General features: G+C 44.0%; 8 protein-coding genes and 3 pseudogenes across 10 annotated transcripts; 3 read left to right on the top strand and 8 right to left on the bottom strand.

The window, feature by feature from the left end:
- Nucleotides 1-6,941: 6,941 nt before the first annotated feature.
- On the bottom strand, nucleotides 6,942-7,874 carry LOC120675574 (probable glutathione S-transferase). The gene is made up of 2 exons (XM_039956771.1): nucleotides 7,506-7,874; nucleotides 6,942-7,412 (listed from the first exon to the last, which is right to left on the bottom strand). Exons 1-2 carry the CDS (start codon nucleotides 7,848-7,850, stop codon nucleotides 7,062-7,064), a joined length of 696 nt encoding a protein of 231 aa, XP_039812705.1. The 5' UTR covers nucleotides 7,851-7,874; the 3' UTR covers nucleotides 6,942-7,061.
- Nucleotides 7,875-9,342: 1,468 nt separating this feature from the next.
- LOC120675967 lies at nucleotides 9,343-15,405 on the bottom strand. 2 transcript variants are annotated; one of them, XR_005675552.1, is made up of 14 exons: nucleotides 15,222-15,402; nucleotides 14,720-14,811; nucleotides 14,551-14,595; nucleotides 13,815-14,429; nucleotides 13,539-13,685; nucleotides 13,288-13,410; nucleotides 11,773-13,176; nucleotides 11,494-11,695; nucleotides 11,276-11,368; nucleotides 10,783-11,015; nucleotides 10,533-10,605; nucleotides 10,316-10,417; nucleotides 10,175-10,203; nucleotides 9,343-9,586 (listed from the first exon to the last, which is right to left on the bottom strand). XR_005675552.1 is itself a non-coding variant. In XM_039957168.1 (8 exons), exons 1-8 carry the CDS (start codon nucleotides 15,280-15,282, stop codon nucleotides 12,512-12,514), a joined length of 1,674 nt encoding a protein of 557 aa, XP_039813102.1. In that variant the 5' UTR covers nucleotides 15,283-15,405; the 3' UTR covers nucleotides 12,418-12,511. The 2 variants fall into 2 exon arrangements, 1 of the variants encoding a protein (XP_039813102.1); XM_039957168.1 differs by lacking the exons at nucleotides 9,343-9,586; nucleotides 10,175-10,203; nucleotides 10,316-10,417; ... (2 more) ...; nucleotides 11,276-11,368; nucleotides 11,494-11,695 and having other exon boundaries at nucleotides 12,418-12,552; nucleotides 12,627-13,176; nucleotides 15,222-15,405.
- An 886-nt stretch (nucleotides 15,406-16,291) lies between these two features.
- LOC120675966 (protein FAR1-RELATED SEQUENCE 5-like) lies at nucleotides 16,292-20,313 on the top strand. Its single transcript, XM_039957167.1, has 5 exons — nucleotides 16,292-16,997; nucleotides 17,098-17,256; nucleotides 17,363-17,467; nucleotides 17,583-19,925; nucleotides 20,049-20,313. Exons 1-5 carry the CDS (start codon nucleotides 16,878-16,880, stop codon nucleotides 20,139-20,141), a joined length of 2,820 nt encoding a protein of 939 aa, XP_039813101.1. The 5' UTR covers nucleotides 16,292-16,877; the 3' UTR covers nucleotides 20,142-20,313.
- Nucleotides 16,517-30,358, bottom strand: LOC120675965. Of its 2 annotated transcripts, XM_039957165.1 has the most exons (16): nucleotides 30,195-30,358; nucleotides 29,241-29,321; nucleotides 27,513-27,593; nucleotides 26,316-26,390; nucleotides 25,503-26,126; nucleotides 24,658-24,786; nucleotides 24,377-24,520; nucleotides 24,071-24,277; nucleotides 22,467-23,944; nucleotides 22,179-22,359; nucleotides 21,972-22,064; nucleotides 21,710-21,835; nucleotides 21,464-21,570; nucleotides 20,398-20,470; nucleotides 20,215-20,320; nucleotides 16,517-16,771 (listed from the first exon to the last, which is right to left on the bottom strand). In XM_039957165.1, the coding sequence occupies exons 2-16, from the start codon at nucleotides 29,313-29,315 to the stop codon at nucleotides 16,725-16,727; spliced, it is 3,546 nt and encodes a 1,181-aa protein (XP_039813099.1). In that variant the 5' UTR covers nucleotides 29,316-29,321; nucleotides 30,195-30,358; the 3' UTR covers nucleotides 16,517-16,724. The 2 variants fall into 2 exon arrangements, with proteins under 2 accessions (XP_039813099.1, XP_039813100.1); XM_039957166.1 differs by lacking the exon at nucleotides 27,513-27,593.
- A 1,800-nt stretch (nucleotides 30,359-32,158) lies between these two features.
- Nucleotides 32,159-33,477, bottom strand: LOC120676725 (probable glutathione S-transferase). The gene is made up of 2 exons (XM_039958051.1): nucleotides 32,959-33,477; nucleotides 32,159-32,853 (listed from the first exon to the last, which is right to left on the bottom strand). The coding sequence occupies exons 1-2, from the start codon at nucleotides 33,322-33,324 to the stop codon at nucleotides 32,482-32,484; spliced, it is 738 nt and encodes a 245-aa protein (XP_039813985.1). The 5' UTR covers nucleotides 33,325-33,477; the 3' UTR covers nucleotides 32,159-32,481.
- A 4,163-nt stretch (nucleotides 33,478-37,640) lies between these two features.
- Nucleotides 37,641-38,890, top strand: LOC120671884 (glutathione transferase GST 23-like). Its single transcript, XM_039952145.1, has 2 exons — nucleotides 37,641-38,199; nucleotides 38,263-38,890. The coding sequence occupies exons 1-2, from the start codon at nucleotides 37,885-37,887 to the stop codon at nucleotides 38,719-38,721; spliced, it is 774 nt and encodes a 257-aa protein (XP_039808079.1). The 5' UTR covers nucleotides 37,641-37,884; the 3' UTR covers nucleotides 38,722-38,890.
- A 6,444-nt stretch (nucleotides 38,891-45,334) lies between these two features.
- LOC120675831 lies at nucleotides 45,335-47,614 on the bottom strand (annotated as a pseudogene).
- A 328-nt stretch (nucleotides 47,615-47,942) lies between these two features.
- Nucleotides 47,943-51,566, bottom strand: LOC120675133 (annotated as a pseudogene).
- A 286-nt stretch (nucleotides 51,567-51,852) lies between these two features.
- On the top strand, nucleotides 51,853-52,869 carry LOC120671967 (probable glutathione S-transferase). The gene is made up of 2 exons (XM_039952246.1): nucleotides 51,853-52,298; nucleotides 52,380-52,869. The coding sequence occupies exons 1-2, from the start codon at nucleotides 51,987-51,989 to the stop codon at nucleotides 52,746-52,748; spliced, it is 681 nt and encodes a 226-aa protein (XP_039808180.1). The 5' UTR covers nucleotides 51,853-51,986; the 3' UTR covers nucleotides 52,749-52,869.
- On the bottom strand, nucleotides 52,793-55,499 carry LOC120671966 (annotated as a pseudogene).
- A 1,194-nt stretch (nucleotides 55,500-56,693) lies between these two features.
- Nucleotides 56,694-57,725, bottom strand: LOC120672660 (glutathione transferase GST 23-like). Its single transcript, XM_039953185.1, has 2 exons — nucleotides 57,370-57,725; nucleotides 56,694-57,287 (listed from the first exon to the last, which is right to left on the bottom strand). Exons 1-2 carry the CDS (start codon nucleotides 57,559-57,561, stop codon nucleotides 56,910-56,912), a joined length of 570 nt encoding a protein of 189 aa, XP_039809119.1. The 5' UTR covers nucleotides 57,562-57,725; the 3' UTR covers nucleotides 56,694-56,909.
- Nucleotides 57,726-60,948: the final 3,223 nt, after the last annotated feature.

Here is a 60,948-nt window from a genome sequence, read left to right as displayed (position 1 = left end):
CACTGCTCGTCAACAGGTTCTCCTTCGTTCACTCCGTGGCCTACAGCGCACCCAAACAGGCACACAATCAAAAGGGGAAGGGCGACGTGGGAGGTCGATCCCCTCTCTTGATTTGAGGAATGGTGGCCTGCAGGGGCGGTTCTACGGCGGCGGGCGGCATTAGGCGGTGGCGAGCGTGGGGGCGGCGCCACGGAGCTCGTCGGCGGACCGACCCTGGGGGAAAAGGAGGAGGGGATCTCGAGGATCCCAGAGCCTACCTTGGCTCAGCCGAGGTGCTGCGGAGAGGGGTATCCCGCGGTGGCCAGCGTTCGGGAGTGGCGGCTATGGCGAATGGCGGCGCTAGGAGGTCGGGGAAGCGGCTGCGGAGCTCGGGCTGGGGATGTGGTGCGGAGGAGCGGCGCCGGGGCCTTTATAGGCGCGAGAGGCGGTGGAGGTTTGGCGGGATGCGGCGGAGGCCGGCGACCGAGTTAATGGCGGTGGGGCTGGCTTGGTTCTGTGCGGGCGTCAACGGCGGGCGCGAGCGTACGGCGATGGGACACGACGCCTCGACCAGGCGGCGACCGCCGCAGGCAGCGCTGTGCGGTGTCAACGGCGGCCGGCCAGCGTCTCGACGTCATGTCGCGGCGTGCCGTGCGCGCGCATGCGGGAACAAGGGGGCAGCGGGCGGCCGGCTGGGCGCGTTCGCGTGGCCAGGTGTAACGGCGGCCGAGCGGAGCGAGCGCGCGCGCGGGAGGCAAGCAAGCGTGCGGAGCAGAGCGGGCCGTGCGCGGCGGGGTACGGGCGCAGGGCGAGTGGGGCGGACGGCGCGGTGCGGCCGGCACGGGCGTGCGCGAGCGCGGCCGGGCGGCCGTGGTGGGCGCGCGCACAGCTCCGGTCGCCGCAGCGTGGTGTGCGGCTCGGCGCGCAAGAGAGTGAGGTCGGGGGGGCCGGGCCTGGTGTGCGTGCGGCGAGCGGCGCTCGAGGCGTGCTCAGGAGCGAGGCAGAGTAGAAGGGGGGAGGCCGAGCGCGCGAGGTAGGAGGGAAGAAAAAGAAAAAGAAGAAAAGAGAAAAAGAAAAGAGGGGAGAGAGAAGGGAAAAAGGAGAGAGGGAGAGATTCGCGGTGATTTCGCCGCTGGTGACAGCAACGCTGGTCGGGCACGCGCGGCTGTCGCGGCCGCGTGCCGCTGTCAGGCGTGATGCTCGGGTCAGGGCGAACAGGGTGTTGTGTTCGGGTGTCGGGTCTTTGGGGAATCGGAAGATCGGGCGGAATAGGGAAGTTCCCGAAAAAGTTAGGGTTAAGGTTTTTGGGCTCAACGACAGAGACTCGATTTAGCGAACAATTTATCTTAGCGGATTTTTGAGATGTTACACATAAGGTCATGAAATAGAACACAACCCCGTCTGCCGTCCTTATATTGATAACAGAAAGGTAAACAAGCAGTTCCTATAAAGCTCGCGAGTGACAGGCAATCACTCGACTTTTACCGGTCCTACAAGCTTAGCAAGTAGTCGAACTCAAGTCTAGTGTTCAGTACATAGGTTCCTAGGATCATGCATCTAGGGTTTCAATTCAAATCCTATGAACTGTAAATGCACAAGTAAGTAATACAGTAAATGATATTGATTTGAAGTATAGGTTATGTCCGGGGCTTGCCTTCTCGGTAGTCGCTAACTATTTCAGCTCTAGGCTCTTCCGAATTTTGGTTCGGGGCTTCAGTTAGTTCAGCGGCGTTCACCTGGACTTCTGGATCACCTCCTTCGGAATCCGGAATCAGCTCGTACGTCCCGTCCGATAAGGCAGTCGTGTCTATATGTAATGCAAGAACAACATTATAAACACACATGGGCAATCGCTTATAGAGTAGTTAAATAAAAAAGCTAACTACACAAGGCATCATGATTAACAGCACAAATGAAGTTTACTAACTTCATAAACAAATGGGGGTGATTTTCTATAACAAGCAAGTCATGGTTTTCTAATAAGTAAACAACTCAAATCACAAACAGTAATAAATTTAGCAAAAATTAACTTAAACAGAACATGAACAGATTAATCTACCCTGTAAAAATCATGCCAAGACATGCAGCCATTTAATCACAACAATTCTTTCATTCAGACTACACCTAGAGAAATCTTGAATTATACAGGTCAAACTATAGCAAAGCAGAAGCTCAAAATTTAAATGGCGATCTACACAGAAATGAACTAGCTACTGTGAATTTTTCATGATTTTATCTAGACATAATTAATTCTGAGAAAATAAACAAAACAGACATCAGATTAGCAATATTCATTTTTAGCTCTTGTTCTAGTCATTAACTGAGGCTCAAACTTCCTTTACAAGCTAAGCTACTCAAGTAGAACATGAAGAAATATTTTCATGATTTATAATGAACATAAACTATTTATTATAATTAAAGTCTACTAAACAAGGATTAACTCAAATAAATAGTTACACATGAGAACTGATCATGAAATTTTTATAGCAACACTAGTGTTACAAGAACAAACTACCATAAAACTTTGACTACAGTACAAGGCTTATATCATCAGATAAGAAAAAGATAAAACATCTAGTCTAGTAACACAAATTAACTTGTATAGCAAAAACTTGCAACTAAAGCCTAACATATTATGATTCTACTGCATAGATCTCTTCAAGAGGATTCCAAAACATCTAGATTTGCTATTTTACGAATTTTCTACGAATTAATATTGAATTTCAAATTTCACAGCAAAACATAACAAACAAGTCCCTAAAGGCACTATTCATATGTGTCTTGAGCTATTCAAATAACCCCCAGGCAATTCTTGAATTCTAGCAGGGAGGTCCTTGCCGAGGTCGGAGAGGGGCGCGGGGTTTGACCGGCCTTTACCGGCGAAGGGAGGCGCGGCGGCGAGAAGGGAGAGGTCAGGGAGCTAGAGGGGACCACGGCGCACCTGTAGATGCCCGAAATTGAGGTCGGGGTGGCATGTGGTGGCGGCGCGACGCGAGCAGGTGGTCGGTGGCGGAGGGAACTCGTCGGCGGGGGTGCTCCGATGAGGATTGGGTGAGGAGAAGGGGTCTACTAGTTGCGCGAGGGCGAGACGGATCTAGTGGAGGGGTTGGATTGAGCGGAGGAGGTCCGGAGCTAGGAGCTCCACGGTGAGCAGGCGGCGGAGGAGCTCTGCGCGGCGGCGGAGCTCGACGGCTAGGGGTTCTGGTGGAGGATAGGCGACGAGAAGTAGCCCGTGAGCTGCGCGAGAGGGAGGCAAAGCTATTTGCGTGGTCGGTTTGGGCGTAGCAGCTCTGGAATGGCGGGGCGACGGCGGGTTTGAGCTCGCCGGTGTGCAAGTGGAGCGACGGCAACGTTCTGTGAACTTGGGGCAGAGAGCGAGCGAGAAAAGGAGGGGAAAAATGATGCGGGACTTCTCCCGGTGTTGGGGCGCACGCGAGTTGGGGAACCGGAGTGCTGCGCTGCACGGGCCACGGCGGCGTCGCGGTGGCGGCCGCCTGGGCTCGTCGGGGTGGCGTGGCGAGGGGTGGAGGCTCCAGCGCGAGGGGGCAGTGGGTCCAGAAGCTTGTGGGGGCGCCACGTGAAGCGGAGACGAAGTTGGATTTGGCTGGGGGCGTCCCAGCGCGGCAGGCGGGCGGCGCACGGCACCGGCGGTGAGAGAGCAGAGAGGCAGACAGGGGAAGGAGAAAAGGGATCTATTTGCAATTTCCAAAATTTTCAGGGACCTAAATGTAAAATAAGGATAACTTTTAATATAAAGCTCAAATAGAAAAGTGCCCAACATGAAAGTTGTTCAATTTTTCAAGATCTACAACTTTGATGTTGTGCAAAAATTTATTTGATCAAAGATTCAAGAGCTAAATTTGAAAACATGGAAAGGATTTTGAATTCTAGGAATTTTATCAAATTCAAGGTAATTTCACTTTAAATTTAGACTTAAAAGCAAAATTTGCTGCCATGTAATAAATGCACTAAAATTTTGCAAAAACACCCTCCACAAAAGCAATAATTGCACACTCTATTCTATAAAACTGCAGAAAGGACCTTGCATAAAAATCATAATTACACAAGGGCCCTTATAAATTTAAATTAAGCCCTTGCTCAAACAATTCACACATGAAGCATAACAAACAAAAGCAGTTTTTATTGTGCAGACACCTAGGGTGTCACAATAATGGATCTCTAGGTCATAATCCTTAATTAACTCTAACCACCGTCTCTGTCACAAATTCAGCTCGCTCTGGGTGAAAATATATTTGAGATTCTTGTGGTCCGAATATATATGAATCGGATGACCCAGTAGATAATGTCGCCAGATTTTCAGTGCAAGGACCACAGCTGCTAGCTCCAAGTCATGAGTAGCATAATTCTTCTCATGCCGCCTGAGAGCTCTGGAAGCATAAGCAAGCACCCGCTGATCTTGCATATCGACGCAGCCGAGGCCCGTACCTATTGTATTACACAAAAATTTCAAGGCCAGAGCAATATCTGGCAAAGCCAAAGGCAGGAATGAGAACACGGCCAAGACTCGTACCTGATGCATCACAATAAATATCAAAATGCCAAGTAATGTCCGGCTGAGCCAAGACAGGGGCCAACGTCAATAACCTTCTCAAAGTCTGGAAAGCCTGTTCACATTTGTCGTCCCAAACAAACTTTACCCCTTTCTTAAGCAATTCCGTCATGGGCCTAGCAATTTTGGAGAAGCCCGGTACAAACCGGCGATAATAACCTGCTAGCCCAAAAAAACTCCGGATCTCTGAAACGGAGGTATGAGCCTTCCAATTTAGAACATCATGAATCATGCTAGGATCAACAGAGATTCCATCTTTTGAAATGATATGGCCCAAGAATTGGACCTCCGTGAGCCAGAAATCACATTTACTGAATTTTGCATACAACTTGTGCTCCCGCAGGCACTGAAGCACAATACGAAGATGCTCTGCATGCTCCTCTTCATTCTTGGAATATATAAGAATGTTGTCAATGAAAACCACGACAAACTTATCCTGCTCGGGCATGAATACTGAGTTCATGAGATACATAAAATGAGCAGGGGCATTTGTTAGCCCAACGGACATGACCAGATATTCATAAAGCCCATATCTGGTGGAGAAGGCCATCTTGGAAATATCCTCAGCTCTAATCTTTATCTGATGATAACCAGAGCGGAGATCGATTTTTGAAAATATCTTGGCCCCGAATAGATGATCAAACAGAATATCAATTCTGGGAAGGGGATATTCGTTCTTGATTGTGACGGCATTCAAAAGTCTATAGTCCACACACAACTTGAGGCTTTGATCTTTCTTCTTAACAAAGAGCGCCGGACAGCCCCAAGGCGAAGTGCTAGGACGAATATATCCCTTATCAAGCAATTCCTGCAATTGCTTCATTAACTCAGCTAGTTCCCGGTTGCAATTCCTGCAAATGACCTCGTCGAGAACGTGCGTGCAATGTGAATGAGGAGGAACGAGGGGAGCACAAGCATTAGCGGCTTACTTACCGTCGAGTCAAGCTCTTGGACGAAAGAAATGGTGACCAGGCGATGGAGTTCCACGGTGAGGTCAAATTTGGGCAAAACCCCAACCGGCGGCCGGGAAATTCAGGATTCCCGGTGAGGTGGGGGTTGTGGCTATGGTTTGAGAGGTTGAGGAGGAAGCTAGGGAGGTGGTTAAGCTTTGGGTGCAGTGGATTTGAAATCCATGGAGGGGAACTCGCGGATTCGGCTGGTGAACGAGAGGAGCTCACGCTCCGCTCATGGCGTCGGGAGGGAGAGGGAGAGTGAACCGAGAGAGAGAGAAAGAGTGGGCGCAGGTGGGTGGAGGGAAGTTGCACGCCTTCAATGCGGCATACGGGGATGGCCAGAGGAGAGCTCGAGGGTCGGCACGTGGTGGCGACCGACGAACCTCGGTCATGGAGTAGTTGAAACAGAGTCGTTGCGGACCGTCCGCCGCCCCAAACGGACTGTCCGTGAGGCAGGGTGTTACAGTCTTGCTCTTCGGGTGGCCACTATTCGGGCGTCTTGTTTGGAGGTTCCTCCCCTTTCGTGCTTCTTCTGTTGTCCATGGCTGCGGCCGTTTGTGAGTTTATTTGTGCTTTTTCTTTAGTGTTTCTTTTTGTTTAGTCCTTTGTGTTCTTGTGTTGGCCAATTTTTGTTTGGCCGCAACAAGATTATGTCTGTAATTGCTTTCTTCTTAATGAAAAACGTGCTCATGCATGGTCGCAAAAAAAGAACAAACCAATTCACAACACCCAGATCATCATGCATGTATGCAAACATCAGTAACAGACGCCGCTATTGAAAGCTGAGGACAAGCAGACAGCTTTGACCGTATGATTAGACGCCTCTGGCCGTGTTTGGTTAGGCTTGAAAAAAATTTCATGAAAACTTTTTGTCTCTTTGACTACTAATTGGATGTATTAAATAAAGTCTAATTACAAAACCATCTACACAACTATGGTACTGTAGTAGTACTGTACCTAATGAGGCCTTTGACCGTACGTTAGAGGATGATTAGATGTGGTTACTGTAGCACCACTGTAGCTAATCATGATGGAACTTGGCTTATTAGATTTGTCTCGAAAATTTACACTCATCTGTGAAAATGTTTCGCAAATAAACTTTGTTTAATACTCCATGCATATATTCGTCTTTTTGTGAAAAAAAATTCACCCACTCATCCAAACATGGCCAGAGGGTGGAACTGATACGTCTCTGCAAGCAGCGGCAGAGCGGCTCTGCCATCTACAAGAAGACCAGGCACCACGGCTTTGTTTAGATCCGCAAAAAAGTGGTAAAAAAGGTCACATCGGATACTGTAGCATATTGTAGTATTTTTTATTTGTTTGTGGTAAAATATTGTCCTACTATAGGCTAACTAGGCTCAAAAGATGCGTCTCGCAACGTATATCAAAACTATGCAATTAGTTTTTTTATTTACCTACATTTAGTACTCCATGTATAAGGCAAAAGATTTGATGTGATAGGTGAATAGTGAAATTTTAAGAGAAAGATTTTGCAACTAAACACAGCCCACTTTATTTGTTGGCAAACCAACAGCCAAAACACGACACCGGCCGGATTACTGCTGCAGCATTGCCATGGCCGCCATTTTCATCTTGTCTCTGAGACGCTCTCTGTTCGGCAAGCACTGCTTCACAGCTTCGTCGGAAGTGTACTCCTTCGCCCACCGGTGCAGACCAGGGTACTCATCCTCCCCCACCAAGCTCACGCCGGCCACCTCCTCAAGCACACCCATCCAATGGGACAATCCACTGAGGGCTATGTCCAGGTAGCCGACCGAGTCGCCTCCGAAGAACCGCTTGCCATCAAGTTGCGCCTCCAGGAGCGCCAGGTTCTCCTTCATCTCCTTGATGTACCCCTTCTTCACCTCACCCTCCGTCCAGAACGACAGCCACAACGGCCCCCGGAACTGCTCGAGAAGGCAAGTTCAGTAAGAAGTTTCAGTGTTGGGATAAGAATTCAGAAAGTGCACCCATGGACAGTACATGCAGCGATGAAGTACCTTCTGCTCCATGAAATCAGCCCAGAAACGAGCGGCGGCACGGTCGAAGGGGTCGCTAGGGAGGAGGGGCGGCCCGTCGAAGGCCTCGTCGACGTACTCGAGGATGAGGAGGGACTCGCAGACGGCGCGATCGCCGTGCAGGAGCACGGGCACCTTCTTGTGGATGGGGTTGTGATGCAGCAGCAACTCGCTCTTGTTTTCCATGTCCTCTTGGATGAGCTCGTAAGGGACGCCCTTGAGCCGCAGGGCCGCCTCGGCGCGGTGCACGAATGGGCTGCCGAACGCGCCGATGAGCTTAACCGGTGGAGACATCTTTGGTTCTTCCTTGGCTACTATCTCGGCCATAAATTGTCTCTATATAAGGATAGCCAAGAGTTGTCAGCACATATTTTTTAATGTTTTGCTGCTGCTTGTTCTCCAAGAAGGATCGAACTCTATTGTCTCATTCAGCCAGTCGTCTTACCCGCCTGAGATCAGCAGCTAGACAGGTTGCTTCAGGCCAAAGATCAGATTTTTTTTAAAAAACAAAGAGAGATTGTGTCGCAAGCCTGATAAAGTAGTAGAGGTTTAGAGATGTTGTAGGTTGATTCAGTCAAACATAGATACAGATTATGTCGAACTAACCTATCAACCCGTGCTCCCGCACGGACTAATAAGACTTGATACAAAAATAAAGCTTATAGCTAATAATTATAATTATTTATCTCATGTCATCTTTCATCTATTAATATTCTAACGCCTACTTTAAAATATATATTTATTATTATTTAGTTGCAATATATTTTATTTTTTCATCACATCTCCATATGTGTTTGATATATATTTAAGTGAATCATTTGTTTGTGAATTGGTATTCTGCATCATACATGAACACATGGTAACACATATCGCGGGTAGTATCTTTATATAAACAACAATATAAATAATAATAGAAAATAGTAATTTAAATTTTTATATTATTGCAATTTAATATATTTTTATAATTATACAATTTAGACTTATATATAGAGGTTACTTTAACTTTTAATTTGTATGAAAATTTAGGGGATTATTTGTATTATTTTTATAATGGCATATGTGAGTAATTTACACAAAGATTAGGGGGTTACATTAGATTTTTTATAATGGCAGAGGTAGGTAATTTAGATAGATGTGGGGTTACTTTAGACTATTTTAATAATGACAGAGATGGGTAATTTATTAGAAAAGATAACAGATTCAATGGATATTATGATTAGAGTAGTTCAATTGATGGCCGGATATTTCTAATTTTTGTGAGAATTTCTAGAATTTCTCTATGTTTTCAGAGTGTCCACATAGAATCCTAGTCAGACCCGATCCTGAGGGCCCGATGTGGTTTTGCAGGTGACCGCGTGCACCGCTTCTAGCGGTCAACGTGCGGTTAGGCGCATGTGGGTGGACAGCGGGGCTTGCTAGTTCGCGCGCGCGCCCCAGGACGCGATGTAGCAAACGATTTCCGACAACCTAGACATATACCATTTCCGGCTTCGGGACCATTCTCTTTCCTTTTTGGGCCGGCCCGCACTAAATGACAGCCCACGAGCTTCGGGAGTCCTTCCCTTTCTTTTTTGGGCCGCCCGCAATATATGCCGATCTGGCCCGACAAAAAATCATGTCACATGGGCTTTGTTTGAAAAATTCCCGAAGTGATTCTCTTCTCAGGACCCATATTTTTTTTTCGGGACCGTTGGGATGTAGGGAGTATATCGGGTGGGGGAAGTCAAATAAAAGTTACATTCAAACAAAAAAATATTAAAAAATTAAAAATTAAATTATTTAGTTGGAAAATTATTAAAAATATGTTAGGAAAAGAGTATAAAAATCTGTTAACAAAAAATTTATTAACGAGAATAAAAAAGGTTGTGATGCCTTGCAATATCATGTGTAGGGTGCATGCAAAAAACCCAAGCGGGGAAAATGTAAAATTTTCTAAAAAAAATAGAAGAGAATATTGACACCAAGTATAATTGTATCTTTTTCGTTAATTTGTAGATCTTTTTTGCTTTTCAAACGTCAGGCAGTGCATCATTTCTTCGCGAGTGCATCATTTCTTCGCGCATCTGAAAAAAAAAACGGGCGAAATGCAAAAAAAATGTTATTAAATGTTAAAAAAGATATGTGAAAAAGTTAATGAATGACAAAATGTATATGAAACTTGCATGCCATATAATTTATGCATAACTTATTACGTTTATGTTGTGCTGCATAACTTATTGAGCTTATGATGTCCAAGTTGTATGACATATATATTATGCATAACTTATGATGTCATGCATCATAAGTTATGCACAACATATGTCTACAAAAACTTATGTTGAGGTGCATGACTTACTGAACTTAGATGTGATGAAAAACATGATATTGTATACATAATGTATTGGAAAAACTAATATGACATGTAACTTATGCATAACTGCGTGTACATTAAAAAAACCAGACTTACTGCCTTATATGCATAACTTATGTAGGGCTAAGTTATACTTGCATAACTTAATATGTACGAGTTCTTGGCATCTTAAAACGAAAAAGTTTTGTTTGGAAACTTGTATACATAATTTACTGTTATGTGCTGGTATGTTGACAATAAAAAAAAATTGAATACATAAGTTCGTTGCTGTAAAAATGGAAGTTACGGTTGTTAGTATTACCTTGTGACATAACTAATAGGTTCAACACCCTGAGAAAAAAATAGGCAAAACACATAATAAATAAAAAAACTGTGAAAAAAAGATGTATCTAACACATTTGAAAAACTAAATATGAAAAAAAAGATGTATGTAAATACTTACATGTCTTGAAGTAATCAACTTTATTTCAGGAATTACAATCTGATTCTCAGCATGCATGCACAGATAGTATGTTACCATTTCACGAATTGGTTTTGCATGATCCTGATTTGGAAAAAAGAATGGAAGGCTATAAGCTTGGGATACAAAAAGTATGCATTTTTTTTAAAAAAGCATCAAAAGTGATTAATGAGGGGGGGAGGGGGGGAGGGGAGCTTACTGGTTTGAAATAAAAATGAGTATTGCCAGTATATGATAACAACAGTTTTAGAACAAACACACCGCTGTCATTCCTGTGTGGGGGGAGAAAAAATGGGTGTGGAAAAAAATCCATAAGAAATGCAAAAAATATAAAAAAGAGAAAAAAAAGAGAATGTGAACTTAACTAGTACAATTAACAAAAATGAAAAAATGCCATGTAAAAATGTATAGACAGGAGAAATGTAACGAAAAAAAAAGATTCACTTAACTGGTTTGTGCTGCTCGATACACTTCCAATCACTGTTGGCATGTTGTATATTTCAACTCTTGTTGACCTGCTCTTGACACACTTAAAGACTTTTCTGAAGTTTGCAACAGCAACAAGAGCATCATCTTTTATAATATCTGAATTCTTGAATGGGCAAATAACCTCAAACCTTTTATGTCTGAAATTAGCAACAAACAGATACCAAAAAGAATTTTTCCGGAGAGGGACAAGCACCTGGGGGGATGTAAAAAAAGAGAAAAAAAGGAAAAAATGAAGGTTAACTAAAATAAAAAAGGAGAATATTCAAAAAAGGTTATGTTCATAGCATCGCTTTTGACATGGGATTGACAACTTGTGCGCAAAAGTTGAACGCTGAAAAAAAATATGTGCGCATATACTAAAAAAGAAAAATTGTCCAACAAAGTTATGAACATCTCAACCTTATGTGTGCAACAAGATATGAAAAATACTAAAAAGAGAAAATATTAACTGACCATGTCAGCATTGTCCAGGCTATAGCCGATTTTCTTTTCAGCAAAATTGCAAGCAATAACCTGGGGGTCAAGTCCTGGGTCCTGTAGGAAAACCTTGAAATAACAAAATGAAGAAAGAAAAAAAGGATATGAAACCAGTAAGCTGCACTGATTGGTTATTTTTTTTGGGGGGATGAGTGGCAGAATCAAAATATATGTGTTTAAAAGAGATTTCATACAGCTGTGTCATGGTGTACGACATGCTTCCCCCATTCTTCTGGTGGCAACAAATCTTGTAAGTGTTTTCGAAATTGTTCTTCCATCACAGCAGCACCCATGATGTTCATAACATTGTGAGAGACAGAGCCATGCACTTGCATTGATAAGCCAAAAGTCCGATGATCCACCCAATTCAAAGATGCAATCCTTATGATTCTTGGGCTGTTAAATGAAAAATGGGAAGAATTTATAAAATGAAAAAAATGTATTAATTGAGAACGAATAGGGAAGGAAATAACCTTCTAGCAGGTTGGGGGGGGTGGGATGTTGTTGACAATGTATTGATGGACGTCTCTTTCAACGGGTGATGACACAAACACATGGAAGAAAAAAACTGGGTGTAGGGGGATCATGCTCTCGGGAGGTGATTGCTGTGATGCCTTGGCAATGACAACTGATTCATCCATCAGTCTTATCATTTGCTCATCCCAGACTCCAGTATCGGTGTTGATGGACGGCAAAATGTCTGTTGTTGGGATTGTTCCAATTCTGGATGAAGTGAATTTGCTACACTCAGGTATGTATGCTGATGATGGGAAACCCAGAGAGCTATGAGAAACTGATATGTTTGCTTGAGTGGAAACATGACCTGCTCCTACTACTGTACAATCAATTTTTGTTTGTGGCTGCTGGATCTTCAGAGATTGTAGTGACGATCTAGGTTCTGCTTCTGAAAAATTTGTATCATGTGCATCAACTGTGGAATGCTCGCTTGCTTGAGTGGCTGTTGTCATGTTGTTGTTAGCGGATTCTGATGTACCAAACCTAAGCTTCTTTTTCCTGTGTGCAGCAAATTTTGCTATCCTTTGAAGCTGCAGTTCATTGAGGGACAGTGCTGCCTTGGGCCTGCTTTCTTTTTTTTCTACTTGGTCATCTTTGTTGGTAGATGCTTCTGTTGAGTTGGTAATATCAGTGGAGATTGGTCTTTTCTTGAATGGTACAGTATTGACATATACTTGTCGATCTAAATCTTCCTTGTTATTGGAATTTGAGGATGTTTGAGGCATACAAATCTCCTTCTGATTCACAATAGATAGATATGACTTGTCAGCAATATTCAATGATGCTAAGTTGATAAGAGAAATCTCACAACCTGGCTCTATATCACATGGCAAAGGGCGCAAGTCTGATTCAAGAAGTTTATTTTCAAACTCAAGCAGCTGACTGCACTGATAAATATCACTTCCATCCCGACAATCAATTGGATTAAGATCCTCGATGGCCGATTCTAGAAACCCAGCAATACTGAACTGATCATCAAGAGGCTGTTGGCATGTAAAGTTTGGCATATTGATGGGGGTTCCACAAAATGTGAGTGATGCCGCTGATAGGTCATTACCTGGTTCGGTGGAACCAGCGGATTCATGTGCTGATTTAAGTCCTGAATCTTCATTCTGAACATAGTTGGTGCTAATCACCATATTGCCATGTTGGGCGGGTGCAGTACATGGTGTTGACCCTGCTATTTCTTTATGAATTGAACAGGATGAGGTAAACTTGTTTGAAAAACTGAATTCATCATTCTTGCTGTTCTCGAGAATGATTGAAGCAGATTTCAAAATCTGTGAAATGAAGACAGGCCTCAATGCCTGAACATGGTCAATCCAGAGATCTTCATAAGATTTTTGGAGTTGAATTTGGGCCTAACAAATTATTTGAATTAGAATGAAATTATTGAGAAAAATACAATTTCAAAAAAATAAAATAAATAAAAAGTACGGAAAAGAAGGGGAAGACAAAGAACTTTGTCTCACATTATGGAAAGTTTGCCCAGGTAGAATAGAATGCAATACATCTTGTATGTCATTTGAGGTGTCAATGAAGATACCATTTGTCAAACTGCGTGGTCTAAATGCTGTGAACATAACATTCTTCATCTGATTTGGAAAACAAAAATACATAAAACAATTAAAAAGATATATATAAACAATTTAAGAAATTAGTTGAAGTGAAATAGAAATACATAACAAATAAGGAAAAATACGTTTAAGAAAAAGGGTCTTACAGGTATTTTGCCAAATGAATTCCTGTCATCATTGATCTGATCAAGTTTTACGTATGTAGACACGTTCTCAGTTGACCATAGTCCAATACGTGGGATTGTGTCTGGCAAGAATAACTCTGTTGTGTCCAGCATCTCAAAGTATATTATCTGGGATGTGCATGTAAAAATAAATGAAAAGTTAAAATTGCAAAGGTGAGTCTGATGAAAACACATACAATCCTATTATGAGAATAGATGACATCTCAAAGTATATTATGATGAAAAAAGAACACGAACCATTAGAGCAAATTGACATCCGCCGAGGGCTGCTGTACCATGTGATAGGGTGGACTGTTGGAACTTTGCAATAGATGAAACTAACTTGTCAAGAACAATATGACACCAGTTGTAGCTGATAATTTTGTTAGGAATGTGCACAGCAGGGAAGAAATCTGGGCTTGCACAGTCGCTGCTGGTGGGGCATAGAAGAGTTGTGATAGCAAAAAGAGCAAAAACCATCTTGAACTTATCATCATCAAGGCCATCTTTGATAAGAGAGGAAAGCTCATTGATAGTGGGGTACTTGCCAGCACATTTTGTTTGTTCGGATATTAAATTCTTTATTTTAGTATCACAGAAACTAGGTAGGGGGGACCCTCCAATTGGTATACCAAGCACCTGATGTATTTGATAAGCTGATATCTTGAAGAAATAGCCATTTGGTAAAAATAAGGATGTTGTTGCGACATCAAAATGCCTAGCTAGCCATAATATGATTGATTTGGGTAGAGTTTTGCAAGATAAATCAAGCAGGTGATGGAAGCCAATACTCTTGACAAGTTCTCTCTGTTTGGGATTGATTGACTGTGCAACAGTGATGAACTTTGGCAGTGATAACTTTGAAGTAAAATGCTGCACATGACAAAAGGAAAAAAGGAATGGAATGGAAAAATGAAAGTGAATATGCAGTACTGAACAAAGAGAAAAAACAAAAAGACAGAAAAATCTGACAGGGTCTGTGGGTGTATGAAACCTGATCAGCATTGTTGTTAGAATGATATTCGGAAGAAGTATGCTCCTGTAGTGAAGAACATAAATAGAAAACATTAGTTGAGTTACAGAAAAAAAAGAGAGTGAACAATAGGGGATTTACGGGGCTCGGGGGTGTGAAACAAAAAAATTATGGGGGGCATTCTGTGAACCTTTTTCTCTAGTAAGTTTCTGGTGAAATCAATTTTATCAGTCGGCATGTCTGCCTTGACAGCGTTTGTGCTCTGTTCTTGCTTGTCAATGCCTAAAATAGGAGAAAAAGATAGTTCGGTTGAATACAAAAAGGGAATGTGTGCGGGGGAAAACTCAATAATACTGGAGCATTCCCCCCCCCGGCGCTGCGCCGCCGGCAACTGCACTTCAGATCCGCACCCCCCAAACCTCCCTGCCCACCCCACCCACCCCAGCCCCCACCCAGACGCATGCGCTCAGAAAAAAAATGCGAGTAATCTAGAAAATATAGTTATACTGCAGAAAATAACTTGATCTGCAGTAAAAAAAATGTAAAGAGAAAGATGAGTTGTATTGGGTGGGAGGAGGATCTGCGAATATAGTGAATTCCAGAAGAGTTGCAGATTGGGAAAAAAATGGGGGGCGACAGATCTCAAAAATTGGCTATAGAGGGGCAGAGTATTGGAAAAAAAACATACGTACCAGTGATGGATCGATGCGGCGGCGATCCACAATCGGGGGCATGGTCAGATAAGATAATCATCCGCTGGTAAGAGCTTCGGGGGCACGAGGAGGGGCTGGGGGTGTGGGGGAAATGAGAGCCGTGAGTCTATATCTTACTAATGTTTGTAAAAGGATATGTGTCCACTGCCTGCAAAAAGGTAACGAAGGGGGGAGAGAGGAGGGGGTGTGTGGATTAGAAAACTTAATTGCACAAGTTGTATATAGGGAGGAATGCAGAAAATTGTCTGGGGGCGAGTATGATAAAAGCCTTCTAAAACTTATTTTGAAAAAAGAAATGTTGAGTGTGTAAGTTATGTGACTAACTTATATATGGTGCAAAATTTTTGTTTCAAATAGTATGAATAAAAGTTATATAACTTTGCGTATAATTTAATAACTTGCGTATGAGTAAAAACTCATATTTTCAAAAAATTATGCCATATAACTTATATGCAGGGGGTGTGTGTGTCGCAAAAAAAAGAGAGGATTAGTGTATAAAATTTGTTAATACAACTTGTATATGATGAAAATCTTTGCATGTTGGCGCCGGGAGGATTTGAATAATGCTTGTATATGATGAAAAAATTATGTGAAAAGAATTACTATATAAACTGTATGTTTTAAAAATATTGGAAAGGAGGTGGCAACAAATTTTGAAAAAAAATAACTTGTACCTGACAGGAATTTTATGTTGTGTTCATAATTAAAACTTATGTACAAAAAGGAATAGCGAGTTGTAAGTTATAAAACTAAATTATATGAGAAGCAAAATTTTAGTTCCAAAAAATTCTGAAATGCTACTTATATATCTTGCGTATAAGTTATTAATTCGTTTTTTTGAAAGTTATAACATATAACTTGTGCGCACAATTTTTTTTTAAAAAAGTTAGTGCATGAAGAAATTTGCAAAAATACAACTTGTGTATGATAGAAAAACATTGCACACGAAAAAAATCCTATCGACAGAAAATGGAACAGGTATATATTCCTCCCCCCCCCACCCCCACCCCTCATAAAAAAAGGTGAGGGCGCCAATAGGAGGGCCCACAAGTACCCAGTTCCCCCGCCGCCGGGGGGGGGGGGAAGAGATCAGGCCCGAGCCCCTCGCCCCGGCGGCCGCCGCCATCGATCTCGTGCCAAAAAAACCTTCATCCCCGCCGCACCAAAAAAGCAGGCTATAGAGAAAAAAAAACAGAGCACATAGAAGATCCATGGCGATGTCCAAAGCATACTGCGGGACGGATCTCATCTAAAAAAGCAGCCGGCAAAAAAATGAAGGAGAATAGAAAAAAGGTAAATCCAAAAACCACATCAACAATTTTACATGAGTTTTCCTGCTCCGATATCACCGTGATGGGAAAAAGTGGGGGGGGCACAGGGTGTTATTTTGCCACGGTGCTAAAAAAAAGTTTGAAAAGACATCTGAACATGATGCTTGTTCTCCACGGGGAAAAGAGTATCACATGAACTAGTGTTTTCCTACTATGCTTTGCTCTTGGGTTGGGGCTTCTTCTTCTTTTTACTTGCACCTGTAAAAAGATACGGATAACATTCGAGACTGTCAGATGTGATTGTTGAAAAGAAAGTGTTATGTAATTGTTGCAGATAGCGTGGTGTGCGTGAAAAAAAAAAAGAATGGCTGCTACCATGTTGAAGACACACATACAGATGCTGATGGACTCATGCAATGGGGCTGATGATGGTTGTGCAAGAAAGAATGTAGTTGCAGAGACAATGCAGAACCGTTTTTTGCAGGTAATAAAAAATTGTGTACTTACAGGAGACAAAAATTTTTTTGGAAAACCTAAATAAAATGTGTTAATAGTAATTGAAATTCATGTTTTGATGTAAACAGTCTTTCTTGACAAGAAGATTTGAAAGAGAGGAACAGGAAATGTGCGAAAAGTTAGCATCTGTTGAAGCAGCACTTGTGGTGGATGATAGTTGCGCTGCTGGTCTAGAAGACAGCAGCCATCATCAAAGCCGTGGTAACGCGGGGGTTACCTTTGATCAGGTATGAAAAAAAGAAAATGCATCTCATGTTGCTGTGGGGGTTAAAAAACAAAAACCGTGGAAAAAAAGAAGCAACAAATATATAAAAGGTTGTTTGTTCTTGACAGAACACTGTGTTTAGTGATGGACTGTGTGCTGCTGGAGCAACAAAGACAGGCTTGAATGATTTACCATCAAATGGACATCGGGTTAGGGGCTTTGACCTGAATGAGGTAAAACTTTGGCAAAATTTGAAAGATTCATTAAAATCACACGGTGTGTGAATGAAAAAAAGATAAATCTAAAAAATAAGAATAAAATATAATAATTTGTTGTAATGTTCTACAGGCTGCAGAACCGGACTTTGAAGGTGCTGGAAATGGTGGAGAAGATGAAATTGTAACTGATGCTGACTTGATGCCAGAACCACCAACACACGATGAGGTGGAGATGGAAAACATGTTTGATGAGATGAACTACCCAACAATTGCTGAGATTGAGAGTGCAAGGGAACCAGAGGTAGGCATGTGTTTCAAGACAAGGGAGGAGGCCTTCCACTTTTTCAAGCTATATGCTAGAAAGTCAGGGTTTGCTATTAAGAAAAACACAGCATACAAATCAAGAATAACGGGGAATCTTGACAAACAAATATTTGTGTGTAATAAAAGTGGTAAAGGTGTGCTTAATGAAGAGCCAGGGAGGAAAAAGAGGAGCAATGTTATACTGAAAACAGAGTGCAAAGTTTTGGTGCGTGTGAAGTTTGAATCTAACCAATGGATTATAACAGCAGTAAACTTGGAACACAACCATGTGCTTGCACCATCAATCTGGCTGGTGAGGTTTATGAAATGTCATAAACATATGTCACCAAGTGAGAAAAGATTTATTTCTATATTACAAGATAGCAGAGTTCCTCCAAGAAAAGTGATGTCTATATTCAGAATGCTAAGGGGGCACCTTAGGGCTGTTGGTTTTGATGCAAAAGATGTAAGCAACCTGAAGACTGAGGAAAACAAAAAGCACAGAAACAAGGATGTGGATGAGTTGCTGGCCATGTTCAGAGAGAGGCAGCAGAAAATTCCTGGGTTCTATTACAGCTTGCAAACAGATGGGGACGGGACAGTGCGAAGTGTGTTCTGGACAGATGCAGTTGGGAGATCGAACTATAAGGTCTATGGTGACTATATGTCATTTGACACGACATTTAGCACAAATGTTTATGACATGCCTTTTGCACCGTTCATTGGTGTTGACAATCATGGGAAGACGATCTTGTTTGGCTGTGCCTTGCTAAGGGACCAAACAACAGAAACATTTGAGTGGTTATTTGACACTTTTATAGCTGCTCACAATGGGAAGACACCGGGCGCAATTATAACAGATCAAGACCAATCAATTGGCAATGCATTGGATTCTAAGTTCCCAATGGCAGTAAGAAGGTTCTGTTTCTGGCACATAATGAAAGTGCTTAAACAGAAAAACATATCATACTTCAAAGCACGGAAAGGTTTGTACAAAGGTTTCAAACTTGCAGTTAGGAATTCATTTACCCCGCAGGAGTTTGAGGACAAGTGGAAACAGGTTCTTATGGAATTTAATGCTCATGACAACAACAGGATAAACTATCTATATAACATCAGAAGTTATTGGGTGCCAGCTTATTTTATGGAATCTTTTTATCCATTCTCTAGCACAACTGGAAGGAGTGAGAGCACAAATGCAATGTTTAAAGGTTATGTTGCACACAAAGATACTATAGTGAATTTTTTTGGAGCATACGAGAGCATCCAAGAGAAGAATTTGTCAACATTGGACAGGTGCAGATACACATCAGAGCTGAAATACCCCAGCCAATGGTCCTACAATGGCCTTGAAGAACATGCAGCTTCAGTCTACACAAATGCTATATTCCAGAAAGTGCAGAATGAACTAAAGAAAGGAACAGCTTATGGCGTTGTTGAAGTTGTTAAGGATAGACTGTTTAAAGTTTCAAGGAAAGTTGGTTATAGAGATCCTGAATTTGAAAAGGAAAATTATACTGTGCATGTGTTAGGAGATAGAGAAACATTTGTTTGCTCTTGCAGGAAAATAGACAGAGATGGCATACACTGTTGCCATGTGTGGAAAATAGCAGAAAGGATGGACTTGCTTTCAGTACCTAGTAGTTTTGTTAGGTACAGGTGGACTAAAGCAGCGGATCAAGATGTGTCGCTCACTGCTGGGCAAGAAATGATAATAGGAGGGAGCAAAAGTTCAGATGCAATTCAGTATTGTATAATGATGGCTGATGTCTCAAACTTTTGCTCATCAATAGCTGGTGACCAAAAAGCAGTGGAACTTTTCGCTAGGGAATTTGGTGAGATGAAGGAAAGAATAAATACAAAACTTAAAGTTCCAGATGTTCCTATCAGAATGGATGATGCTGTGAATGCACAAGATGCTACGACAGGGCATGATGGTGATGCACCTAGTGACAAGACAACATTAAAAGATCCACCGAGAACAACTAGAAAAGGTCCGACCAAGAGAAAGATTAGTTTTGTGGAGCAAGCCTTGAATGCAATAGATTCGAAAAAGTCTAGGCAACAAAGGACAAAGAAGCCGCCGATAAAACGATGCACAAAATGTAAGAGCCCTAGTCATGATAGAAAGTCGTGCCCAGAAGTTGGAAAGATGTCACAACTTCCACAGGTGATTGGAAAAAAGAAAACTTGCAGCAAATTTATTTTTTTTCATTTGGTATTTTTTTGTGAAGAGAGGGAAATACTAACAAACTTGTATTCCAATGAAAAAATTGGGGAAAAAACTGTGCAGGCTATGATCAAGAGAAGTGTCGGGATTGGAAATATGCAAGAAGCAGGGGATGCTCAGAGGTCTACCAGTCAGAGAGGGGTGGGGGGTTGCTGAGATGCACTGGGATGCTGTTTAGAGAAACTCACGGAACAAAAAAAAAGGGGTCGCGAAAAAGAGAAAAACTGACCTTCATGTTTTTGCATGATTTTCTTGATGCTTGGGAGTATACTTTTGTTACCAGCATGACACAACATGTATACAGCTGCCTTTACTCTGTGATTATATATCTCATCCTGCAAAGAGGTTATAATAGTATGTTAGAAAATTATAGATTGCAAGCTTATATTTGGTGCGGGGGAAAAATACCAACGTTATTCATTGGGGCTACCCTTCTTCCATCCCATGTTGACAGAAAGTTCATCACAAATATACCACAATCGTATCTGTGGAAGCATGAAAAAAAACATTGGATAACTTATGTGTATAAGTTATGTGTGCAAAAAATAATGCAAAAAAATTGTACATAACGAAAAAGGGCGATACACTGCAGTTTGAATAAAAAATATATGAAAAAGAACAAAATATATGCATAATTATGTGTGTTATAGATTAAAAAAGTTTTCTAGTATAACTTTTGTGTATAACTAATGTATGTAACATTATATAACATAAAAAGGCGTAAATTTGGTACAGGCACATTTTTTGAACTTTGTATAACTTAATTATCATGTCATGATATTTTTAAATGGGGGACTTCAATATTTAAAAATATATAGAACATCTTATGTACATGAATTATGCGCGTAAAATTTAAACAAAAAAGATGATAGAGGAGAACAAATATAAATCTTGCGCTGCAAACTTTTGACTAGCAGAAAAACTTATATTGTGTTTGTAAAAAGTTTGTTATACAACTTATTTGAACTTCACAATAACTTGTGTATCATGACGTGATTTGAAAAAAAAAGAAAAAAAACTTCAATAATTTAAAAAAATGTTTATTTAAAAAAAGGTTTATTTAAAAAACTTCAATAATCTTATTTACATTAATTATCTGCATATAAATTTTTAACAAGAGATAATAAGAGAAAAAAATAAAAACTTGTGCAACAAACTTTTGATTAGCAGAAACTTGTGTGCATAAGATGTTTTACATATATAGGTAAAAAAGTTTGTTATACAATAGGTAAAAAATTTGTTATACAACTTATTTGAACTATGTGTAACTTATGAATCAGGTCATGATTAAGTACATGAATTATGTGCATAAATTTACACAAAGATAATACCAGAGGTGGAAAAGGAAAACTTATGGAAAAAAACTTTTGATTATAAAAGTAAACTTGTGTACATAAAAATGTTTTACGTGTGCTTGTGAAAAACTTTGTTACACAAGTCATATACGATGGGGGATGATGGGGGTGTGCTGTGCTTACGTGGTTGTTTGTTGGGGCGCATCTTGATATGCTAATTCAAGATTAGACACTTTTGTTGCTGCTGCTCCATCATTGATGGCTTGGAATGCTCTTAAAAAGTTTGCCCTCTTGATTTTTTCAAAAACCAGAAAGTGAATGAAAAAGAAAAAGTTTATAGTCAGTCCTGCAGATCAAACCTGGTATTTGTATATAAACGTAAGAAACAGTATAAGAACCGAAAAAAGGTGTTAAAAAACATATACTAACCACTATTTCTGTCACTTGCTTTTCCTCATCTTTTATTTTCCATGAACTTAGTACATCAAACCTGTTGTCCCTAAGGTTAGCAACAACTAACCACCAATGGACGCCGTGGAGTATGGGTATCATAACCTGGTTTGTTTAAGAAAATAGGGAAAAAAAGGATGCACAGCCTGTCAGTTAGAAAATGTGATTGTTTATTAACCTGTGTTACTTGGTTTTTTCATCTATATTATTGTGTGCCATGGTGAGATGTGAAAAAATGTACCATATCAACTTTATTTAGCTCGAATTTGATGGAGCTAGAAGCAAGCTTCTTTGACAGCAAATCTATACCTAGATCCTTCACTTTCATGTAGTCCTGTAAAAAAAACATGGGAGAGGCGATGGGGTGTATCGTTAAATTAAATTAGGGGAAAATTTAATGTATGAGTGAAACAGGCAGAAATTTTTTTAATAATTTGATCGAACATACTACTTCCGCTGATGTCAGAAAACCTTTCTTTATCTTTGGACTATGTTCTTTGGACTGGTCATATCCAAGTGCCTCGCAGTATATATTCATAGCAAATGTCCCAACCCAACTCTTTGGCCTCATTGTTTCACCGAATTCGAGAAGCTTAATTGACATGCGTCCAATATCAACACAAATGGGGCTGTGTATATATGGGAGTAAAAAAAAGGTATGAAAATGAAAGAAACAATAGAATATAAGAAAAAAGATAGAAAATGAGAGATGCACACAAAAAATAAATATACTTACTTGGGATCACCAGATTTCCACCTCTTTGTTGCTGCATAATAAATATCCTTCTCAAGCTCTGATAGCAAAACTTTTGGTGCACGTGTTTTTTGGCCTTCAAAGAGTGGTTGTGGCGCTTTCAAAGCACGCTTCTTGTGGCCGAGATCTGAGAGATTTTTTTCCAAAACAATGACAGTATCATCCAGTGTTGGTGTGACATTTGGAGATGTAGCAGAAGTAAGGATGTTGGCGCTACAAGATTGGCTGTCGCCTCCATTGGGGGGACTGTTCTGGGGGCTAGCTGATGGTGATTTGGTTGAAATAGAGTTTACAGAATGTGATGAAGGGAGCGAATTTCCATCAGTAGATGATGATGCCTTCAACTTCTTTTGTGGAGAGACATTGTGGGGTTGAGAGATATCATCATGCAGGGTGATGCTCCTTTTTGTTTTCTGCAAGGCTGATAATACCGGTTCAAGGAGACTGGCGGTTAATGAGCTAGGCAATGCATTATCCCGGCCAGATGCTAAATCTGAGAGTTTATAGGTCACATTGGGCTCTTTGGATTGCTCTGCCAAAGCATTTCTACAGTGATCTTGTTTCTTGAGTTGACCATCTTCTGAATTTGAACCATCAGCCTCTTCCTTATCCTCTAGGTTGATATTTGATGGATTGCAAGACACACTTCGGTCTTTGTTTGTTCCAACCAATAACGTATCCATGCTATCATGGGCGGTGATGGTTGCATCATCAGTGGGGCTAATTTCAGCAACAATGTCAGCAATGATCTTAGAAGCTGGAGAGGGCGTCAAAATGAAGGTATCACTGGTAGGTGTCGTATTCATATTGTGGCTGTCCGGCACTTTGGCCTCAGAATGACATGGTGAAGACTTCGGTGAATCATGAATTTGTTGTGTCTTTGCCTGGGGGCCAGAGTTAATGTTCATAGTAGGTTCATCAAGTATGCAGCAGCTGTGCTCACAATTTGGTAGAACATCTAAATAACATTTGATGCATTGGGTAGACTTTTGAATGAGCTGCATAGTATCACTGTTTGTTACACATCTATGGTTACCTCCCTCTGTCATGTGAACCCCACAGGCTAAACATTTTTCAACATTAGATTGCTGCCCCGAAATTTGACCAAGAGATGAACAGACATGATCCTGGCCCTCTGCGAACTGAATACCACAAAGTGTGCAACATGATCCATTGGTGGTATTCTGATCCCTATTGACCTCAAAATAATTTGATGTGAATGCTTCATCCTGAAACTGATTTTGTCTAAGATTAGCAGACAAACTGTCATGCTGGTTTGAAGTCACTGTCATGCTGGGTCTGGTTATTGAATTGACAGTAGTGGCCTGTTGTAAACCACTCCAAAATGAATTGACCATGTCATAACACTGGTTAACAACAACTGGCTCTATTGATTTCACATACTGTTGTACAGAATCTTTGAAAAAGCTTGTGCACATCTCATTTAGTTTTTGTACTGTCTGTTAATCCAAGAAAAGGGAGATGGGGCAAAAAAAAACATTAATTCAGGAAAATAGAAAAAAGGGAGGACGAAGGGGTAACATAATGCACCTTATATAAGGAGTAACAAAAGCACTATGACATACCTCTTGGTTGACACCTTCAGGTGTGGTAGATTTGATGAACTTCTGGACATCAGGATGAATTATCTCACCACAAAAGATGCGGAGAGACAAGTCAGATGCTCCTGGCATAACCTTCCGAGCAGATTCAAAATCAACATTTGTTTGAGTACAAGACTCCCTGCCCACATCAACTATTTTTTGTGCAGGTGTCCTCTGTTCTGATAAAGGCTGCATCAATAGAATGAAGAAAAAAATTATGTATTTTTGGATGAATTTATGCAAAAAAAAGAAAAATATAATGAAAAAATATTGATAAATCATGTGCACCTTGAGCTGTGGCTGGTTTTCACCAACAACATTATCAACAGGAGGCGGGGGAGCACTGCTGCTATCATCATTTACATAAAACCCGCGAAAAGTTGAAGGATTGATATGCTCATTGCAGAAAAGAGTGGAACCAATTGGCTTTATCTGGAGAAACACAAAATTGGACAAAAAAAATAGTGTTGGAACTGTACAGGCTGCTGCTTTAAAAAAAAAAGCTGCTGCTTGGAACTGCAAAAAAAGGAGATATTGAAAAATATAATGTGTTGAGAAGATAAGCATACCTGTATATGTTTAATGCTTAACTCGGCTTTACGACACTTTGAAAGCACATTATCCTCCCATACTGAAATGCGTGGGATAATAGGATCAACAAGATTGCTGCCAACATCAATGTATTCATAGTATGCAACCTTTGTGAAGAAAAAAAGGTAAACATGAGAACAAAAAAAAATAAGCGGCAAAACTGAAAAAAATACTTGTGGAGACATAACTTATGGTAACTTGTGGAGACATCAATGTATTCATAGTTGGAAAAATATAACTTATGCTAACTTTGAACAAAAAGTTGATATAAGTTAAGGACATAACTTGTGAAGACAAAAAACAAAAAAGGAAAGAAACTTGAGTAACAAAAGTTGGGAGTATAAGTTATGTAACTTCGAACAAACTTATAATATAACTTATGGTGACTTTCTATTATAGGTTAGAAACATAACTTGTGGTGAAAACTTGATTAAAACAAACAGTTGGGTAAGATATAATATAGTAATTTGTAGTGATAATATATGAAAAAGGATTTTCTGATTAACAGAAGTTGGCAAAAAGGAAAAAAGTAGCCTATGGTATCCTTAAAAATAAATTAACAGAAAAGCAAAAAAATATAGATTAAAAAATACAATATTGGCTATAATAAAGTACTAATACAGAATTCTGGACAATTGTGAGATGTACAGAAAAAAGTAGTGGACAAAAACTTAATGTAGCTAAATGAAAAATAAACGAACTTGAATATGAAGACACATCAAAAAGGTTGGATAGAAGAGAGTATATAGAACAAAAGGCTATATTAAGGGGGCAGGAGTGAGAATGTGTGTGTGTGGGGGGGGGGGCTTTATAAAATACTCACAACTAAAGCTAACAAGCAACCGCCCAATGTTGCCTTCCCACTTGTGTTTCCTTTAGAAGCATTTGAATGAAAATGAATCAATCCAGAATTGAGAGCATCTGCAACAATGGTGCACCAGTCATAGGATCTAATATCCTTGACAATGTGGAGACCTTCATAATAGTGGTGGCTGACTCTGAAATTACTTGAAGGGCAGAGGAATATTCCAAAAAGAATGAGGAAAAATATCCTGGCAAACTTATCACCAACTAGCCCTGGTTGAATCATTGCTGTGAGATCTTCAATCTTTGCTGCTTGTACGGTTTGATTTGTATCATTCATCATTACTGCTTTGGCTCTGCTGCTGGCTTTTGTAGGGACTTTATTACCACCATAAGGGATGCCCAATATCTGGTGTACAGTAATTGCATCGATGTTGAATGATCCACCATCTGGGCCTTTTATAAGTTTTGTCTTTGGGTCAAACAATTTTGCAAGTTGCAGGATCAGTGAGTTTGGCAGAGATGTACACTTCAACCTGAGGATTGATCCGAAACCACATTTCCTGACAATATCCTTCTGCGGGTCGGTTAACTTGCTTAGCAGTTTGCTCATCTTTTGCAAAGAAAACTGAGTATTGAATTTCTGAATGAAATAGAAAAAAGGGGGTATAAGTTGTAAATTATAGCAGAGAATAAAGGGATTGTAAAAAAAGGTTAACTCCTACAAACTTATATATCAGCCAAACAAAGCACATCTCCCAGCTCATTGTATAAAAAATAAATTTGCTGAAAGAGAACAAAATTCATTAAAAAAATAATGATGTATACATACCGAGCAATCCTTGACCTTGGAATGAATAGAGTAACTGGTAGCTCCATCAGCAACATGTGTAGCATGATTCATATCCTGAAAAAAGAAAAATAAACAAGTATTAAAAATTGAATATCCGGGGAAGAGCTCTGCTAATTGGCAAGCAAGCGCTGGGAGGGCAACCAGCGCTCGATCGGACAGCATCCAATTTTTTTTTTTTGGAAAATTTCCTTCTCCACTACTTTTCTATTTTTAGAAAGTTAAAACTTATGAGCCGGTATAACTTCTTCGAAATAACTATTGGATGGTGTTTTCCAGCATTACTATTAGACGAAAAATTTTCAACACGTCTTTTATGATTTGCATAACTTTTATCTATAACTTCCAATCCATTTTAGGATAACTTTTAACACAACTGCCACGATACATAGATCTTTTACGTATAACTTCTTCAGCCTACTTATTAAATGAAAAATTTGGAACCTAACTTCCATGTGAATGTTATCAGAGAAAAATTCGCACAACTTTGATACATAAGTTCGCCATACAGATTGTTAAAAGAAAAAACTTTTCACATAATTTTTAACACAAATGACACGGTATGTACATCTTTTATGTATAACCTTTTCAGCCTACTTATTAAAAAGAAATAATTTTGAACATAACTTCCATGAAAACTTTTCACACAACTTTAATGTATAAGTTTGTCATACAAACACTTCTACGAAATCTTGTCACACAACTTTGATGCATAAGTTTGTCATACTTGTAAAAAATACTTGTCGAGATAACTTTTCAACACAATTTCTATGAAAAAGTATTTAGGAAGACTTCTCTGACAACTTTTTACGTACAAATTTATCATAAACTTCTAAGCACAATACTTGATATAACTTTTTAGTATAATTCTTCTATAATTTGTGTCAAAAGAATTTCTCTAGAGAAACACATAGTAGAAAAAAAAAGAAAATTCTGAAATTAATGATGAAAGCTTGCTGCCAGTACGGAACACGGAGGGAATATATAAAAAAGGAAAAGAGAAAGCAAATCAATGCTTGAACTACTGTCACGTGGGTGGGTACGGACAGCACATGGCCAGGCTGTAGCATCGCGCGCCACGAAGCTCTGTAGCGTGTGATTGTTGTTTTGGATTCCGCCATGAGAGAGGGGATAACCAGAAAAACATTATTTGCACATCCGAGTAGGGGGAAATCATACCTTTGGGATTTGATGAGAAGCATTTCTTGAATCACTTGACTGGGCAGCCCCACCAGATTCATCATCCACCACCATATTTTTCTGTTTGTTGAAAGAAAAGAAGATTCACTTGCAAATGATTCATGCTGATCTAATTAAAAAACGTCAATGCAGTATCATGTACAATTCTGAAAAAAAGAAAAAGATTGGTGCATGTGTTTGTTCCTTTGTCATGCTATGTAATCTAAACCATTTATGTCAAAACAATTAGAATTATCCTACATTTGGTCCCTGAAAGTCTTGGCATGATCAATTTTAGAAGACAATGATTATTGGTCCCTGAACGTCTTTTATGATTTGCACAACTTTTATCTATAACTTCCAATTCATTTTTAGGATAACTTTTAACACAACTGCCGCGATACATAGATCTTTTACGTATAACTTCTTCAGCCTACTTATTAATGAAAAATTTGGAACCTAACTTCCATGTGAATGTTATCAGAGAAAAATTCGCACAACTTTGATACATAAGTTCGCCATACAGATTGTTAAAAGAAAAAACTTTTCACATAATTTTTAACACAAATGACACGGTATGTACATATTTTACGTATAACCTTTTCAGCCTACTTATTTAAAAGAAATAATTTTGAACATAAATTTCATGTGAATGTTATCAAAAAAAAACTTTCCACACACCTTTGATACATAAGTTCACCATACAGATTTAAAAAGAAAAATACAACTTCTCAAGATAACTTTTTAGCATACTTTGTATGAATAAAATTGTCAAAAGAATATTTTACTTAGGGGAAAATGCAAATGTTAGGGGATAAAAGAAAACATTAATTTCCTGAGACACCATGAGAGAGGGCTCAGCTAATCACCGCGCGAGCGCCGGGACGGCGACCAGCGCTCGATTTCGGACAGCGGCTGATTTTCCTTTTTTGGGAAAGTTTCTCTCTCCCACGATTTTCTATTTTTAGAAAGTTACTTATATGTATAACTTTTGAGCTTTTCCAGACAACTATTAGATAATATTTTTTCAACATAACTATTAAATGATAATTTTTCAGCACACCTTTTATGATACTCATAACTTTTACGCATAAATTTTTCTAACCAACTTTTTAGGATAATTTTTTACGCATAACTTTTTTCAGCCTCCTTACTAAATGAAAGGTTGGGACATAACTTCCATGAAAACTTTTCACACAACTTTAATGCATAAGTTTGTCATACAAACACTTCTACGAAATCTTGTCACACAACTTTGATGCATAAGTTTGTCATACTTGTAAAAATACTTGTCGAGATAACTTTTCAACACAATTTCTATGAAAAAGTATTTAGGAAGACTTCTCTGACAACTTTTTACGTACAAATTTATCATACAACTTCTAAGCACAATACTTGATATAACTTTTTAGTATAATTCTTCTATAATTTGTGTCAAAAGAATTTCTATAGAGAAACACATAGTAGAAAAAAAAGAAAATTATGAAAATAATGATGATAGCTTGCTGCCAGTACGGAACACAGAGGGAATATATAAAAAAGGAAAAAGAGAAAGCAAATCAATGCTTGAACTACTGTCACGTGGGTGGGTACGGACAGCGCATGGCCGGCTGTAGCATCGCGCGCCACGAAGCTCTGTAGCGTGCGATTGTTGTTTTGGATTCCGCCATGAGAAAGGGGATAACCAGAAAAACATTATTTGCACGTTCGAGTAGGGGGAAATCGTACCTTTGGGATTTGATGAGAAGCATTTCTTGAATCACTTGACTGGGCAGCCCCACCAGATTCATCATCCACCTCCATATTTTTCTGTTTGTTGAAAGAGAAGAAGATTCACTTGCAAATGATTCATGCTGATCTAATTAAAAAATGTCAACGCAGTATCATGTACAATTCTGAAAAAAAAAAAGAAAAGATTGGTGCATGTGTTTGTTCCTTTGTCATCCTATGTAATCTAAACCATTTATGTCGAAACAATTAGAATTATCCTATATTTGGTCCCTGAAAAGTCTTGGCATGATCAATTTTAGAAGACAATGATTATTGACGGGCAGTGTCCATGTATTATTTTGATCAGATGAACACCCTTTTCTGTTTTCACCAAAGCACAATGATGTGGGTGCTAACTTTGGCACTCCACCACCCACCCCAATTTGTTGCTTCAATATACAAAGCTTGTCCCCCCCCCTGCCACATGATTGTCTCCTAGCTGTGTAGATCTATGTTACCAGAAGCAACAAACCGAACTTCTGTTTACAAAAAAAATGATGCTGCTACTGATAGCAACCCCACCTCCCATCCCCCACTATCACACCTGAATGTAAAAAAAAGGGGACGAATGAAATTGACGCAAACAAACTGACGGCCGTGGAGCCCCCCACCTGATGCCGATTCGCCAACACAGCCCCCTCACCTCTCCTCCATTAACCAACAGGAACCCTAGCTCTCATGTACAGTACCACCCCAACTAGGACATACCTGACGACTCAAACAAGTGCGCACGAGCAAAATCAGAGACCGGTTCCAACAAAACAACAAAAAGCCTTCTACGCCCCCAAATAAATCAAAAAAAAAGAGACCAAACGAACCCAGGGACAACAAGCGAAAGCGGGAGCGGAAGGGGGGATCAGACGAGGTCTGCCAGCCATCGATTTGATAGACCAAAAGAGGGAACGAACTAACCTCCGCCGCCTAATGTGTGAACCGCCGGAAGCTAGTCGGCGGCACCCGCAGAACACCGCACGGGGGATGGCCGAGACACTCCCCCTCCCAGAACGTCTCGAGGGGGACGAGGAAGACGAAAAGGCCAGATGAGAAAGAGAAAGAGGGGCGGTGCTGATTTTTGAAATTCCAAAACTCACCGCCGTAATGAATTGGGGCGCTTGATATTTGTGGGCCCTACAGATTTGTAATTCCCAAAAAAAGATCCCAAAAACTGGCCGCAAATAAAAGCTATATTGACTAGGTGGGCCCTTAATAACACTCCACGCGCGGGCATAAACAGGCCGGTCGGCCATCGGCCCAGCTGGCGCGCCGTTATGGGCCCGAAAAAGAAAAGAAAGGGAAGGATGACTACCCGCTGTCGGATCGATTGCTGGGAAGTAAACTAGCGCGCGATTGCTCGATTGGATTTCCGGTGGACAGCCATTATCTTCTCCATCCGCCTACTACTTTTCCTTTCACCTGGCTTCTTTCCCGTCCTTCTTCTCTCTCCGTTTTCTCAAAGCAGATCCGCAAGCCATGGAGCGTGAGGTCGGAGGGGCGGCGCACCGGTGACGGAAGAGGAGGGGCCGAGCGCCGGCGTCGGGGAGGGACGGAGCGGCGGCGGCGACGGGGAGGGGCGCCGCCGCCGGTGTGGTGGGCTCCGTGCCCACAGGGGAGCAGCGCGACGGGGAGGCGAGCCGCCGGCGGGGGTGCTCTGCGCGGCGGGCCCGCGACGGGGAGGCCCGGCGGCTTGCCGCCGAGGTAGGTGGCTCGCCGACGCGGCGGCTTGCTGTTTTTTTCCAAATTTTTGTTACAAATTTTTTTTTCTTCTGATTTCTCTTTGTTTTGAATGCAAATTTTTTTTACCCGAGCTTTTTTCTTTTGTTTTTTATGCAAAATTTTTTATCCAAGCTTTTTTTTGTTTTGAATGTAAAAATTTTCTCGTTAATTTTTTTAGTTTGTTTCTTGAAATTTTTTCTCCCATATTTTTCTCGTCAAATTTTTCCCTTGAAAAGTTTTCAGAAAAAATTTTATCACAAAGCGACAAAAAAATTATAAAAAACGGTCGGAAAATCGACTATTCGGAGCCCGTTAACTAGCGAGCCCCTCCTGCGGGGGGGGGGGGGGGGGGGGGCAAGAGGGACGGGCCTCCGATTCCTAAGGGCCCCACGCATGTAAGAACAGGGTATATAGTGTCCATATAACAGGTTATTAATCTTGGCTTACGGTTTACTAAATCCTGTCCAGCGACGCCTCATTGCTTCATTGGTGTGCCCCTTTCTATCTTTTCATTGGTTGGTCCTGTCCTGCCGGCTGCCGCCTCCGTCAGTCTATTAGACTGACCCCATTGGATCACCGATCAAGCGATCACCTACGATTACTGTCTGCCCATTAAACCATTGCCCTTCTCTGACCGTCCCTTTATTTGCTGATCAACGGATAGATTCAATAGTGACTATCCTCTCATGTTATTTAGTACCTAATTTTTAGCACAACAGAACATAGCAATGAGGCTAGGAGAGGAGATCTGAGCATCTGTTTGATCGAACCAATCTTCTGGTCAAGACCAGGTATTGATTGAGGTTTGACTCCAGTGCATACTCGACTAGTAACTGTGCAATTCTATTTTTCTTTAATTTTCAGCATGAAGAGGAGTTTATAGAATCAAGAGTAAGAACAACAATGTGAGTGATTATAAGCACCCATTTAATTTATCTCTTGCAAAAAAAACATCTGTTATGGATGATAAATCTGTTTGCACAAAGCATATCCATGATAAAAAAAGATTATTCGATATGAACATGTATCTACATTAACTCATTAAATGCTTCAAAGCAATATCATTATCATTAATATTATAAAAGGGCCCCGATTTCCTAGTACACTCAGGGCCCTAGAAATTTGAGGACCGACTCTGATCCTAGTTGACTTCACATAGAGACTTGAAAAGAACCTGCAATTAGTAATAGTAAGATAGAGTTGAGAAAATTGTTCTAGTTCAGCAGTGAGTAGTGACCACCAGCACACTGAATAAACATTGGAACAAGTTGATTCGCAGAATCAAAATCCATCCACGTGACGTGTCACGTGAGCCACTGGCTATCTCCATGCCTTATTTCAGGTAATAAAGGGGGAGCTTTATAAGTAACAGCGTCATTACAATCTGACTCGAGTAACACACTAGCACAATATAGATGAGTTCAGAATTCTTGTGCTCCTCAAAATAGCACAATGGATCCTTAAGATAAATGCACAGAAAACCCAATCACTGCTGCAGCATTGCTCTGACGCCAGCTCTGTACATCTCCTTGTTCTTCGTGAAGTAGGCGAGGAGCCTGTCTCTGTCCGGAATGCAGGGCTTGAGAGCTTCGTTGGAGCTGTAATCCCTGGCCCACTGGCAGAGAGCAGGGTGCTCGTCCTCCTTCACCACGGTCACCCCGGTCACCTCCTCAACGACGCTGCGCCAGGGACCCAGCATGGAAGCCGCTATGTCGAGGTAGCCGGGCCTGTCGCCACCGAAGAACTTGTTCCCCTTGAGCTGCGCCTCCAGAAGCGCCAGCAGCTCCAAGCCCTCTGTCTCGAACCTCTCTCGCGCCTCGCCCTCGACCCAGTGCGCCATGAAGAACGGCTTGGTCAGCTGTTCGATTCAGAGAGCAGCGTTCGACTCAGTAAAACTGGTACTAATAATATTCAGAGAGCAGAGCTTCTGGCCGGACACTGAATTCAGTCAGCATGATGATACCTTGTTTTCGATGAAGTCCGCCCAGAAACGGGCCATGGCGCGGTCGTAGGGGTCGGTGGGCAGGAGGGGCGGGCCGTCGAAGGCCTCGTCGATGTACTCGGCGATGACGAGGGACTCGCAGACGGTGCGGTCGCCATGGAGGAGCACGGGCACCTTCTTGTGCACGGGGTTGTGCTGGAGCAGCAGGTCGCTCTTGGTTTGCAGCAGGTCTTCCAGGAGGAGCTCGTAAGGCACGCCCTTGAGGCACAGGGCCGCCTCAGCGCGGTGCGCGTACGGGCTGCCGAAGAAACCGATGAGCTTCACCGGCGGGGATGACGACATCTCCGATCCACTTGCTGTTATCTTGGCCAAACGATACTGAACCATTCCTTGCTATTTATAGTACTAGTCAAAGGTGTGGATCTGATGCTGCTTCTCTTCTTCTTTGGTCAACTGTTTCGTCATCCCACTCCAGAGAAGCTGCTGGGTTGCTCCCAAGTCCCATACCATCAGTTCTCGAAACGAAATAGAAGAGACTCCCTTTTCTGATAAACATCACTGGATGCTATGGTGGACGCCAACATTACACGTGGTGCAGGTAAGGGACCGATCGATGCAGTTGAAGATCAAAGTAATCATTTTTGGTTCACTAATTAAGACAACCAATACAAGGCAGTATGGCGCATGCACAGATAATCTATTATTTTATTATTTGATCAACAAACGAAGCCTCCACGTTCGCTTTCAAGGTCTAGAAATTTTCACATTAATCGAAGAAAAATAGAAATATAAAAATTATCAACCACTGCTATTATAATAAAAAATAGCCTAAAATATCCCTGTACCTAATTAAAAATCACCCACCAATACCATTATGAAAAATTAAATATAAAATAACATTTATCTATGTATCAGTTACAAACATATACTATTAATAAAAATTAAAACTAACAACAATCAATCAAAATAAAAAAAAGATAATTATATGCATAATATTATTAAAGCTCAACAAATCAAATTGCTATTATAGGTAGATCATATTTGAATAGTTTTAATCAACAATAAGACATAATTAATAGGGTGATGTATGGTAAAAAATAGTATAATCTTTATGTAAAAATACAACGACATGAAAATTTTTGAACTTTCAATACTAGCCACACAAATATGCGGATTATGCGCCTAGTATATACATACGTACAACCATGGGCCACAAAAAGCACCGGTCACCGGAGTTGGCGATGTCCATCGAGTTCACATCATCATCGTATCGCTGCTTCTGCGTGTGTTGATTGGGAGAGGAAGTTGGCGTACGGAGGAAGACGATCGCCGTGTTTGGTTCTTCCCCCGAGAATTTTCTCACAAAAAGACCAATGCATGCATGAAGTACTAAACGAAGTTTATTTGCGAAATTTTTTCACGGATGGGTGTAACTTTTCGAGATGAATCTAATGAGACAAGTTTAATCATGATTGGTTACAGTGATGCTACAGTAACCACTTCTAATCATCTCCAAATCGTGCTGTCAAAGACTTCATTAGTTGCAGTAACTGCTACAATACCATAGCTGTTGAGGCTGTTTTATAATTAAATTTTATTTAATACCTCTAATTAATGGTCAAAGTGACAAAAAAATTTCATGAAATTTTTCTAAGAGACAACCAAACACGGCCGATGGCAAAAAGTTTTTTTTTTTACGCCGACTATGGGAAAAGTTGTGGTCGTCTTGGGTCCTCGTGAAGCTGTTTTTGACAATCATTGGAGACTCACCCAAAAGAGACCAGGTGGGCAGCTGGTGCCCACAAAATCCAGTCGCATCAGAATCAACCCAAACAGAACTTTTTTATTGAACCATGAAACTGAAACTTGCTAAATTTAGACTAACTTCAACAGAGGTAGGCAAAAGCATTTTGCCTCTCCCTTTCCTACTGTTCACGAGAGGCATGTTCTCCAACAGCAGATGCATACCGGTGAGGTAAATTGCGTCGGAGGAGAGAGGGAATGCAAAATTGCATTCCCTCTCTCCTCGAATGCATATGCGGCCGGCGAACATCGGCGAGCCCGCGGGGAGGAGCAGGGGAGGAGGAGACCGCGGCGGGGAGGCCGCGCGGGACGGAGGCAGAGGCGCGGCGCGAGCTGGAGGTGGAGGCGTGGCGCGGCGCGTGGCGGGCCGGCAGGGCGGGGCGGGCAGAGTGCCGCCGCGGGCGGGCCTGCGCCGCCGCAGGCGAGCAGGCCGAGCCGGGGAGGAGGAGCGCGACGAGGGAGACGGCGGCCCCGCGGCAAGGAGTGGCCGGCGCTGCCACAACCGCCTCCCGAGCAGGGGACGCGGAGGAGCAGGGAAGGTCGGGCCTTCTTCCTCTACGGCGGATCCCGGGCGGCGGGGCCTCGTCGTCTTCCAGCCATCGCCGGGCGGCGGGATCCGCCATTTCCGCAGCGCCCTCCTAACCTCCGCTTCGTGGGCGGGCCTCCCGCGTCGTGAGCGGCAGCGGCGTGGCGCCGGCAAGGCGGACTCGGCCGCCGCGACGCAGAACACCTCGATGAGGCACTCCGTGGAGCGCGCCATGAGGTCCACGACGGCCTCGGCCGTCCCGGCATCCCGCGCCACCACGTCCTCTGGGACCAGCCCCTCCCCGCACGTGCAGAAGGCGCGCTTCAGGCTACGCAGGTCCTCCTCCACCGCGGCGTGGTCGGCGCGTGCGAAGCTCCGCTCGTTGCCGCCGGCAAGGAGCACCATCAAGAACGCCTCGAAGGAGGCCCGCATCACCTCCCGCGCCACCGCCGGCTGCGCCCGGTCCGCCAGCACCAACACCTGGTACAGCGAGTGCCGCGAGTCCAGGAAGATGAGCCGGTGCGCGGCGACCTCGGCCACGGCGGAGATGGACGCTGTCGCCGCTGCGCGCGCGCGGTCGAAGCGGGCGGAGGAGGAGGACGGCGAGAGCGAGGCGTCGAGGGCCGGGACGGAGGAGCCACCGTGCGGGGCCCTGATCTGCCCGGCAGGGAGGAGTGGTAGGAGCTTGGGGAGGGGGCGCCGCCGGCGGGCTCGGGTGGGATGGACGGAGGAGGCAAGGCACATTCCGATTTGCGTCAGCTGTTGGAGATCACAAAAAATGCGTTGCCGCCGTTGCTACTGTGTAGAATGCAAATGATGAAATGCATGACCTATTTTACCTTCCCTTGTTGGAGTCAGTCGGAAGCAAAAAATGCCATCAGATCTATGCTGAGGTCATTGCTTATGCCAGGCATATAGAGTGTTCTGCTCCTTCATACTATGTGCCCATGTGGGCATGTGGGCCCGGCTACCTCGACATCGCCGCTTCAGCACTACTCCCTCCGCTTCAGCACTACTCCCTCCGTCTGTTTTTAAATAACTGTCGTTTTCGTTTTTCGAGAAATAATTTTAATTAATTTTATATAAAAAATTGTTAATATTTATGATACATAATTGATATCATTAGATAGATCTTTTAATCTAGTTTTTTAATAAATTTATTTAAATATATAAATATTATATGTATTTTCTACTAATCGAATCAAACTTGTGGCACGCACACCGAAAACGACTATTAAAAAAAAAGAGAGGGGGAGTAGGTCCCTGGAGCAGCGTGATTCGAGGTGATGGGGGTGACTGTGGTGAAGGAGGACGAGCACCCCGCCATCGTCCAGTGGGCCAAGGATTACAGCTCCCACGAAGCTCTGAAGCCGTGCATTCCGGACAGAGATAAACTCCTCGCCTACTTCACTGAGAACCTGAAGAGGTACAAAACTGCCGTGAACACAATAGTCTTGTTTAGATCCTAAAATGTAAAATGCAAAATTTTTATAAATCGCTTGTATGGTGTATTAAATGTAGTCAAAAAATAAATCGCATTACACAAATGGACTGTAAATCGCGAGACGAATCTAATGAGCCTAATTATGTTACCGTAAATATGCTCTAATGATGGATTAATTAGGCTCATTAGATTCGTCTCGTAGTTTACAGACAAGATCTATAATTATTTTTGTGATTAGTCTACATTTAATATTTCAAATATTAAAAATTTCTTTCCAAAAAATACAAAAATGCAAAATGTAAAGTGATCTAAACACATTGCAGCAGCAGTGATACAATCAGGGGCAGGAGGAAGAAGAACACGCCTCTGCGCCAGGATCACATATGCCCAGTGACATATGCGCACATGCCTTTTTTCTGCGAATAAATATGTGCATGTCTCACATTAATGGATTTTAATTAGTTCTGCTTAACTTTATTTTGATTTTAGTGCAACTACTACGTCACTCTTGTTTCAACAACTTTCTAAAAACCTTTTTCTAAAAAATATAATCTATTGGCTGGTGGTCTATTTCTTTTTTGAGTAATTGAGAACTTATTTGTTCCTTCTATTTTTCTATTGCTCGTAGTCGTGCCTATCATTTTTTTTTAATTATCATTTTAGCTACATGGTATAAATTAGACTTCTTTGTATTTTAAATTTGGAAAAAAATTCGATTTACACCATCGAACTAATGCAAAAATTCGATTTTCAACTTTCAACTACGAAACCAGATATCATAGACAATTCAACGGTTGAAACCGAGCAAACCGGGTGAACTGTTGAAACCGGATCCTATGCTTGACTTCATGCGACCTTAAACCTCTAATAGTCCTCTTAAACAGTACCTATGCTTGTAGACTCTGAGTCAATATTTTCATTAAAAAAACATATGAACATTTAGCCTGAAGATACCTGTCTATCTGCCAATCTCCAACAGATAAGACAGATATCCAAAGGAAACAATATAATTCGGTCCTTTTCACCTTGGAGAAGCAGTAGCGTTCCGCAGCACTAATAAGTAATAACAATAAAATCAACGCTTAGTCATAAATCCTCCCTATAAAAATGGACAATTTATGCGCAAGATTACAGCAAGCAAGACTACAAGAGGTAGCAGAAAGCAAAACCAACGATGTCTCCGCCGGTCAAGCTCATCGGCGCCTTCGGTAGCATAGCCGTCCACCGCGCAGAGGTGGCCCTCCGGCTCAAGGGCGTGCCGTATGAGTTCATCCATGAAGACCTTGAAAACAAGAGCGAGCTGCTGCTGAAGCACAACCCCATCCACAAGAAGGTTCCCGTCCTCCTGCACGGTGACGACCGCGCCGTCTGCGAGTCCCTCGTCATCATCGAGTACGTCGATGAGGCCTTCGACGGACCGCCTCTCCTCCCTAGCGACCCCAACCACCGCGCCGCCGCTCGCTTCTGGGCTCACTTCATGGATCAGAAGGTAATGATCGGCACTTCAGTACATCCATGCGCGTGCACTCACTGAACATGCCTTGTTGAGCAGTGTTGGAATTCGTTATGGCTGGCGCTGTGGACGGAGGAGGGTGAGCTGCAGAAGGGCTTCGTGAAGGAGACCAAGGAGAACCTGGCACTCCTGGAGACGCTGCTCGGTGGCAACAAGTTCTTCGGAGGGGACTCCGTTGGCTACCTAGACATAGTCCTCAGTGCGTTGGCTCATTGGGTTGGCGTGTTCGAGGAGGTAGCTGGTGTGAGCCTGGTTGGTGACGAGTACCCTGCTCTGCGCCGCTGGGCCAAGGACTACACCTCGGACGAAGCTGTGAAGCTTTGCCTGCCGAACACAGAGCGTATCGCAGGCTATATCACAGCAAGGAAGGACAGCTTCAAGCTGATGGCCAAGGCAATGGTGCAGGCGTGCAGCAGTAACCACTGGGCAAAAGTACTATATTGGCGGCCTGAGTATGTGACAATATATACATGCCAAAGCGTTCATGGTGTTGTGTGAGTAAAATGTTATTGTACTGAATACGAGTTCCAATTTCCAAACTATGCGATGAAGTCGTTTGCAATAGTGTGTGGCCTTATTGATAGGGTTATGTGTAATGTGTTTCGTGTGTTCTGTTGATCTGTTCCATACCTTAGAATGATAAGAAAACTCGACATGTTATGCCGCAGTCGGTTTTTATCTCAGCTTTCTCGCTAAGGAATTTTGACTCAGATTTTCATTGCTGCTACTAATGTAGAGAACTGTCATACAAAGTGGCGAACCTAGGATTTTAGAAAGGGTATGCCACGGCATTTTTTCCCACTTGCAATTCAGTACAATCCATATATAATTCGGTAATAAAATTTTAACTTCACCGAGAAATTTGATTACCAAGAACACAAATTACATTCCAAATCTTAAATTCAACAATTAAATACCAAAGTTGCATAAATTATAATACATATACTTCAAACATACTAGTTACAATGAAAAAAGCTACTTATCTGGTCCGATTTCTAGTCCGAGCATAACGATGCTGATTTTTCATAAGGCACGTAAATATCCTCCACATTTGTTGCAAAACAAATTAACTCAGAGAGATTGAAACAAACCTTTCAGCCTTAGAGAGTTGCTGTGACAGCCGAGTTAAAATGCTTAATTAAGCATAACCGCCATCATCTGGCGCATTAGCTTAATTAAGTGTAACTTGACAGGCTGTTTCCAACCTACAGGCCGACCGAAACACACCAGAAGTCTCGCACGAAGGCGAGCACAGAAGGTACCAGCACCATACAATCTTACAAAAATATCAAATTATATTAAGACTTTTACAAAAACAGCTTTAAATTTAAAATTTGCAAATGAAAAGATAGCAGCGGAAAAGAATCTAACTTACAAAGCATTTTTACTAGAGAATAAATAAAACAAACTAAATAAATCGAGAACTACCAAAACATGAAGACAAGGCGCCACATCGAGCCCACCGATATGACACCTAGTTAGCTCCTAAACCTGAAATATGGTAAACAACAAATCCTGAGCAACTAATACTCAGCAAGACTTACCTGACCAGTGGGTATAACTTAGCCCACATATCTAGACATGTAAAGCATTTGGCTGGTGGTTATTTTACAGAAAACAGCGACTAAAGTAATTCCTTAATTTCTATATTTTAGCTCCAGATTCTATATAAATTAACTATAGTCTAATATTTGCTTAACCAACTATAGCTACCATAGGGGTGCAAGCCATAATAATTTAATGTGTTCATTAACATATATATATATATATATATATATATATATATATATATATATATATATACTCATCATTCCATCATAACACTACGATGCGACGAAGTGATCAAGGTGCTCATATCCGAGAGCGACTGACGGCGAATCGATCCGATTTAACCTTGCAAGGTGGACCTAACCAACACGGCACGTATAAGCCCCGTCGGACCTCACGCACCAACCCTTCCCCTCCCCGCCTCGAACTACAGGACCGTCCCACCATCATATGGTCAGCCGAGCTCAACATGAGACCACCAAAAGTAATACATGCATCCCCATTTCTCTGCGACTACTCGACTACCCTAGGAGGTTAGATGGAGTCCTGTACTTTCGAAGCAAGGCAGTACTAAACTTACCGGTTTCGACTATCTCCTACTCTCGGCATGCGGTTAGTACAGTTCAAACATGATCAGCAGGGCCAACAATGGTTCAGTCCTTAACCGACTCAGACGGGACTACACCTCTCATGCCCGGTCTCAAATTTCCATGCATTCAATATCCATTCAACAATTCATATGTCGAAATATAACTAATTCACATATCTCGCGAGTAACCGGAAATTACTCGACTTCTAAACATCCTAAATCTCGCGGGTGACAAGAAGTCACTCGGCTTATACCGAGAACTCTTAAGCATAGCATTACTATCGTCCTAACATACTAGTATAAACTCAAGGAAACCTAGGGATCATGCAACTAGGGTTTCAACCAGTTTCTATACGTAATGCACAATTTATATATATATATATATATATATATATATATATATATATATATGTTATAATTTCAAATAATAGGATGTGCACCGGGGCTTGTCTGAGGGTAACTCTAAGTTAGTGTTAATATTATTTTCGGCCTTGGGCCCTTCCAACCTTGGGCCGGGTCTTCGGTTGCTTCAGCAGTCCTTCCATCTTCTGGAGATGTCCACCGAACACCGTCTTGTGGTTCGGCTCCAACACCGCGTGCTGCACGTCCATGTTTTGCATATCTAGCGTATCTAAATGAAACGCAACAATATTGATGTATGAATGCATGGGTGATGTATCAAAAAGACAAAGCAAGCTTAAAAGGAAAACGGTTGGACACTACACTATGAGAGTTCATTTAATTCGTTTTAGCTTGAAGTGTGTCCTTTAAATAAAACTTACTAAACTCATTTAGAAGGCTAGGCATGTACACAAAAGGAAAAGAGAGTACTAAAGGATTTCATTTAACTGACTCACAGAACCCTCTAGTTTAATTTGAGATAACCCGACGTCTATAATACTGCAAAAACCCGGAATATCCGGATTTTACATCTGGAATATCCGGATTTTCCGGAGTATCCGGGTTAATACCCAGAGTTTCCGGGTTTGCTCGCAGTTCTACCCCCAAAACTGAAAACCCTTGCAGTGCAAAAACTGGCCCGCCAAAACTCAAGGTCCTGTGTGATACTAGTTTAGGGATGCATATAGATGTGCTTGACCAAAAGAAATCGATTAAAACCTCCTAACAAGATGGATGTGCCAAACCCTAGTTTAAATACCTTGGATGAGTCCTTTCTCCCGCAAGGAACTTGGAATCCACAGCACCCCAGGGAGGAGCATGTGGAGTAGAAGGTCCTCCACGCCGATTGGAGGCTCCCTTGGCCTTGAGATCAAATTGAGAGAGGGTTTGAGCCCTAGGGTTTGGGGGAAAAGAGTGAGAGCATGAGAGAGAGAGAGCTGACGGGAGAGAGAGTGATATAGGCTGGTGAGTGAGAGAGAAAGAGGTTTAAAACATTGGTGGGGCCTCGGTGACAAAATCACGCCCGGAGTATCTGGATTATTCCGGAATTTCCGGATTCACACCCAGAAGTTCCGGGTTCACAATGATTCCAAGAGATAAATTGCAATTGAGTCGACTTGATTTGTTTTGAAAATTTGTTCAAACATCAAAACTGAGTCATTTGGCACCCCCAACTATATTTTTAGCTAAACCTTCTTCTTTCCCTGTTCCTACCTTTTAATATTATTTGATTTCAAAAATGACGCGAACCTTTATTTAGAAATCATTTCAAAACAGATTTTCTCATTTCACAGGTTAAATTGCTAGCAAGAATTTCTTTAGTGTTTTGTTCAGGCAGATTTAGTGCTAACAATCATATTAACCATAGGATTAACTTTATAGTTATGGTGATAAACACCTGGGGTGTTACAGTTGCGAACAGGGCTGCAACCTGTAGGGGCCGCCGGCCTTCAGGCAGCACCGGGCGCCAGCCTATAGGGGGCAGGGCAGCAGGGGGCGCCATCGCACCGACCTGCTTGGAGGGCTGGAGGGGCAGCGGTTCTAGGGTTAGGGATGGGGATTGGGGAGAAGAATTGGGGGAGAAGAGATCAAGAGAACAAACCGGATAGGAGGCGTCACCGGAGGGGAAGGCGGCGAAGGGGTGGCGACCGCAGCAACCGAGCAGGCGGGCGGCGGCAACCTGGCGTCGCGTCTCGCCTCCGCCTGGGGCGTCGGACGCGGACGGCTTCGGACTTTCGGAGCGAAGCGGGCGACGGGAGGGGACTGGAGATAGGCGAGCTCCTGTTGTTGGGCGTCTGGGGCTTGGGCTTAAAATTGAGATGGAATTTTTTTTTATTTAGTGGGTCGAAAATTTAGGTATGCCAAGGCATACAAGGCCCATCCATTGGGTCCGCCCATGATACAAAGTCATTATCCTGACAGTGAGTGCATTGAAAAGAAAAGAGTGCTCCATCACGAAGCAACCCATTTGGACCTTGGACTTTGAGCTATGACGATATGTGCCAGGAGCTCTCGGTTCTCTGCATCAACATCAGCAAAATATGTCTTGCGTTTTTAAAGCAGGGAGTAATCAAATCACGCAAATACACAGTAAACATATGAATTCACACAAAATCCATCAGCCTGAGACATGGTCATGTTTATTTAGGCACGCCAATGTTATTCCCGCAAAGGAAATATGTGATTCTCGTACATTATTCCGTCCACACGTTGACTCGTATTCTTGCACACAACATATTACTGCTGCGCCCATGCATGGGCGTACATTTTGTACCTCTCCTTGTTTTCAGTGAAGTAGGCGACGAGTTGGTCTGTCTGGCAAGCACGCGGAAAATCGAAACGGCCGCCCGGCTCCGGCGAGCCGGATATATCAACGGCGGGGATGAGCTAACGCGGCGGGACGGAGGCTTCGAGATACGTGAACCGACCAGCTGTTTTTTTATTTTTAGAGTCATACGGTCCAAATATAATTTCTAATACCATAGCATACGGGCCTATAGTTGTAATATAGAAAGGGGTGTTCTGGAATCTTCAGAAAAACATGTGTTGTCCTCCGCGTGCTTCAGTCGTCTCCGTCTTCTCCGCTTTGACCAATCTTCCCTGGCAATGGAGGAGGTCCTGATCCAGGGAGATACCGCCGGCGTCGCCTCCTTGCCCGTTCGACGCGGCCCGCCGGGAGCCGCCGCTACCGCGGCATGCGGCCACCGTGCTGGCGCCCGCTTGGCGCCGCCCGGTGGGGGCTGCGGCGCCGGCGCCACGGCGCCTGAGAGTGTGCCCGTACGTGGACAAGAACCAGGAGGCAACAACCATGGAGGATATCGCGGCCCATCGTGAAGCTCCTCGTCGCCCCATACCTCAAGGTCGTCGGCTCGTCGCCATGAGTTGGCTCAAGCTCCTCGTTCCCCATGCCTCGAGGATTCCACCGTGGCCGAATCCGACTCCAATGGCACGGACTCCGACGCCAACCCCACCATCACCGGCCTTGGTCCCGAGCTCGCCCGCCATCGCCGCCGTGGCCCACCCGCGCCACCCAGGAAGCAAGCGCCGCTGCCGCCGCCCTAGTCGTCGGGAGAATCGCGGGGCCCCTCGTCGACTCCGCCTCCAATCCCTCCCTCCGCTAGGCTCGGCGACTTTTGATGCAGATGGCGAGGTGCACCGAGCACGCCAAGCCGGAGGCCCCAGCTAAGGCTGCGTCAGTGCAGGTTCCGGTAGAGGCTAGGCGAGAGCAGCAGCAGGCGTGCAGGCCATGGCGGTCACCGTGGTGCGGGACGTGGAGGTGAGGAGAGAAGATGCTAGTACAGATTTGCAATTACTGATTTGTTCATGTTCTATCCTACTCCTAAACACCACCACCTCACTTGCAAGCCACGTATCTTTTTTCTATTCTTGATTGATTTCTTTCCTAGTCTCTTGCCATACGAGAGTTGCAGTTTAGTGATCCATTTGTGTCTTCTAATATTTATTGGTCCATTTGAGCCGGTTGCATGAATTTCACATTTCAATTGAAATATGTACATCTTGTAAATCAAAGAACGTAAGAACTTTTTATTCCATTGAAAACTGTGTGTACCAATTTGAGTTTGATTCTTTCTGTGGATAAAATATGTGCATTTTGGACTCCTCACATTTTTATTTTTATTATGTGCAATCTAGTGCATGACTTCGAATTTAAATTTACTGATGAACAAAAATATGTGCTGCTCTAGATTTAAATCTTTGAATTTAAATCTAGTTGATATGATTTCCCCCCTAATGGAAAAAAATCATGTGCATGACTTTGAATTCTGTTTTTTCATGCAATAAATTATGTGCATCTTTATATTTAACATTTCCGATTTTATTCGTGCACCAAAGTATGTGCACCTTTATATTAATATTTTCTCTCTTTTTTGTTGTGGAACTATTTGCATCACCTTGCAAATGGAAGTGGAAACTCTACTGGTCTATCCGTGCACAAAAGATGAGCCAGGAAATGTGCATCCAAATTTTTTTGTGTAACTCCCGATGGGTTTAGTTAATCTTGTGAATATGTGCATGTGGCCGAATCATGTGCTTTTGTCGCTCAATGAAATTTTTTAGTTTCATTTGTACAAAAGTATTTGCACCCTCAAACCTACATTTATCCAGTTGGTCATAGACAATATTTTTTCTAATTTATGCAGTGCCATGTTGAGTTGGTGATGATGAACATTTTACCTTAAATCTTGTGATGTAGGAAGATTAGTGCTTCATGCCCACCAGCAAGACTATTGTACAATTCTGGTGAAAAAAATAAAGCACAAAAATATATGTACCTTACATGTTCCAAATAAGCATCCTCATGTGCTCTTATATAGGAAACTATCTCATATTTTTTTTAAAAAAAATGGACATTTCTTATTGATTTTAGATTAGTGCATCTCTTGTTCTCTTGTAAGTAAGTTGGAGTCATATGAACAGGAATGATGCTTGCTGCTTGGGCTTGGGCCAGACGAGCGTCCGGTTGAAAAAAATATCTGGTCCTGTTCAAGATTCCTTTATCCAGAACTGTCGTCCACGTGTTCCTGACACGCTACGTTGCGGGAAGCCTCCTCCTCTCCTCGAATGTATTTTATTTAGAAATCTCGTACTAGGAGATGAACTGTATCGCTGTAGAGTACTGTTGAAATACATTGTTGGGTCTCACGAACCACCAATCTTAATGCTATTCTGGCCGTATGGATATCCGGCACAAAGCAGGGTACTCGCTTTCGTCTACCAGTCATTCCAGTCACCTCCTCAACCACACTCAGCCAAGGAGCTAACCAACAAAAGACTATGTCGATGTAGCCAACGGTGTCACCCCCAAAGAACCTCTTCCCCCTGAGCTGCACCTCTAGAAGCGCCAGGTTCTCCTTGGCCTCTTTCGCAAATCCCTTCTGCACCTCGCCCTCAGTCAAGTGTGCCAGCCAGAACGGCTTGAGAAGCTGTTTGACAGTGTTAGCACAACTAGCAGATGTTTAGATTTTATATGGACCGGCTTCTAAAGATGAGAGTACCTTATTATCCATGAAGTTAGCCCAGAAGCGGGCCATGGCACGGTCGTAGGGGTCGATCGGCAGGAGGGGCGGCCCCAAAAAGGCTTCATCAACATACTCGATGATGACGAGGGACTCGCAGATGGCCTGATCGCCATGGAGAAGCACAGGCACCTTCTTGTGGACAGGGTTGTGCGTGAGCAGCAGCTCACTCTTGTTGTTGAGATCTTCTTGGATCAGCTCGTAAGGCACGCCCTTGAGACACAGAGCGGCCTCGACGCGGTGTGAGAATGTGCTGCCCAAGGCACTGATGACTTTAACAGGTGGAGACATCTTTCTGCTATCTTTCCAACTCGCGGCTATCTTACTAAACCATTCCCGTTATTTATAAGAGCGGTAATCAAGAATGCTTCTTCTTCTCCGAGAAGATGAAGCTCTTCTTGTTTCTTTCATTTACTTTTCTTTAGACGATCATCTGACCAGGAAGAAGTTGCTTGGTTGCTTCAGTCCACAAAACAACAATAAAAAAAATCTCATCGGTACCTTGGCCCGACAAACATCGTTGAATGCAAACCTACAGGTGGAGCCGTTAGTCAAAATGGTCACCAGGATTGATGCAGCTGAAATCAAAGGGATTTGATTTGCCTAAAATATAGAATCAATACATGAGCAGATCAGGCAAATTTCGTTAAAATATTTAGTCATAGTGCAAGCTAGACAGGCTATGTAATGAACCGTATGGCTGGCATAAGCAGTGACCTCAGCATATAAATAATTAATATGTGGGCATTTTTCTAGCAAACATATAGGTCAGCGAGCTTCAGTTAGTACCAGGGGAATTTTTATTTAGAACTTTCACTTCACACTATCTGAAGATGGAACGTCACTCTGAACTAGTACCAAAGTTCAGGTTTTGCTCTTTCAATTTGGGTTATGAAAACATCCAATTCAGATATTGCGAGTTGAGACTTGGTTAATTTGTTTGGTCTTCGAACTTCAATTCAAAATATGAAGATGTCTAACAACCGTAAATATGAAGAATGCATTTCAGCTTTGAAAGATTGAAGTTTGGAATTAAAATAAGAAGATGTCTAACAACCGTAAGTACAAAAGTTCAGGTTTTCATCTTTCACTTTGGTTTACGAAAACATCCAATTCAGATGTTGAGACTTCGTTTTGTTTGGTCTTGGAACTCTCAATTCGAAATATGAAGATGTCTGACAACCATAAATGTGAAGAATGCGTTTCAGCTTTGATAGATTTAAAGTAGGGGGCAAAGAGTCGGCATTTGAACTTACAAATTGATCTGTTTAGGATGCAACGGACATCAAACGATACCCCAGCTCCAATTTCGGTGCAAACTAAGAGCATATCCGTTTCCAGTTCCGTGCATTGCATATTTTGCATAGTAATGTGGGGGAAAAAACAGTTTTAACCAACTTGCTCCTACGGAACATTACAGAGCCATCAGGCGTGCGCGAGCATTCAAATTGAAGTCGACCTTTACAGATTGAAGAATGAGAACTTACACCTCAAAAAGCCCGGCTAGAAGTGACGTGTCGACAGTCGAGGAGCGCCCCGACGGCGGGCGGCGGCGCGGCTAGGGTTTCAATCGGTGGTCAGGGCTATTGCGGGCGCGATCCGGCGCCGGCACCAGCAAGGTGGAAGGGAAAAGGCGATGCGGACAAGGAAGAATGCGAGAGTATGATCCATCTGATCAGCGGCGAGATCCGATTCGTATCGACGAGGTTAGGGCATGCCGGCATGAGGCGAGACGGCGGGGGAGGGGGGCTTCGATGGCGTAACGGCGAGCGCACGGGGAAGAAGTGCAAAATGCTCAGCGGGTGCGGGTGACTGGTCAAAGAAAGGAAAGAGCCTGATTACAGCATACGAAGATCGGACGGTGGGGAAGAAGCATGCACGGTCAAAACACCAGCGCTGACCGTCCAAATTTCATCTCTGTAGAGGTGAGCCATTGCACAGAGATAGAGAGCATCTTATTCCAAATTTCCAATCCAAGAACATCGCGATCTCATATATATATATATATATATATATATATATATATATATATATATATATATATATATATATATATATATATATATATATAAGAGCATCGTGGTCGTTAGAAACACGTGCACAGCACACCGATTATTTATTTTTGACACCGAAACATGCATGTCTCATTTTTGCGAGGTTGCCTGAAGCGTCTCCTTGAACGCAGAGAACAAGGCAACGAGCTCATCCCTCTTGGGCAGGCACTGCTTCACGGTCTCCTCGGCGTCGTAGCGCTTCGCCCACTGGCGCAGCGCCGGGTACGCTTCGTCCGTGAGCAGGGGCGCCGCCCCGCAGACCGCCTCCACGATCCCGAGCCAGTGAGCGAGCGCGCTGGCGGCGATGTCGACGAGGCCGATGGAGTCGCCCCCGAAGAAGGGCCTCCCCTTGAGCTGCGCCTCCAGGAGCGACAGGTCCCGCTTCGCCTCCGTCGGGAAGCGCTGCTGCGACTCGCCGTCCGTCGAGAAGTAGGGACATCCAGAACGGCCTTGGGAACTGCACTATCAATCATGTTCCAGCAAGTCGCTACTCGGCAGTAGGCATGGACAAATTCTCGAACCAGAGCAAGTCGCTACTCGTCAGTAGGAGTGGTCAGCGCTTGATACTGACCTCCGAGCAAAAAACTTTCCTTTGAAATGGAGACAGTAGATCCAGATCATCTTGGCCACTAGCCAGACGGCCGTCCTTCTCAACGGTATTCCTGGTAAATGGATAAACTGCAAGAAAGGTTTACGTCAAGGTGATCCCCTCTCTCCCTATCTCTTTATCCTAGTAGCTGATGTGCTACAACAGTTAATCACCAATGCGTCAGCCAATGGAGCTTTTCAGCATCATATTTGCCCTACAATGCCATGTCCCGTCTTACAGTACGCTGACGACACTCTTATAATCCTCAAAGCTGATGAAAGCCAACTCGTTGCGCTAAAAAACACCTTGCAAATCTTTTCTTCTGCAACTGGGTTTCACATAAACTTTGAAAAAAGTACCTTCCTCCCCATTTGCATTAATACCGAATTCGCTACCTCTCTTGCCACCTCTTTTGGCTGCCCAATCTCCTCCTTCCCCCAACCTTATCTTGGCCTGCCTCTATCCCCCACCAAACTCTGCACTTCAGATTTTCTCCCTTTGATTGCTGCTTCTGACAAATACTTGGTTGGAGAGGGCACCTCCTAAATGAAATGGGGAGAACGGTTCTTGTGAATTCTGTTCTTGCCTCCAGTTCGGTTTATGCTATGGTCTCGCTCCTCCTTTTTAAAGGGACTACGGATGCGCTCGTTAAGAGTCAAAGGGCCTTTCTGTGGACTAGAGAAAACACTTGTCGGGGTGGCCAATGTAAAGTCGCTTGGGAAGATGTCTGCCTACCAAAATGCAAGGGAGGTTTGGGAGTCCCTGATTTAATACAAAAAAAATAAGAGCCTTCTCAAAAAATTTCTCTACAAATTCCACTGTGCCCCGCCTGCTCCTTGGATTGAATGGTTGCGCCAACAGTACGGTTGGACCAATGACTTTGATTTTGGTGATGACCACCCGTCGATTACCCCCATTTGGAAAGACATATATGCTTTACTTCCTTCTTTCAGAGATGAGACCAAAGTGGTTGTGGGCAGTGGACGAATGACTGCTTTTTGGAATGATCTTTGGTGGGGAACTGAAACTCTTGCTATAGCCTTTCCTGCTCTTTTCTCCCATACTCTTAGGCCAAATGCTTCAGTGGCTTTAGTACTCTCTCCACAAGTGCCTAATTTCACTCTTAGGCCCCGCTTAACTCATGCTGCGGAGACTGAACTGATTGAGCTCCAATCGTTGATGACTTCTGTCCAATTAAATCCAGACGTCTTGGATAAGAGAGTGCTTAGAAAAAATGGGAAAGTTCCAACCTCCAAAGATCACTACCTCATTTCATTTGAAAACATACCTGATGACCCTTTTGCACGTGCTATTTGGTGTAGCTTCGCTCCTCAAAAGTGTAAATTCTTTCTTTGGCTGCTGCACCGAGAAAGGTTAAGTACAAACGCCCGCTTGCATCATTGCAACATGAAAACATCTGGACAGTGTCCATCGTGCCCTGCTGAGGAAGACTGCTTTCACCTTTTCATCGCCTGTCCCCGTAGCACTAGCTTCTGGAACTACTGTGGTTTTGATATGAGCTCGATGTCGCCGACCCTTGGAGTTGAGCATTTGTGGCTGGAAAATCAATTGCAAGAGAGCAATGCTAGGATAAAAAGCACTATCTTGACCTGCTTGCTGTGGAATATCTGGAAATGAAGGAACGCGAAGGTCTTTCGGCAAACTGATGAGACGAATCTGGTGATCGCTGCTCGGTGCAAGGGAGACCTGGAACTCTGGTCGTACGTCCCCCTCTGACAGGATGAAGATCATGGAGTGGAGTAATTTCTTTCAGATGTAAAAAGGGCTTCTAGTTTGTAGATGAATTTCCTAACTTTCTTTTCCTTGTCCTTTCCTTTTACTCTTTTGTGCTAGTGATCTAGCACCGTGTAATATGTGTAAAAATCCTCGTACATGTTCTGTCATAAATTTGCAATAAAATTTCAGGCACCCTGAGGGGTGCCGTAGTTTTCTCAAAAAAAAATTCTCAAACCAGGAAAAAGATCAGAAATCACCTTGATCGATGAACTGTGCCCAAAAGCGTGGGGCGGCCCTCTCGTACGGGTTGACCGGCAGGAGGTGCGGCCCGTCGAAGGCCTCATCGACGTACTCGAGGATGATGAGGGACTCGCAGACTGCTCGGTCACCGTGGAGGAGCACGCGCACTATGGATGGCCAAATGGGCTAAGCACAATGGGCCGGCACGGGCCCGGTTCGAAAAAGCACGACACTAGCACAGCCCGAGCACGGTTCCATAGTGTCAGTGCCAGCACGGGAACGATCCCGGGCCGTGCCTGGGCCGCAAGTCCGGTTCGTAGTGCCGGCACGGGCACGACACGATAAATGGGCTGATATTATGGTGGCCCGGTTATTCTTAACCATTAGATTGATTTGTAGTAGTTCTAACCGTTGGATTGACTTGCTTTAGGTATAAAAACAAATCCCTTCTCGTTCTCTCTCATTTTTTCCTCTCTCCTAGCCGCAACTTTTCTCCTCCCTCCTCCGTGATTCATTTTTAGAGAAACATTATATAATGGTCATGAAGTCACAAATTATATGCCTCCTCCGTGACTCATTCGTCCTGCTCGGCTGCTTCTGACCACAGAAACGCAGCTCCCAGTCCTCTCTCCGTGCGACTTGGCAGCGGTCGATGGGGGGCATCCGCGCGCGGCGGCAGCGCAGGACTTGGTGGCGCTCAGCAAGGGACAGCAAAGAGCATCTGCGCGGCGGCGCTGCTTGACTAGCGGCGGACGGCAGTTCAAGGCAGGCCATGGCGACGGGCCAGCGTGAGCACGATGGGCGGCACGGCACGACTAAAGAGCCATAGGGCCGTGCCTGGGTCGAGAGTTAGGCACGGTGGCCCGAGATGTTGCGACCGGTACTAAATGGGCCGTTCATTTAGTACCGGACGTTGCGACCGGTACTAAATGGGCCGTTCATTTAGTACCGGCCAGCCGGTACCAGCTGGGGCAACTGGTACTAAGGGCTGCATGCGCCCGATACTAATGAAGGTATTTCCTGCAGTGCTTGTTGCCCAGGTCTAACAGGATCAGCTCGTAGGGCACTCCCTCGAGGCGAAGGGCGACCTCGGCGCGGTGGCAGAACCCACTGCCGAAGGCACCGATGAGCTTAACCGACTCACCCATCTTTGCTTGATCTATCCTAGGGCTAAGGAAAGTGTTGATGTTCAATTTTTTAGCTTGGAAGTTGAGCTTTGCTGCTCTCGCAGCTTGTCGTGGAAGATTGAGTTTCTCACTGTACTGTATTCAATCAAATGCTCAAATAATTGTTTTTTGTTGTCCACAAAATTTATCACATATCACGACAGACGCTTGACTAAACGAAGTTAATAAGAATAGGAAACAAAAGTAAGTGCTGACCTTTCTTCGATTCTTGGAGAAGCAGCAGCACACCACAATTGACTACCCAAAAATCTAACGAGAGCACCAAGAAGGCAAGAACGTTCTTGATTGTTTATCCCCATAAATACACAATTTTTTTTAGTTTCGCCAAGACAGCAGCATTGCAGCAAGAGGGAATCAACTCGTGGCTTGGATTGAGCAGAGATGTCGCCGCCGGTCAAGCTCATCGGCGCCTTCCGCAGCTCAGCCGTCCCCCGTGCCGAGGCGGGCTTGCGGCTCAAGGGCGTGCCTTACGAGCTCATCCTCGAGGACCTGGAGAACAAGAGTGAGCTGCTGCTCACGCGCAACCCCATCCACAAGAAGGTCCCCGTGCTCCTCCACGGGGACCGCACGGTCTGCGAGTCCCTTGTCATCCTCGAGTACGTCGACGAGGCCTTCGACGGACCACCCCTCCTGCCGGCCGATCCCTACGACCGCGCCATGGCACTTTTCTGGGCACATTTCATCGATCACAAGGTACACAACTGTTCTTGTTGCGAATGATCCGAAGTAATATTATTCCGTTCCGATTTTTACTGATCTTAGGCGATCGTACAGTGCGCCAAGCCGTTCATGCTATCGGTGTGGTCGGAGGGAGAGACGCAGAAAGAGTCGGTGAAGGAGTCGAAGGAGAACCTGGCGCTCCTGGAGGAGCAGCTGCAGCTCAAGGGGAAGAGGTTCTTCGGAGGCAACTCCATCGGCTACCTCGACATCGCCGCGTGCGGGGTCACTCACTGGATGAGCGTGCTCGAGGAGTTGGCTGGAGTGAGTCTGATGAGCGACGACGAGTTCCCTGCTCTGCGCCGGTGGGCCAAGGAGTACACCACCGACGAAGCTATCAAGCAGTGCCTGCCGGACAGGGACCGACTTCTGGCCCACTACCTTGCAAACATGGACAAGTACAGACTGATGTTCAAGGCAATATGATGTCCTTTGCAGCGGCAATTTGTACGGCTTAGTTTCTCTTGCAATAATAATGTATGGATAGGATCATCATGTACACGATGTGTGGTGGGCTTCAATAAAATGGACAGGCATGTTACACTTATTGCAAGCAAGAACACAAGAACACCAACAAGGAAAATAGGAAATCACTTGGGCAGAATAGCCCTTGTAAGGAACATGGCACCATTTATGCCATTTCAAGTGATTTTGGTGATCGAATGACAACACAACACTTGGACTAATATAATTGTTAAGATGATCATTCTCAGCCTTTTAGGTTCAAGTGATGACAAAGAGAAAGAAAAGATATGCGTAGTAAGGCCCTAAGGGCCGCCCCTACGGGGGTTTCGCTACCCGGTTATCGGACGGGGTCGAGGGGGAGCCGCCCCTCGCGGGTCTCAGGGCAGCGCCCTGAAAACTCTTCGGTCTGAAGCACCGGAAGAATCGACGCATGAAGCATTGGTGCATCCGATGGTTGTCGGAAGAACCGACGTCATGACAGAAGGGAATCAAAACCAAGTCAGCTTATGGGCACCGGATGAACCGACGGGTCAAAAAGGGGCATCGGTGCATTGGACGTCCTATGTTCCAGAGACGATGTCAAGAGCCCAGGAGAAGATTCTTCAGCACCGGTTCAACCGACGGTGCATCGGAGTATTGCGTCGGTGCAATGACGTCAGCGCCCAGGAGAAGATTCTTAAGCACCGGATGAACCGGTGATGCATCGGTACAAAGCATCGGTTCAACTGGTGATCACTGCGTCAGCTGTCAGGAGTTCAACGGCTACTTCGGGTTATGAGTGACCGGAAGAACCGACGCTACCTCAGCCAGAGGCATCGGTTCTTCCGGTGATGCGCAGATTTTCAGCTGACCGTTGGAGCAACAGCTACAAGACTTGGTGACCTATATATATGCCTCACCCCGGCCATTTGAAGATTGCTGGAGTTGCTGGACATCCCACACACACCCAAGAACATCTCCAAGCCATACACAAGCATCAAGATCATATTCTTAACCCTTAGCACACTTTGAGAGTGTTGTATAAAGGTTAGCTCTTAGTGAGTGTGATTACAAGGCCTTGAGCCTTTGTGCTGTGGTTCTCTAGGGAACCAAAACAAGATTTTGGTGCGCCGGCACCTTGGAGCGTGAAGCTCGCCGGCAACGTCATCGACTCTCTGACTTGGTGTGGAACGGCGACGACATCTTTGTGCGGGGGACGTGGAGACCCCATCCTTTGTGGAGAAGCTCCTTAGTGGAACTCGGGGCCAAGGTGACCGTGATTGTGTTCACGGAAGAGACTTGGTGGCCGAGTAGCAATACTCTTAGTGAGTGCTACAACAACGTGGATGTAGGTGTGCCTTTGTGGCTAACCGAACGACGGGATAAACACCCGCGTCAAGAGTTTGCTATCTCCTATCCCGCTCATTAAGTTTCCGCATTTTATACTAGCAATTTGTATGTCTTTACTTTCATAGAGTAGTTTCTTGAATAGGAAAGGCTATAGGTTGCTAAACTCTTTGGGATAGGGGTTTCACACTAGAACAATCATAGTTGCACATCTAGATAGTTTGTTTTAATTTAATTTTTATGCAAACTAATTGGAGACATGTGTCTAAATTTTTAGACTGGCGAATTCACTCCCTCCCCCTCTTAGATTAGATTAGAGCACCCAATCCTTTCAGCCCTGGCTCGCGCCATGTAAATCTCCTTCCTCGCGGAGTAAAAGGCGACGAGGTCATCTCTGCTCCCCAGGCACTGCTTCACTGTCTCGTCGTTGACATAGCAATTGGCCCTCTTGCAGAGCGCAGGGAGCTCCTCGTCGTTTACCAAGGTCACCCCGCTGACCTCCTCGATCAATCCAACCCAGTGGGCCAACCCACACGCGGCGATGTCGAGGAAGCCGATGGCGTCGCCTCCGAAGAACCTCTTCTTCCCCTTGAGCTGCAGCTGCTCCTCCAGGAGCGCCAGGTTCTCCTTGGCCTCCTTCACGAAGGCCCTCCTGTGCTCGTCGTCCCCCGTCCAGAACGACATCCAGAACGGCAGTGCGAACTGCACGAGAAAGAGAAACGTTCTATGCTATGGATGGAGATGGGAGCCGCGGCCATGGCTTGTTAATTGTTATGTTACCTTTTGGTCAATGAATTGGGCCCAGAAACGCGCCTCCGCCCTCTCGTAGGGGTCGGCCGGCAGCAGCGGCGGCCCATCGAAGACCTCATCCACGTACTCGACGATGACGAGCGACTCGGCGACGGAGCGGTGGCCATGGAGGAGCACGGGCACGAGCTTGTGCACGGGGTTGTGTGTGAGCAGCAGCTCGCTCTTGCTGCTCATGTCTTCGAGGATGAGCTCGTAGGGCACCCCCTTGAGGCGCAGCGCTACCTCGGCGCGGTGGACTGCCGAAGGTGCCGATGAGCCTCACCGTCTCCGACGACGACGACATCTTGACCGGCAGCAGGCTACACGGCTGCTCTAAACGCGAGACCACTGGCTATGTTAATTGCTCTCATCTGCGCTCAGAAGGCCGACGGCTGCGGATTTATTTAACTTGATCAATTTGTTTTCTTTTGTTCAGGAATCAGGACTTTTTGGATGCTTCCCTCAGTCTTAAACATTTGTTTTGTTTCGTGCCAAAGGCCTGCTATCGTAGTGGTAGCATCGCTGGAGGCACTCCCCAGAGGTCCAGGGTTCGATCCCCCTCGGGGGCGAATTTCAGCTCTGGGGTTAAAAAACTCCCTCGCTTATCCCACGTCCAAAACACTGTGTAGCCCCGCCTAACTCACAAGGCTATGGCTGGGCAGAAAACCCGATACCCGATACCCGAATCCGAAAAACCCGAGCCCGAACCCGAAAAGTCCGAACCCGAAAAACCCGAACCTTAATCCGGGTTCCAACCCACGGTACCCGAAATTAATACGGGTAGTTCGGGTATTGGGCCACGGTACCCGAAATACCCGAACAACCCGAAATGATTTGTTTTTTCATCTATGATTTGATTTGTGTGCTTCAAAACTATGTTTATTAATTGTGATATGTGAAGTGTGAACTGTCACGGTTTGGACGTGTGAAGTGTTAGTTAATTTCGTTTGAACTGTCGGTTTGGACGTGTGAACTGGATGTATGGTTGGGTGTATTTGATTTGATTTTATACTGCATATGTGGAGTTCCAGAATTTCGGGTAATTCGGGTAAAACCCGAACCCGAACCCGAATTTTCGGGTACCCGAATTTTCGGGTTCTTCTTTTTCCCAACTGATTTCGGGTATCATTTTTGGAAACCCGAAATTCCTAAAACCCGAACTACCCGACCCGAAAATTTCGGGTAACCCGAATGCCCGGCCCTACACAAGGCGACGGGCCCCCGTGTACGGGTGGGGCAGGGGTTCGGGGGTTTTCTTGGCCTGCTGTGAGAATGTCATTCTACCTCTCAAACAATGCCGTGGGGGGGTCTCACCCCCCGCAGGTCAAGTTTTTTTATAAATATTTGTTTCGTGCCATAAAAAAACATTTGTTTTGTGATTTCCAGAAAAGTATCCCTCCGTCCCCAAAAAACAATATAACTCTTACTTTTCGAGAAGCCAAACAAGTTCAAATTTAACTAAATTTATATAAAAAAATCACTAACATTTATGTCTCCAAATAGATTTAGTATTAAAATATATTATATGATTAATCTAATGATACTTAATTTGTAATATAAATATTAATACTATTTTATATTAATTTAGTCAAAATTACCTTTTTATAGATAGATTTAGTCAAAATTACCTAGTATGGGCCCATTTGTTGCCTAAGTCACCCTGGGCGCGAGGGGCAAGGCATACCTTCGGCCCATCTTCCTAAACCATCATCGTTGGTCAATGGGTTTTAAAAAATCAGATTAATATATGTGCCCAACAGCCAACACAGTGACGCTTAATCAGTCAGTAGATGCGAACCACAAACGCCGTTGCTGATTAATAAGTTTGTGATTAAAAAAAGCCATTAGATGAACCATAAAAAAGGCACTAGACGATCGAAGTTCTGGCGGGTCCTAATGACGTGCAGTAGGTGGCGAGTGCGATGAGGACAGTACGGTGACGGCCGACCAAACACAAACATGCTAATGCATTTTCATTACTAGATGATGCTGAGCAGAGCTCAATGTTCATTTGGGCAGCATCGAGTTGGCCAGCGAGACGCACTTCTCCCTGATCCCGGCGAAGTAGGAGAGAAGGCGGCCCCTGTCGGGCAGGCACTCCTTCACAGCTTCCCTGGAGCTGTACTCCGCCGCCCACCGGCGCAGAGCCGGGTGCTCCTCGTCGCTCAGGACGCGCACCCCGGCGACCTCCTCGAGCACACCGAGCCAGTGCGCCAGCAGGCCGCCGGCGGCTATGTCGGCGAGGCCGATGTCGTCGTCTCCTCCCAGGAACCTCTTCTCCCTGAGCTGCTGCTCCACTAGCGCCAGGCTCTCCCTCGCCTCCTTCATGGCCGCCTTCTGCGCCTCGCCGTCCGCGAACAGTGCCACCCGAAGCGGCCCGAGGCACTGTGACGAGTTTGATTTGATTTGTCCCGACAGGATCGGATTAGATGAGGATAGCGGTGGGTACGATCGATTAAGGACGTACCTTTTCCTCCAGGAACTGAGCCCAGAAGCGAGCCACCGCCCTCCCGTAGGGGTCCGCCGGCAGCAGCGGCGGGCCGTCGAAGGCCTCGTCGACGTACTGGACGATGACGAGCGACTCGGAGACGGCCCTGTCGCCGAGGAACTTGGAACTGCCACAAGTTGGGTTGGGTGCCTGCCCAATAATAAGGATCATCCGATTTGGTCAATGGAATTTCAGTGAATGATGCAATCTGATCTGATGCTTGTTCTCGGGACGAAACTGCCAGGAAACAGTGACTGGCTGTATTTGCCCAAATAAACCCTCCCAAATTCGCAATGCTTGCGCCTTTTATTTCTGACATTACAAAGACCAGATGACACCGTCACCAAAGTACAAGACGGTTAGCTGCATCGAATCGGCAGCATGGATTTGGCTATCGAGACCCTGATCGCGGAGAAGTGGGCCAGCAGCTGGTCCCTGTCCGGAGGGTACTCCTTGCTTGACGGTCTCGTCCCTGCAGCAAATTAAATGGGCTACAGGTGGGCTGAGTGGGCTCAACTATAGCAGGTCCAAACAGAGCGATGAAAAGGATGTCCTAGTAGAGTTAGAAGCAGCATATGCTTGTGAACACGCCGCCCGTCCTGATGGAAAATATTTCATTTCACGAGCTCCCCTTCTCCTCCCCTGGTCTTCGAGTCCGGTCATCTAGAGAAAGGTATTTAATTTGCGGCTGTCTTGTTAGCCTTTCGACGTCCTAGAAACCGGCCTAATATGTATGTATAGTACTCATCTTTTGACAAAACAGTTGATCTGCAGACTGCATACACATCCTTTTTTTTTTGTCCACATTTTGTAATTAGATGCAGCCGAAAGTCGATCAATAGGGCAAAGAGTACTAGTCAGTAAGTAAGTTCACATGCATATATAACTCTGTTGAGATTATGATCGATTGTGCCGACCTGTATGTGTTAGGTTCAGAGAAGCTAGGCCCGGCGCATTGTTAATTAATTTACAGTGGACGGAAGTACATATGTACAAGTTTGTGAGGTGATGGATGCAAGATTCGTATCTTGCTTGCTAATCAATCATTCCTAGCCCTGCATGTGAACCAAATGGACACACGAGGCGCCTCCGTCTCCATATATCTATCTGCTGCTTTCTCTTTGGAACTGGAGGCTGCTGTCCAGGACTACGTACGAGTGATCTCAACGGCTGGTAGTAGATAGTGGAATGTAGTGGTGCTCGATGTGTGTGTTGTGCTATCGATTGACCGGACCAGCTAGCGCGGGTGTGGAATGAGGAATCTCCCTGTTTTCTTCATTCCATGGTTCACGATCGATCGGGAAAAGGGCATATATACAGTGCAAGCGTCTCCGCCATCTCTTTCTATCAGACCATATCCCGACGACCAACATCATATCTGTTATTTTCCCAACACTTTCAATAAAACCCTCTCGTACAAGTATTTTAACAATGTTTTCGGTAATATTTGTGGATATTACTCGAACAGTTCCTTTTATCCATGTCTGTGTTTCTTATAATGATTGATGTCGTAACCGTAGTGGTTGCAGCAGCGAATGGATTGTGTGAATGGGAGGAGCAGCAGTTGCGATCGACGTCTCATAAACAAGAGAGCTTTCACAGCATTGGCTTCATTTCACGGGTGGAGTAGTCACGGGGTTGTCCACACAAACCTCACAGGATCTGTTTGGGGGCCGGAGAGTGTTGACAATCAAAATTGGTAGTACCGGTCTGATCGGTGTGTCCAGGCGGTCTGACCGGTCTAGGCGTCTGTAGACGGTCTGGCATGACCAACCGCTCGGACCTACCGGTCAGACCGGTCTAGGAGTCCGAGTATAATTAGAGTTCTTAATAGATTTAGATATGTAAACATGATTTCTTGCGGGGTAAGTCTTCCCCACCTTATAAATATAAAAGGGTCACGGCCGATTGAAGGGAGAACCCAATCGAACCAATCAAATACATTTATCCTTATCGTTTTTACCTTTCTTCCTCATCCTACTTTTCCAATCTCGACATGTTCTTCTCTCGTCTCCATGGCGTTTGAGGACGCCTTAGCTGGCCTGCCGAGCCTAGGGCAACCCTACGCGCGCTTGCCCCGACGGAGTCCCTCCCGAGCGAGCGTTCGTCGGATCGTCGCCGTTGTGCACGGCAACCGGTCTGACCGGTCCCTCTGACCGGTCTGACCGCTCCACGCAGGAGGTGCTGCAAGGAGCTCATCCTTGCGTCGCGCGACCTAGCGCGATCGTGTGTTGGCCCGTAAAAGTCGTCAACAGAGAGCGAGGGGAGTGATAGCTTAACGCGCTAGCAGATGGCACGATGAGGTTGGCCGTAGCTATATAGCTATAGCTGGAGGGAGGTAACAGAAAGTATGAGTCGACCATGCCATCTCTAGGTCCAACTCCAATAGTTGTCAGCAGTGCTGAAGATGGCTACTGCTAATTGCTACGGATGGTTCTACAACTCTGCGTTTCGTTTGAGTGGACGAGTGGGAGTATACATACACATATATGTACCCACATTCTATTACTAGCTATTACTAGAAAAAAAATTATTAAAATAATGTATTATATTTACCAAATTACTGGATATATTGTATTATATTTATCAAGTTACTGAATATTTAGTAATAGCTCGCCAGTTACTCTAAAAATTAATTTATTAATTATGCTTAATCTAACTATTGGCATAACTCTTTCCGTTTGGCTTGAGTGGACGAGAATCATCGCCCCAGCCCGCCTGTCCCCGTCGTGGATGTGCATGACTTCTTCTCCCTTGAGTGCATGCCTTTTAGAGCGAAGTTAATAATACAAGTGGCTGCTGGATGCAAGAATTTTTGCTGCCCATTTCTCAACTTACACGTATAGTAGTTAGCTCTTCATTATTATTACATAGTTTTTGGTTTTTATGTTGAAACCAACTATAAACTTACATGTCGTTTCTCATCTCTTACTCCGACTCTCTTCTCCACCTTAGTATTTATTTGTTATAATACTTGCTCTCGTCTGGAGTTACTGTGCTAATACTAGTGAGAAGAGCTTAATTGGCCAGTGATGAAGTAGTAAATTCACTGTAGTGACTGGTCGGTCGAGCACACAAGAGAGATGCCGCTACGGAGTACTAGTACTGTTGCAGAAAAGAACGAACGAAGACGGCGAAGCATACCCAATGAACGTCGTTAGGTTAGATCCAGATAGAGCAAACGGACCGTCGAATTGAATGCGCGTCGTTGCGGTATCCGCAACAAGTGCCTCACCTGCCCAACTTGTCTTGCTGGCCTAGCTAGCATCTGCCTGCCACTTCTAAAAAACAAGTCTTAGTTACATCCCAAAAGTACCGGTTGGTATTATCAACTGGTACCTAAGCCTCTTCATAAATAACATGTGGTAATTTTTACATTAGTACCGGGTGGTTCCACCAACCGGTACCAATAGACGAACCTTAGGTACCGGTTGATGTTACCAATCGGTACCTTAGAAGACTTAGGTACCGGTTTGTATTACCAACCGGTACCTTAGGCTCATACATGAGTTATTTTAAAAGGAAAATATCTCCTTCTCAATCAGAACTGTTGTGCAG

The sequence above is a fragment of the Panicum virgatum genome, chromosome 5N (genome assembly GCF_016808335.1).
Source record: "Panicum virgatum strain AP13 chromosome 5N, P.virgatum_v5, whole genome shotgun sequence".
NCBI classification, from domain to species: domain Eukaryota; kingdom Viridiplantae; phylum Streptophyta; class Magnoliopsida; order Poales; family Poaceae; genus Panicum; species Panicum virgatum.
Note: the sequence above shows the minus strand (reverse complement) of the source record. Positions and strands in the feature narration are given on the sequence as shown.

Excerpts from the sequence above, each read along its gene's own strand:
- LOC120676725 (XM_039958051.1), bottom strand. The coding sequence starts at position 33,324 with ATGGTTCAGTATCGTTTGGCCAAGATAACAGCAAGTGGATCGGAGATG. Across the intron at positions 32,854-32,958 it reads CGGACTTCATCGAAAACAAG|CTGACCAAGCCGTTCTTCAT; the intron begins GTATCATCATGC and ends TGAATCGAACAG.
- LOC120675965 (XM_039957165.1), bottom strand. The coding sequence starts at position 29,315 with ATGGAGGTGGATGATGAATCTGGTGGGGCTGCCCAGTCAAGTGATTCA. Across the intron at positions 24,787-25,502 it reads GTTGCTTGTTAGCTTTAGTT|GTTGCATACTATGAATACAT; the intron begins GTGAGTATTTTA and ends TTCTTCACAAAG. Across the intron at positions 22,065-22,178 it reads TTCTGACATCAGCGGAAGTA|GACTACATGAAAGTGAAGGA; the intron begins GTATGTTCGATC and ends TTTTTTTTACAG.
- LOC120675967 (XM_039957168.1), bottom strand. The coding sequence starts at position 15,282 with ATGATTATCTTATCTGACCATGCCCCCGATTGTGGATCGCCGCCGCAT. Across the intron at positions 14,812-15,221 it reads GCCGCATCGATCCATCACTG|GCATTGACAAGCAAGAACAG; the intron begins GTACGTATGTTT and ends CTCCTATTTTAG. Across the intron at positions 14,596-14,719 it reads GAAACTTACTAGAGAAAAAG|GAGCATACTTCTTCCGAATA; the intron begins GTTCACAGAATG and ends TCTTCACTACAG.
- LOC120671967 (XM_039952246.1), top strand. The coding sequence starts at position 51,987 with ATGTCGCCGCCGGTCAAGCTCATCGGCGCCTTCCGCAGCTCAGCCGTC. Across the intron at positions 52,299-52,379 it reads CACATTTCATCGATCACAAG|TGCGCCAAGCCGTTCATGCT; the intron begins GTACACAACTGT and ends GCGATCGTACAG.
- LOC120672660 (XM_039953185.1), bottom strand. The coding sequence starts at position 57,561 with ATGATCCTTATTATTGGGCAGGCACCCAACCCAACTTGTGGCAGTTCC. Across the intron at positions 57,288-57,369 it reads CTCAGTTCCTGGAGGAAAAG|TGCCTCGGGCCGCTTCGGGT; the intron begins GTACGTCCTTAA and ends AACTCGTCACAG.
- LOC120671884 (XM_039952145.1), top strand. The coding sequence starts at position 37,885 with ATGTCTCCGCCGGTCAAGCTCATCGGCGCCTTCGGTAGCATAGCCGTC. Across the intron at positions 38,200-38,262 it reads CTCACTTCATGGATCAGAAG|TGTTGGAATTCGTTATGGCT; the intron begins GTAATGATCGGC and ends CTTGTTGAGCAG.
- LOC120675574 (XM_039956771.1), bottom strand. The coding sequence starts at position 7,850 with ATGGCCGAGATAGTAGCCAAGGAAGAACCAAAGATGTCTCCACCGGTT. Across the intron at positions 7,413-7,505 it reads CTGATTTCATGGAGCAGAAG|TTCCGGGGGCCGTTGTGGCT; the intron begins GTACTTCATCGC and ends CTTCTCGAGCAG.
- LOC120675966 (XM_039957167.1), top strand. The coding sequence starts at position 16,878 with ATGGCTGCTACCATGTTGAAGACACACATACAGATGCTGATGGACTCA. Across the intron at positions 17,257-17,362 it reads CGGGGGTTACCTTTGATCAG|AACACTGTGTTTAGTGATGG; the intron begins GTATGAAAAAAA and ends TGTTCTTGACAG. Across the intron at positions 17,468-17,582 it reads GGGGCTTTGACCTGAATGAG|GCTGCAGAACCGGACTTTGA; the intron begins GTAAAACTTTGG and ends AATGTTCTACAG.